Source organism: Xenopus laevis, chromosome 7L, assembly GCF_017654675.1.
Source record: "Xenopus laevis strain J_2021 chromosome 7L, Xenopus_laevis_v10.1, whole genome shotgun sequence".
In the NCBI taxonomy this organism is placed as follows: domain Eukaryota; kingdom Metazoa; phylum Chordata; class Amphibia; order Anura; family Pipidae; genus Xenopus; species Xenopus laevis.
In genome coordinates, this window is record NC_054383.1 from 64,325,387 (window position 1) to 64,397,475 (window position 72,089).

The 72,089-nt window shown below is 39.6% G+C and overlaps 2 protein-coding genes across 2 annotated transcripts; one reads left to right on the forward strand and one right to left on the reverse strand.

Moving 5' to 3' along the window:
- Nucleotides 1–970: 970 nt before the first annotated feature.
- Nucleotides 971–35,254, forward strand: tmem132a.L (transmembrane protein 132A L homeolog). Its single transcript, XM_018242281.2, has 11 exons — nucleotides 971–1,522; nucleotides 4,557–4,777; nucleotides 14,881–15,087; nucleotides 15,202–15,503; nucleotides 18,828–18,971; nucleotides 21,292–21,481; nucleotides 21,918–22,061; nucleotides 22,143–22,324; nucleotides 30,183–30,477; nucleotides 30,857–31,051; nucleotides 31,735–35,254. The coding sequence occupies exons 1-11, from the start codon at nucleotides 1,477–1,479 to the stop codon at nucleotides 32,890–32,892; spliced, it is 3,084 nt and encodes a 1,027-aa protein (XP_018097770.1). The 5' UTR covers nucleotides 971–1,476; the 3' UTR covers nucleotides 32,893–35,254.
- A 1,282-nt stretch (nucleotides 35,255–36,536) lies between these two features.
- pga4.L (pepsinogen 4, group I (pepsinogen A) L homeolog) lies at nucleotides 36,537–46,353 on the reverse strand. Its single transcript, NM_001085568.1, has 9 exons — nucleotides 46,293–46,353; nucleotides 45,928–46,081; nucleotides 44,728–44,845; nucleotides 43,600–43,718; nucleotides 41,911–42,110; nucleotides 38,690–38,806; nucleotides 38,003–38,147; nucleotides 37,793–37,891; nucleotides 36,537–37,468 (listed from the first exon to the last, which is right to left on the reverse strand). Exons 1-9 carry the CDS (start codon nucleotides 46,343–46,345, stop codon nucleotides 37,319–37,321), a joined length of 1,155 nt encoding a protein of 384 aa, NP_001079037.1. The 5' UTR covers nucleotides 46,346–46,353; the 3' UTR covers nucleotides 36,537–37,318.
- Between the last annotated feature and the right edge of the window lie 25,736 nt (nucleotides 46,354–72,089).

Sequence of the window (72,089 nt, forward strand, 5' to 3'; positions counted from 1 at the left end):
ATCTTTTTTAAGCTCCTTGCACTGCACAGAGCCATGCTAAATCATAGTAATCTGAAACCAAGCCTTTTAAACGTATTTTACATTTTGGCTGCTGTGTTATTCACAAGTGCTTTCAACCCTGAATATCTGGAAAATTGCTATAGCACGTGATGCATTCATCTCTTAAAACTAACCCCAGGAGGGTGGTAGGTATGTCTTATTACAAAAGGAGACTGTCTGTGAACATAAATCACTCATCTTACACCATAAAAATACATTTTAGCCACCTTCTTCTGTTTGTAAAATGGATGAATGTGACACAGCATTGTAACAAGCCCCCCCCCCCCGACATGTGGCTGAAAGTGTTTCATGCTGGTAATGTAAAGCTTAGCCAAGGACGGACATACAGTTATGGAAGCAGACTCACAAAAACTGGTACACGACATTTACTTTGTGAGTCTGAATAATTCATAGTGGAATAACTATATAATTTAACCTTATTCAAATATGAACCTGTTCTGATTTCTCTTCTGTCTCTGAATAGTAAATAAGGTATGCGGAATGTCAATAAAGGCTGAATTATTGCACAGCCTAAAAGAAGGGGGGGGTGGGGGGTGGCACAGTCCCAGGTATTATGGGGAGCTGCTGCACAGATATGCACACCTGTAGAATATTGATACATTGATTTATTAATTAACCTGTCAGATGACCCAGTGTGTCTGGAAATATTATGGAGCTTAAGCTGGTGTAACATTACTAATATTAATCTGTTTCTGTCATATTATTTCTTATTTCACTTCCTGTTTTTAGATAATGTAGGTATAAAGACAGTACACATAATTGCCTTTGTGAAATTTGTGTATTTCCCTTGGTGTGGGTTTGTACCTAAATCTCTTAAGATCTTGTTGTCTTTGTCTGAATGGTAGGGACAGTTGCTCTTCACATCCCCCCCGCCCTCTCTTCATTTTTCCTCCTCCTCTCTCTTTCTCCACCCCCACAGATTCTCTCCCCTCCCTCTTTTGTCTCTTTCCATGTCTTTGTATTATCTTGGAAGTCTCAGAGCAGAGCTCCCGAGGTAGCAGAGATAGAGAAATATACAACTACATTGCACAAACACAAAGTAAGGTGAGCCACACCAATGTGTGTGCACTACAAATTAGCACAAACATAATCACATTTAGTCAGAACATTCTTACATAGTTGGGAGCACATAATTGGTAAAATACAACACTTAACTTGTGCTGTGAAGTTAAGTACATTAGTAGCTTAGAACGGCACATATAGAGGTACACATACATCCAACCCCCATCACAGCTTTAAGTTCATGCTCATCTGCAGCAGACTGTTACATGTGCACAGACGGACACACACACATGGACAGTGACAGCCACTGACACACACAAACTGATGACCAAATGATTGCACAGGAACTCTGACACCATCTTGCTCACGCATGTATTCCAAATCAGTCATTCAGGGTCACAGCTCTGCTGAGACATGGAATTTTGTGTTTTCCTTCTGGGGGTCCTGAGCTCAGCACAAGGTAGGAAGCATGTATGTATGTATGTATGTATGTATGTATGTATGTGTTTGGTCTGTGTCCAGCCTGTGTCCTTGTGTAGGCTGCTGTGGTGATGTGTTGGGTGGGGCTGGGCTGTGCAGACAAAATATACCTTTGGCTAGCCTGTTTCATTCAAATCTATCTACTACGCAATATTCACACAAAAGAGACTGGGGGAGGAAAATGCAGATATGCAAGTGAGACATTTTATTAATAGACCAGAAAATGCCATTCATTTTGAATGCTGTACACACTTGCTTTTGTTAATATGCTCCATGGCTTTGTAAACCTCAGCCTTAAACATACCATGTTGCTATGCTGATCTTCATTTCACACATACCCTCTATAAACCATATCTACATTTTGACTCATTCACATTGTGCTTCATGTGGGATTTTGAGATTTTTTTTTTTTTATTGAAATTGTTGCTTACCCCAATGATGCTAAATCAAAGTTGTCCAACCTTTAGCCTTCAAGCTTTTCAATAACAACCCCCCAACATCAAAGAAAGCCTATGGCTTTTAAAGTGGATTCTGGGAGTTGCAGTTTAGTAACAGCTAGAGGGCTGCAAGTTGGAAACCTCTGTATTAATGCAGTTGTGTTTTAATTATATTGAACATAACCGTTAAAGCTGAAATTGGGTTTTACATAATTTCTTCTTCAGCTTTTGAATTTCACTTAAAACAAGTAAAAATGATGCACCAAAATTATTTTGGTTACTTTTGTGCCGCATATTGATATTTGTACTTTTTTTTTTAATATATAGAACTGTATACCCAGCACATTTTTACAATACAGTTCTAGTACAAACAAGTGAACAACCATGTAATAAATAATAATACATATTCACAGTAGTAAGGTTTAGTATTACACTACAGGAATGATTTCTGTTAATTATTTTATGAATGAGATTATGTACTTCCTGCAGTACCTGTAATTGATTTTTATAAACTACTAAAGATTTCCAAATATTGATTTAAATATTTATGTAAATACAGTATTTGCTTTGTGATTGTTGTTAATCGAACTATACATCATGGCATCATGCTTTCATTCAGATAATACATAACGTTCACTTCTAAACTGCCATTGTAAAGTTATTAAATACAACTCCCAGCATGCTCAGTCAGCAACTGTCACAAGCTGTAGTTTAAACACCTTTAAAAAGTCAATGTTTGGACATTACTGTCTTACAATTTAGCTTACTATTCCTTATAAAACGCATGTATCACAATCATTTATACATCCTTATTTTAGCGCTTTACTTCATTTATGTTTTGTAGATGCTGCCATTTTTTTTTAGATGCACATGAACAATTTGCACCATATTTTTATGTTTTTTAAAAACAAAAAAAGTAGGCTAGACAAGCTGCACATTATATTTTGGGCTTCTGTACCAGACCAAGGCAACCATAGCCCTTGCACAGTGAAGGCCTCTAAATATGCCTTCAGTAGTTCTTTACTGCTCTGACAGTTACCAGAGCTTAGGGACCGACTCACAATATACAGTATATATAGTGAATAAAGTACCCCCTCTTGTAAAATATAAGGATATTATAAGCTACCGAGGAGTTTCATGACCATATAAAAACACGAGGCCGAAGGCCGAGTGTTTTTATACAGGTCATGGAACTCCGAGGTAACTTATAATATCCTCATATTTTACAACTGGGGGTACTTTATTTATTATAATACACAAATTTCAGTGAGTCATGTGACGGAAATGACATCAGAACTCACTGTTTATAACTGATGACATCAGAACTCACCGTTTATAAGGATATAATTTACAAGATATTCATGGCTTTTGTGTATTATATAGAATATAAATCTAACAACGCAAGGCTGTCATTAAATGGCAGCTCAGAACAAGTGCAATTTGAGCATATGAGTGTCATTGACACATTAAACAAAATCCAAGATGGTGACATCTGACACTCTCAAGAAAAATCCAAGTTGGTCACCCCACCCCCTGTACACATTACTGTTCTAGAGATTCTAGAAAATGCTATAAAATATAGCATTTCTACCCATTGTTTTTCCCTTTAGTTCTCCCTTTAAATCACATAGACAGAAGCATGCATGTCCTTACTAGGTTTTCTTACCAGATCTCATATCTTCATTTTATTATAGTTTATTATTGTACTTGGCAGCTAGGATGGCCACTTGGTTGAACTCAGCAAGTAAAAATCATATTTGATGCCAATTTTATTATTACAGTAGAAAAATTTTTTAGAAAAAGATTTAAAGCCTGGTATTTATAATGTTGTGCCCTCCAAAGCTTACCATTTCATTTGTCAGAAATGGATCCCAAGACATTTTTCAATTGATATAAAAAGATCAGAAACTCTCAATAACCTGTTCTTTTGTTTTATTATTATCGAATAACAGCGCATTGGTTTATCTCTTCAATTACTGATTGCAGTGTGTTGGCATTCATCATGCATATACTGTTTTATTCTGAATGCATTAGCTCTGTATAGTCTGATGCATGATGGTGTTTTTTCAGTTAAATTGCAGATTGCTCACATGTTCAATATAATAAGGTGCAGATTTATCAAGGGTTGAATAGGAAATTCAAATTTTTAAATAGTTTATTTTTTGGCAAAACTCACAAATTTGAATTGGGAATATTCCAAACTCGATTCAAAATTCGAGATTTAGCAAACCTTTACCCTGGGAATAATTTGAATTTGACTGTTTGCCACCTAAAACCTGCCAAATGTATAAGTCAATGGGAGAGGTCCAGTGACCCATTTGAAGATGTTAATAGTCTTCCTGATGTTAAATTTTTTTTCAGAGAATAAACTCGATTCGAGTTTTCGAGTCAGTAAAATTTTTTGAGTTTTAGACGTTCACATTTTTCTTAAATAACCTCCCAATCGAATTTGAGAACCTGCATATTTAGAGTAAAAAAAATTTGGCCTTAATGTTAGAAAAGCAAAATTAATTTTAGCAATATATTAACAATAACAATTCTTTGGGTGTTTGTTTATATAAATGTATCTCTTTGCAGCCATTGGCAGTTCTCCTAGTATACCAATACTGCCCGTCTCTGTTGAGGTCAAAGATGTACCCCAATATTTCCGATTACAGAGAGCAGCACCTGGGGAGGAATCTGTGCCCACTTCACATGGTAATGTAGCACAATCACACAATGAGACCTTCATAGTCACCCGCCTAGGATCTCGTGAACCACATGTACGGGCATCTTATCAGCACCTACAAGTTCAAGAGGTAACATTATTTCAGTTCATATGTTCTGCGCTTTTTTCACAACTTTAATTAAAAATACTATTTAGATCTTTACTTTTATAAAACAAACAGTATTATGTCCTTGGATGAATGGGTCTGGGTAAGAAATGGTTGGAATGGCTTTATACAGCATGTCCAGTGTTTTTATCCAATTTGGCTTCATACATTATGCCCTACGGAAACAGGGGGCTTGGAAATTATGCTTATGGGCTTTTATGGTTTAAATTCTCCTCTTCTTAAGAAGGTAGTGATAATATTTCTTTATTTACATACATAAGCTGTTCATACCATATTTATTTTATACATATATCTTATGATGCACTGTAAAGAAGCACCCTCTATATTTTCTGGCGAGTCTGTCTATTGGTTTCAGCACCTATTTTGTTGTTATTACAAGGAAACATTTTTTAACTTTTGCTCAAAATTAACTCAATGGAAGATGGTCTTCCTGTAGGTTTGAGCTTTCTGGATCATGGGTTTCCAGATATAAGCACTCCCATACTTGTATAAAACATATAAATAAATAAAACAAACAGAACTGGTCTGAGGAATGTATTGGTGAGATAGATCTGGTGTATGAGGGGCAATATATGGGATTAGTCAGGATTGTCCAAACTTTTTGCAACGAGGGCCAGATTTGGTGAGGTGAAAATGTGTAGGGGCCGACCATTTGGCCTGACATTCTTTGAACCATTAACATTAAATTAAAGGAATCGCATAGCCGTAATATTTGGGCACATTAGTGGAATGATCTGCCACATAATTCTTTAGTTTACGTCAGTACGTCTATTGCTCCTTCAGCCCTAAAGCAGTATGCGAGAGCAGCGCATCGCTATGTGACAGTACGTGTCTATTGCTAACACCTTCAGCACACAAGCAGCAGTATAGACCAAGTGGCAGATCATTTCACTAATGTGCTCAAATATTACTGCTACGGCTACTCGATTCCTGATCGCACTTTGCTGGTGGGCTACATTATTATTAATTTCGTGACGGAGGCTGAGGGCTGGTGTAAATTTGAAAACGGGCCACAATTGGCCCACGGGCCAGAGTTTGGACATGCCTGGATTAGTGCAAAGAGGTCACTGAGATACCTATTGTTTCTCTTTTCTTTCATGTCTCATCTACCATTACAGATTTATTGAGTACTTGGAGAATATGTTCTTATACTGTATGTACTTTGAAGTAAAAACTGCTCTCAGTCCTTCTGTTTTTTGCTTCTGAAGTAGGTGGACTGGCAAGGAAAGAAAAGAAGACCGGTTGAAGTGCCACTTGTAACCTTTTTAGGCTGTCTCAGACACCTCCTTTCACTAGCCCCGTATATTGCTCTGTCAATCCCTCATACATCTGATCGATCTCACCAATAAATTCCTTAGTGACCAGCTTTGAATAATTTATATGATAATCAGTGTCTTTTTTAATAGTTTATTTATTGTCTTATATTACGGAACTGTGTATTAATGAAATTGTGAGAATGGACCACAAAAAAACAATGCAAAATGCATGAAAATTTTAAATTTTAAATTTGCTTTTGCTTATTTGATATTGAGGTATTTTATAATACTACCTTTACTTTACTGCCTTACCTTTATTTCCTATGGGTCCAGGGATATGTCAGTAGGAGGCAGGACACAATAATAAATAACAAACTAGTCCCTCCCTCCGGCAGCTATATCCCCCTCTGCAGGCAGAAACATGCTCAGTTTCGTTGTGTCCTCAGGAGGTTAAGGGATCCTGTCATCGGAAAACATGTTTTTTTCAAAACGCATCAGTTAATAGTGCTACTCCAGCAGAATTCTGCACTGAAATCCATTTCTCAAAAGAGCAAACAGATATTTTTATATTCAATTTTGAAATCTGACATGGGGCTAGACATTTTGTCAATTTACAGCTGCCTCTGGTCATGTGACTTGTGCCTGCACTTTAGGGGAGAAATGCTTTCTGGCAGGCTGCTGTTTTTCCTTCTCAATGTAACTGAATGTGTCTCAGTGGGACATGGGTTTTTACTATTGAGTGTTGTTCTTAGATCTACCAGGCAGCTGTTATCTTGTGTTAGGGAGCTGCTATCTGGTAACCTTCCCATTGTTCTTTTGTTTGGCTGCTGGGGGGGGGGGTGATATCACTCCAACTTGCAGTACAGCAGTAAAGAGTGATTGAAGTTTATCAGAGCACAAGTCACATGACTTGGGGCAGCTGGGAAATTGACAATATGTCTAGCCCCATGTCAGATTTCAAAATTGAATATAAAAAAATCAGTTTGCTCTTTTGAGAAATGGATTTCAGTGCAGAATTCTGCTGGAGCAGCATTATTAACTGATTAATTTTGAAAAAAAAGTTTTTTCCCATGACAGTATCTCTTTAGGACATTCTTACAGCTCCTTTCAGGAGTTATTTATTATTTTCATATTTTCTTTATTTTATTTTCATTATTATTATTCACTGAAGTGAGACGGGACATCTACACTGAGTAGCTTATCTTACAGTCCATCTTCCAACTGATTGTAACCGGGGTTCTTGTGCACCTGGCACGGACCACCCAAGTTACTGAACCCCTCTTCTGTCTTTATTAGGGGAAGGTTCCACTGCCTGGTTGACAGGGGGGGGCAGAGGTCAAGTCATTAAAGGTAATTGACAGACTTTATATACACAGGCCCATCAGTGCAAGGCAGCCACAGTAAGGGGAGTCAAAGTAAGAGGAGATAATCTCTTGGTGCCAGAGTTCCTCAGATTCACTGGGGACGTGTTTTAAAGGGGTTGTTCACCTTCAATGTACAAATCTTATGAAACCACTAAAAATGCTCTCAATGTGTTAGAAAAACCATTTTCCATAACAAAAAGTAAAAATGCCATTGTAAAAGCTAATTTTTATACCTATTAACTCAGTCCTTCTCCTGTCTCTCTGACCAGTTTTCTGAAGTGATGGGAGTGGCCTATTTTGAACCTGACACACCAAGAACTTCCTATATGATGACATCATCATGCCCAGGCTTTGCCCTTACTTGTTTCCTATTGGATGTTGATACTGCCCTCCTCCTAGTAATTTATTGGGTGCTTGTGAACTGTAACCGGTCACATAATTTGAATGATCTTTGGTTGATTACTCAATTGTAATGGCAGAGGTTAATAGACGCAGCATATAAACAAACCTGCTTTGTAACAAACAATCACACAGCCATGCAGACAAATACTGCAGAAAAGGAAGGAGCAACATTGTTCTCCCAATTCTGGCACTGTCCTTCTGCCTAGGCTATAACTGAATGGAGTGCCAAAGGGCTGCAACCTTTTCTGGGAATAAATACTGGCTTTTCTATATTTTTACCTTTTAATATCTTTGGCATTAAGCATAATGTCAGTTATTTACAAAATTGCAACAAAACCAGCACTGACTTGCTGAGAAACGTATGTAACTTACACATCTAGCAGGGACAGTAGGGCTGCCACCTCACCCTTTTAAAACCAAACACATATGAAATCTACAGCCTGCATGGCTAATTATCAACTCATTTAGATGCTGCAGACTGAACTGATTTCTGTGCAGCCATGTATCATGCATCTAAATGAATTGCTAATTAGCCATGCAGGCTGTGAATTTCATATGTGTTTGGTTTTAAAGGGGTAAGGTGGCAGCCCTAAGTGACAGGCAGAGCAGTGTTGAGGGCAGGTAGGTTTTTTGAACATTTTGCGCGCTCTCCTGGGGGGGGGGTGGTAATTTCCCTAGGAAAACGATACCTTTTTTAAGTGTTTAAGTGTTCCACTTCTGGAACAAGATTTAGAGCTCTAAATACCAAAAAATTAAAAAGTTATATTTTTCATGATATAGGGAATTATACCAGAAAAATATTTTAGTTTATGCACAAAAATTCAACTCACTTGGAAAGCCTCAAGCTCATACAAATAGTCCCAGGAAGTCACGTCAGCTGCTGAATAATGATTTTTTATGAGGTAAATACACAAATAATACATGGACCCCCCCCCCCAAAAAAAATAATATATTTCTGGAAAGTACAAGTGTCATCTCCCATAGTATCCATTATAATCCAATAATTCAAATTTTTAAAAATGATTTCTTTTTTCTGTGTAATAATAAAACAGTAGCTTGTACTTGATCCCAACTAAGATATAATTAATCCTTATTGGAAGCAAAACCAGCCTATTTGGGTTTATTTAATGTTTACATGATTTTCTAGTTGATTTAAGGTATGAAGATCCAAATTATGGAAAGATCTATTATCCGTAAAACTCCTGGTCTCAAGCACCTCGACCCCCCCCATCTGCACAGTTGAAGTCTCTGCAGCACACAGCCCACACTCCTCCTCCCTCTCACAAACTTGTAACAGTTTCTCTTCAGTACCTGAATGCTGCTCAAATTCCCCAGCACAGGAAGCAGTGGCAGATTGACAGCAGACACAACCAATAGGAGTTAAGTTAGCTGCCAGTACAATGTGTGATGTCATATAAGGAAGAGGAAGTGAACACTGTAGTGTTTTTGGGGGTCAGTGACCCCCTCCCAGCACAGGGTCTGTGTGGAACTGAAGGATTAGTACAGGGACACTTCTGAGGTGAATATCTCTTGAACTGTACTTTTTCTGTTAACTATTTCCATGGAAAAGTTTGTTCTATTTATGTGAACTGTTAGATATGCCAATTTGTTACAAAGGTGAACAACCCCTTTAAGGATCCAGACAAGCCCTTACTGCTCACTTAGGGGGAGGCCATGGGCAGAACTTCGGTGCCCTTTTTTTCATTCACTTCCCCAAAAGCGCCTATTTTTATACTGTGCGCGCCCAGGCACCATTCCCCTTGCTTGAAGCGCAACCCGGAAGTGCGCGCCAGAGTGCAACCCGGAAGCGTGCGTCACATTCCTCACGGGCGCTCTCTCCCATATGGCGTGTTTCCGGCAGTGAGCAGACTAGTAGTCAGCACGACTTCCACTTTCTTCCTTGGATGGGTGCACGTCCTCCAATGCCCACTTTCCACTGGCAATATTGACAAAGAAATTAGTCCAGCACCCGCAGTTTTAAATAAAACAGCCTTTTCTGGTGCAAGGGCATTATAGCAACGTTTCAGACCGTATGGTCTTTTATCAAGCTTGTCAAAAGCTTGATAAAAGACCATACGGTCTGAAACATTGCTGTAATGAGCTTGCACCAATAAAGGCTGTTTTATTTTAAACTGCGGGTGCTGGACTAATTTCTTTGTCAGTATTGCCAGTGGAAAGTGGGCATTGGAGGACGTGCACCCATGTCAGTGTTTCCGGCAGTGCCCACAGTCCTATTCGCGCCAAAGTCCTTGCGCGCTTAGACCCCACACGCTCCTCCTCACAGCTGGAGTGACAGCACAGCGTAGCCACACGGGGCTCCTACTTCCGATAGCACAGCCTCCTTATCAAGGATGGTGCTGCCTCCAGAACTGGAGCAGAGGTCTTCACCAAGGGACTTAGCTGCTGCCATTATTAGCAGGCACACCAGCCCCCTTGGGTTTATATAGAGAGGCCTGCTAGACCAACCTAAGCACAGTACTGGTCTCAACAGTACCATTTATGATCCGCGCTCCTATCGGCAATCCCTCTTGTACATACCGGGTGCTGCTCCTGGGAAGTAATAGATACAAGAAAATGTGGTAGCGCACTCCTGGGATTTCTTCAATAAAAAATAGTTTATTTCGACATGTTTGCAGTAATTCCGGATTACTGCAAACATGTCGAAATAAACTATTTTTTATTGAAGAAATCCCAGGAGTGCGCTACCACATTTTCTTGTGTGTGTGTGTATCTATCTATCTATCTATATATATATATATATATATATACATATATATATCTATATATAATATTCTAAATTGTGCCTGAGTATTATTTTTATCCTCTCTCCTTATTCTAGAACTGGTTTCTCATGCTCACCATGTCTGAAACATCCAGTGACAACCTCTTTCCCAGGATGGCATCTGTAAGATTTTTAGCTTGTGCCAAATGCCACAAACGTCTGCCATCCGGCCACAAGAAACCTTTATGCTCCAAGTGCGAGCCACCGGAGCCTATTCCGGAAACCCCAGGACCCAGTCCTCGGGTAAGCCAAGCCTCCCACTCGGATCCCCTAGGCCAGGGACCCATCACCACAGAGGCTACAATCCCCTGAGTGGGCGTCCCAATTAGCCTCCGGCATTCCTAAGATGGCCATGTCACTAGACAAGCTTCTTGACCGTCTAGACAACCCTAAGCCCAAATCCATCAAGCGCAGGGCCCCCTCTTCCTCCGATGATGACTGTGAAGATGAGTCTAATGCTCATTCTCTCCTGCTACCTGACTCATGTGACGAGCAGGAACTTTCTGATGGAGAACTGTCCCACAGTTCAGATCAAGAAGAGGAAGACTCGCCTGAACTATCCTCTGAGGCAATCAATTCCCTAATTGCTTCAGTCCTGGAAACCTTACACCTGCAGGAACCTGGATCCAGCTCCAGTTCAACTCCCTGCCTTTTCAAACGCAGATCAAATGGAGTAGATCCTCCCTTCCCTTTCTCTCCCATGCCCAGCTTGATCAGATCATATAGCAGGAGTGGGACAAACCAGAGAGACGTTTCCAGGCAAACCGTCGTTTTTTCGCCTGAACTCACAGAAAAGTGGTCTTCTCCTCCATCAGCGCACACTCCGGTGTCACGTCTCTCTAAGAACACAGCTCTACCAGTTCCAGATGCAGCTTCCTTTAAGGACTCAATGGACAAGAAGCTGGAGGGACTCCTACATTCTCTATTCTCTGCTTGTGGTACTTCCCTTCAACCAGTTCTGGCATCAGCGTGGGTCAGTAGAGCTGTCCAATCTTGGTCAGACTCACTATGCTGAGCAATTTCATCAGGGGTTCCCTGGCATGAACTCTCCCAGTTAGCGTCACAGATGAAAGAGGCCAAAGACTATTTATGAGAAGCATCGCTTGACGCAACCTAGGTTATTAGAAGAACTTCAGCTGTGGCGGTGGCTGCTCGCCGTTCCTTATGGATGAAGCTCTGGGCAGCGGATCGCTTCCCCCACGAAATCCCTAACCTCTATACCAAGGGTAAGCTCCTTTTTTGTCAAGCCAAGCAACCGGGGGTAAAAGCACACTCCTTCCTCAACCAAGGGCGCGTGCTTCCTTCCGTCAGAGAAGATTTTTTTGTGGCCCCCAGAACAAGGGCGTGAGATCATCCCCTCCCCGACATTTATCAGCTGGAAGAGGATGTTTTGGAGCAAAGCCTAGATCCTCGTGGCAGTCCCGAAAAGCCTCCATCAAAACCTGCTGGAAAACCCGCATCTGCATGACTATGCTCCTCCTCTGTCAAGCAAAGCAGCCGTAAGGGGAGACTACACCACTTCAATGATGCATGGCTGCACTTGACTCAGGATCCCTGGGTTCACGAGACTGTAACCCAGGCTATATAACCTGGAGTTTGCATTCCTACCTCCTTGCTGTTTCTTCATGTCCCGTTTCCCTCATGAACATCACAAATCTCAGGCGCTCCATGAGGCAGTCGACCAAGCTTCTACAATCAGACTTCATCGTGCCGGTACCACCCGAAGGAATATTCAGGGGCTCAAATTTATTTGTGGTTCCCAAGAGGGGAACCTTGGACCTCAAGGAGCTTGACAATTCATCCGACCATGGAGGTTCAAGATGGAATCTCTAAAATCCGTCAGTGCGGCAATGTCTTCTGGTCAATTCCTGGTATCCCTCAATATAACGGATCATGTACCAATTTTCCTACTCCATCAGAGGTTTTTGCGTTTTCTTTTCAAAACCAACATTACCCGTTCACAGCTCTTCCGTTCGGACTGACTTCAGCTCCTTGAGACTTTACCAAGATCATGGCTGTTGCCACTGACCTGATCTGTTCTTCAGGGGTGTCCATAACACCGTACTTGGATGACCTCCTAATCAAGGCATCGACCTTTGCACAAGCCCAACATGCACTCCGGTCACCATGGAAAAGCTGCAGGAGTTGGGCTGGTACCTCAACCTGGACAAGTCCTCCCTGATCCCAAGTCAATGCTCTACAATACGCAGACACAAACAGTCTCTCTCCCCCCAGACAAGGTTCATCACTTACGGACCCTAGTGCTGTCCCTTTTGTTGTGACATAATCACACAGACAAATTCTGCATGAAAGTCCTGAGAGTAATGGTTTCGACCATAGAAGCAGTACCCTTTGCACAGCATGACCTCAGGGACCTTCAATGGAATATCCTATCAGTATGGAAATGAAAATCCTTACTTCAGGTGATTCACCTATCACACAAGACTCAAGATTCGGGTGATTCGCTTAGCCTTAATCCACTGGCAACAGGAGCTAGTGGGACAGGCAGTAAAGATTCAGTCCGACAATGCCACAGTGGTAGCATATATAAATCACCAAGGCAGCACAAGAAGCAGGAAGACGTTAAACGAGGTTGGACTCATTCTCCACTGGGCAGAGACCCACCAGTCCCAACTATTAGCCATCTACATTCCGGGACTCCTAAACTGGGAAGCAGATTCTCTAGATCTCTAGATCCAGGCGAGAAGATTTTCCAAGAGATCACTCAAAGATGGGGGATGCCAGAGGTGGACCTCATGGTGTCCTGCCACAACCAAAAGTTACCACTCTTCTTCGTGCACTACAGGGATCCCTTGTTCCTGGCAGCGGACTTTCTGACCTCTCCTTGGAAGTTCCAGCTAGCATACGCCTTCCCACCGCTTCCTCTTCTTCCCAGAACAATCAAGAATCTGCAGAGGGAAAACACCACCCTTATTCTCATAGCTCCAAGATGGCCTCACCGCACTTGGTTCTTGGACCTCGTGAACCTTTCCATAGAGGAACCATAGACGCTACCATCCATACCAGATCTCCTATCACAGGGACCAATTCGTCCCTCATGCCCAGACAACCTCATATTGACAGCGTGGCTACTGAGACTGATATACTAAAAAAGAAGGTATACTCTGACGCTGTGATTCTCACCATGCACGCAGCATGCAAACCCGTCTCCGCCAAGACCTACCATAGAGTATGGTCCATTTACCAACCGTGGTGCCAAGACCAGGGAGCCAATTTTCAGAAGTTTTCTACTCCCAATCTATTGGCCTTTCTTCAAGAGGGTCTCTCCATGGGACTATCCTTGGGATCGCTGGATCAAACAGGCAATTCAAAAGGCCTAAACGGCACAGGGACTTAAACCGCCATTTAGTGTCAGGGCTCACTCCACCAGAGGAATGAGTACATCCTGGGCCTTCCGGAACCAGGCCTCAGCTGAACAATTGTACAAAACTGTCACATGGACATCTAGTCATACATTTGCCAAATTTTACCAATTTGACACCTTTGAGGCATCTGACACCCTCTACGGCAGGAAGGTACTTCAAGGCTCAGTGGTTGGTTCCACCTAGGCCTCTCTTCCCACCTGTATATATTAGGGGACAGCTTTGGTAAGTCCCCACTGTTCCTGTGTCCCTCAAGTTGACAATGGAGAAAAGGAGATTTTGTGTACTCACCGTTAAATCTCTTTCTCTTCAGTCACTTGGGGGACACAGGACTTCCCTCCCTGGATTGAGGCCATTCACTCAAACTCAGACATGGTTGGTAAAGACAACCACCTTTTTTTGTGCATAGTTCTATTATTCTCTGTTTTTTTCCTATTAATAACCTCCTGTTTTCTTGCTTTGGTACAAACATGTTTCTGCCTGCAGAGGGTGGTATAGCAGGCGGAGGGAGGGACTAGTTTGTTTTTTATTATTGTGTCCTGCCTCCTAGTGGTGCCAGCTATACCAACTGTTCCTGTGTCCCTCAAGTGACTGAAGAGAAAGAGATTTAACTGTGAGTCAGGGGCGTAACTATAGAGGAAGCAGACCCTGCGGTTGCAGGGGGGCCCAGGAGTGTAGGGGGCCCAGTGAGACCCTAATTAAATAGCAATTTTAATATATCTTGGTAAAATAGGCCAACTTATAAATATTTTGGGGGCCTAAATTGAATTTGCTATGGGGCCCAGTAACAACTAGTTACGCCACTGCTGTGAGTACATACAATCTCCTTTTTGGGGAAGACACATTCAAAGTATGCTTGTTCTTCTCTTTCTCCTTGTAGAATGTGCCGTGGAATAAACTGGGTGCCAGGGTAAGAGGTGTACAAGTAGAAGTGGTAGGAGATGAAGTATCGCCCTCTGATCCTGTAACACGTGTTTTGTTTCACCGATCTGGTGGGGATAGCCAGGCTCGTGGTTCACAAAACACCTGTGTAAATGTGCAAGGAACATATGATGGACTAAATGTGGAAGGTTCCTGTAGGATACAGGTATGTGCTGTTGAGATAGCATGTCTGTCTAGTGTACTTGTGTACACTAGTAATGTTTTAGAATATATTTTATGTGTATTGCTGTTGTGGATTTAACTCTCTGTTTCTTCACAGCTACCGCTTGATGTTTGTGTGGTTGAACTGCTCTTCTCACCATCCTGGTTCTCACTTTCAAACCTGCCCTTAAATGTTACTCTTAATTACACAGTTTCAGATGACTGCAAAGTCATAGGTGAGGTATCGGAGGTAGCTGGAACAGTAAGCGTGGTTAGTGTTGGTACACCAAGAATACAACAAGTCAGTGTGGGTGACTCTGTTACAATATCTCTACCTGACAAGACCCTTTTACCAGGTGAAGTGTTCACAGCCTCCATAACCCTCAGGCACAACTGGACACAACCCAGCTTCAGCTTAAGGTGAGTTTAGAATCACATATTTTTCAAGGCAGGAATTTGTAATATATATGATGGTTGTTAATAAAGAAACCTTTGGATGTTTTTGCTCAGAGGACAATAATAGGGAATTGCTATGTCAAATTTGTGGACAAAAACAAACCAATTTTTTTTTTCAATTCTTAGTCAATGATATTGTATTGGCCTGTAAAGGAGATTGTGCTGGTCAATATATTAGGCTTCTGTTACTTGAGATAACATGTTTCTATGGTCTGGTGGTGGGCTTAAGGGTGTTCCCACAAAACATCCCAGACAGACTTCTATTATTTTGCCTGCATTGACTAAGCCATATTAATTACAATAGTCATCTCAGTAGACAGTAATTGTAGGCTCATGACTGGAAAGTAAAATGGAACGTTCTGCATTTATGTTTACATGCTAGTAAGAAACTAACTCCAAGTTATAAGGTGGCTGTAGATGCCATGTGTCTGTCCATTTAAGGGATTGGTAATGTTAATTTCGTTGGTTTTAAGCAGTGTATTATAATGGCTGACCATTTCAGTGTTGGAAGGTCCTATTCCCCCACATAAGTCCCTGTCATAGTGAATGTAGAATATAAGTTATCAGTCATAGTTACACAAGCAATGGTCAGTTTCATCAGAAGCCAATAAACTTGCTTGTATGTTTATGAAGCTTGGGAGAAAACATGCTCAGAAACAGACAAAACAAAGAAACTACTTGTAGGCAATGTCCCACTTGGAATCAATCTCAATGTACCAGTGCTGCAAGGCAACAGTGCAAAGGACGAAGCCACAGTGCCACCCATCTTGCAAATATTTAGCTTTTTTATTTAGTTCTCAAGAAATTTGTGGAATTGTAAATATTTCCATAAAAGCCTAGGTTGTAGACTCATGTTAAAAAACAAATTTATTATTGTTTATTTTCAGATTCACTTTCACCAGAGTAGTGTAAAGTAATTGTGTAATGATTGCTATTCTGCACAATTTTATACTGTAAATAAGTGAACAGGTTATTTTCTCATGATTTTTTTTCATTACAACATATCTAAAAAAATGTAATTTGACTTCTCACTGACATTTTCAGTTGTAAATTCTGCATTGTTAAGCCCCCCAACTAAATTTCATAAATGTAAAACAATTTAGTATTTACTGATATGTCACATAAAACAAACATGTTGTTCCTGTGCTAGGGGAGAAAACCAGTGTTATAGACAGGAATATTTATCACAGGAAAAATTTACGTATCTGTTAATGAAGGCAGGTGTTACCACTTACCATCTCAATGTTTCAAAGTAAATTAGCTTCTTTTGTTTTTGCCATGTGCCACATATGCTATTGCCTCTTGGTATTGATTTCTTTACTTTCTTTTCAAATGCTAAGATCCTTAGCCCATTTTACATAAACTCCCTTCCATGAAGAGGTACAACTATGGTCTTTTTCTGTGCAGTCCCTAGAGGCATGCATTGACACATATATTGCTCATTACATTGATTACAACAGATACTAGTCATGTCTCCCTAGTCCTCCCCCATCCATTTGTTTCTTAACTGAAGTATTTTACTATTAGTGGACCCATCACTGGTCAGAAAATTGCATCCAACCAAATAATGTGCATAAAGCAATTGGGCTTGTGGTTTTTGTGGCTATGAAGATGAATGAGGGTACAGGAGTCTAACTTTAAAATAATGTATGTATATTTGAAAGATGCTTGCGATAATGAAATATCTTTCATTATGCAAAATGTTTTTGCGCGGTGATGCCCTTTAATTACAGGGCTCGCTCTGGACATTGTGGCTAAAAAAATTTGTGCGTGTATATGAACAAATCATGTAATTTCTCAAAAATGCCTTTGCATTCATATTTGAGCCATTGCATGATTCGAGATGATTTAGCAGTGACTATTATCAGTATTGTCTGTGGCAAGATCATTTCTGGCATTTAGTAGTTGGGATAAAACTCTTGAGAGACAAATAGCACAGTGTGTCATTGTCCTAAAACTACAGTTCATTTTTTTTCTTAATTATCTTTGCTGAGGCCCTCTCTTATTCATCCTTCAGCCTCTCGTTGAAACCAATGCATTGTTGCTAGGCTAACAACCAAAGGAACCAAATTGCTGCTAAAAATCCATACAAGAGAGTTCCTGTAAAAAAACCTAAACAATTCAGAAACCACAAAAATAAGAAAAACAAGAGCAACTGCAAATTGTACATTATCCAGAATGTTTGGGACCTGGATAACTGGGTTTTCCAGTTAAAGCAGGTTCACATTTAAGTTTAGTTAGTTATAGAATGGCTAATTCTAAGCAACTTTTAATTTTTTTTACAGTTTTTAAATTATTTGCCGTCTTCTGACTTTCAAATAGGGTCGCTGACCTCATCTAAAAACAAAAGCTCTGTAAGACTACAAATGTATTGTTATAGCTACTTTTTATTGTTCATCTTTCTATACTCAACCCTCTCCTATTCATATTCCAGTCTTTTATTCAAATCAGTGCAGGTTGCTAGGGACCCTAGCAAACAGATCGTTGATATGGAGAGCAGCCGAATAAAAAAGCTTAAGAACTCAAAAACCACAAATAATAAAAAATGAAAGCCAATTGCAGATTGAATATTACCTGCTACATCATACTAAAAGTTAATTTAAAGATGAACAACCCCTTTAAGGGATCTTTCTGTAATTTGGATCACCATGACTTGAGATGTTTTGCCTCTATTAGGATCAAGTACAAGGTACTCTTTTATTATAACAGTGAAAAAGGGAATGACTTTTAAAAATGTTAATTATTTGATTATAATGGAGTTTCTATGGGAGATGGCCTTGTTGTAATTCGGAGCTTTCTGGAAAACAGTTTCCCAATATCCTATGTATTGTTTACATCATACAACTATCCCTTCAACAGCAGCTACATTTTAATTCAGTGTGCATCGCCTGGTATGTTTTGTTAGCCACCTGGCTCTGCTCCTACCCCTACCATAATGCAAAATTACAAAATTTACAGAAAACCAATAGAACTTTATTTTGTATGTGTAAAAGAGCACAGTTCCATTGGCTGCTCTAAAAATTGTTCCGTTATGGTAGGCGAGGCATCGGTAGGCTTTAAGATGCATTATTAATTTATTTTCCCCCCACTCGTTTACTTTTTTTAAACCTGTCCATTTTTTTTTTCTGGGGAGAACATGTTTACTCATCATATTCTATATAAGAAGCCAAAAATTGTTTTTTTATGAAGGTGTTAAAGTGGAAAGAGAGCCTAAATAACAATTTAATTAAAGATATTAAGTCATGCGTTGAAAATTATGGCATAACAATATTTGATGCTATTGTGCAGGGTACGGTGCCGGACTGGTTTAGAGCTTCTTTTTGCTCGATCTGCTGTTCCAAACGCCTGGGCTGTAAAAACAGAGATGCAGAAAGGTGCCAAACACCACACTGTGATAGGGCATGTGACACACCGGGGAGCCTCTGAGCGCAGGTAAAGCATGATAACACGTGTTAACATGAACATTTTCTGCATGCTGTATTGCTAATGACAGTTTTACAGATAAAACAAATAAACAAGGTTTCTTTACAGACTGAGCATGCGTTTTATAGAAAATTAGATGACTCAGATGAATGTAAAAATCAATACTACATAATTAAAATGTGGGAGACACACCTAGATTTCTGTTCCCCCGAGACCTTTTTTAAAGGGGAAAATAGCACTGTAATGGGCTAATTTGCTACCGCATAGAAATCAATCAGGTAGGCACAACACAAACAGTGGAATGAACAGAAAACACTATCTACTTGATTGATTCTAGAATGTTCTGATACAGCCCATGGGGTGTGCTAACACTTGTCAGGCTATAGTTACCTGAAAAAAGTACACATTTACAGGCAATTGTTGCTTTACAAGTGTTTGCAGAAAGTGCTTACCTGCCCTTTCCTTAGCTACTGTATGTATATTCTTGTTTTCAGCGTTCCTGCTGAGGTTAAGTATTACTGTAGATGGAAGAATGACTTGAGTCCTAAATGAAACAATTTATGTAAGCAATGAACAAAGTATTTAGACATATCTTCCATAGTGCATGTTATTAATAAAGACATTTAATCAGTATTTATAGACCTTAAATTAGTGTTTCATAAACTGTGGGATTGCCACACCCAGAAGGCTTCAAACAGTATTTTCGGAGGTCCAGCCATAACAAATTGGATAAAATGTGTGGTAAAAGCTAATTTTCTGTTTTGCCTAATTTTATACATTTCCTTTTAGTGTGATACCTGAATACTTAGTAGTAAAGAGACTAGAACCTCTAAAAAAACGGTGATAAGAAGAACAGAGAAAGGAGAAAAGCAATTTAATTCCCTGGCACTCTCTAAAAAAGAACTATTCTTTTATATTACGTGTTTTACTGACGTAATGTTTAAAGGGATACTGTCATGGGAAAAGATATTTTTATCAGTTAATAGTGCTGCTCCAGCAGAATTCTGCACTGAAATCCATTTCTTAAAAGAGCAAACAGATTTTTTTATATTCAATTTTGAAATCTGACATGGGGCTAGACATATTGCAAATTTCCCAGTTGCCCCCAGTCATGTGACTTGTGCCTGCACTTTAGGAGAGAAATGCTTTCTGGCAGGCTGCTGTTTTTCCTTCTCAATGTAACTAAATGTGTCTCAGTGGGACATGGGTTTTTACTATTGAGTGCTGTTCTTATATCTACCAGGCAGCTGTTATCTTGTGTTAGGGAGCTGTTATCTGGTTACCTTCCCATTGTTCTTTTGTTTGGCTGCTGGGGGGAAAAAGAGAGGGGGGTGATATCACTCCAACTTGCAGTACAGCAGTAAAGAGTGATTGAAGTTTATTTAGAGCACAAGTCATATGACCAGGGGCAGCTGGTAAATTGACAATATGTCTAGCCCCATGTCAGATTTCAAAATTGAATATAAAAAAATCTGTTTGCTCTTTTGAGAAATGGATTTCAGTGCAGAATTCTGCTGCCAGTATCCCTTTAATTATGTTATATGGTGCTAGATTATTGTACCGTGTTAGCCAATAAGAAAATATTTTTTTTTTGGTTTTTGGTAACGTGATCTCATGATCTTGTTTAAAGAAAAGATTTGTTTTGTTAATATGCTCATTACAACCAGATGTATTTTCCACTAACATTTATCAACTGACTCAAAAGCTCCTAAAACTGTCATTAATGTTAATGGAATCTATCAGTCACTGGTAATGACAGGCTCCCAAACAGGATTCAAGCACTTCTCTAATGGTCAGCACCAGCTATGAATTATGTACTAGAGCTCATTTACTGTATGACTGCAGCATATTATGCAAAGTGTAGTTTTCACACTCAAATCCTCATGTTTTGTTTTTTCAAAATCAAATATAACTGTGCTGGCTTTCTAAATTGCCTCTGCCACAATTGTGCTTGACGTGCCAATAATTAGCATCCAATTTGCATTGTATAAAGCGTAATGTAACCTGCTAGTGGAACTTGAAACTACTGCCACATGTAGAGTTGTGATTCCAGGCTTTCCTTGCGTTATTGAGTGCTCTTTTGCACTATTAATTAGATCAAGGCTGGGCTTGTGTTTTGTAGTGCTCCCCTTGCATACTTGCAAGTACCAGGTGCTGTATGGGTACAATATCTTTTATAAATGGTACCAGCACTTGTTCAATTTTGTATCCATTTTTGCGGTTTGTTTATGTTATAATGTTATAATAAATAAGCCTGTCTGTGATGTGAACCATAGTTGCTAATTTAAGTTTTTTTCCTATCTATCCCAATGTCTTGTCCTGTGTTCAGGCCTCTACCAGTGGTTGCCCACCTTGATTTTCTTGTTAGTAACATTTCCGTTGGATCTGCTGTCTCTCGACGAATCACTTTCCAGCTGGAGGTCCCTGGAAGCAGTGCAGCAGCAGCAGCAGGTGTGCGTGGGAGTGCTGAGGTTCTGGTTTCCGATCGAGATCTTCGAGCCATCCTCCCACTGGTGAAGGTACACATTAGAGAGCTACACTGGTCAAGTCAACAATTAAATGAATAGTGTTGTTTGGATTAGCTAGTTACAAATTCAGTATATTCTGTCAAAAGTGGCTTTTTCATTTATATTGCGCCTATCTTTTTCCTCCTCTGTTTTATCTGCCTCACCAAGTTGTGTTCTCTCCTTCCTTTAACCTTTCACCACTGCCATTACCTGCTCCTTCTATTCCCCAAATGCCATTATCTGCTGTTTACCGTTTCCTTCATGTTCCATCCTCTGTTCCTTTTGTGTTTTACATCCCTGGTATCATACTAACTGTCTGATCTTACACAAATTGCATTGCATACCATGTACATTTTGTTGATCATGAAGTCTAAAACTCTCTGATTACATTAGTTATGTAAATGGAGACAGGTGCTCACATACTCAGTCAATGTCTTTTTTTATGCAGTGTCATGAGATATTAAACACAGCCCCCCTCACAGGCATATCACAAAAGATTCCTGTACGTGTGCTTGCTATAGAAGCGGGGGGATCAGTTCTGGATGTCACCAAGCAAGCTGGCTGTGAGACACCCAATGCACAGATTGTACAGGTACATATTGCTTTCCAGATTTTTTTATTTAAATTATTACATTGTTGCATTTTTCCCTTCCCTAACTGATTTTTTGGACAGGTGTCAGATGGCTGTGACTTTTTGTTTGTGGGTGGCAAGGAGACTCAAGGAGCCCTAGGTGTGAAAGTAGAGTTTTGGTTGGAACGTCTCCGTGCTTCTTTGTCCCTGTCTCTTTGGGTGCCACTTCTGCCACTGCGAATTGAGGTATCTGATACCAATCTACAACAACTGCAAGGTTCTGGGTGAGTCACACAATGATATATATATATATATATATATATATATATATATACACACACACACACATATATACGTACAGTTTAGGTTTGTATCGATAGTGTTATAGCATTGGCTTGCACTTCTGCCCTGTGATACCAACTTTTCTTTTCAAGGAGCAAAAACCGTGCCTAACCTGCTAATGTGGGGTACAGGACACTGTAATGTGCATTTACCATTACCATGCATCGGGGGAAGTTCATGCTATTGTTTTGCAGCAAACCTGTGGTTGTAGAAGTGATGCCCTGATACCCATGGGACACTCGGCACACACTTTGTGGGTCGCAGGCGGGTTCAAGTTGAGCTTTTCTTCCTGCTCTCCCTGCCCAAGACCTTACACTGCCAGCTTCCTGTTTCCAGTGTCCTTTGTATGCTCTAGACAAATACAAGAGTCCTCTGCACTCAACCCATTATCAATATATTTAAGACAGAGACATTTTGTGCATACTGCTACTGAAAAATGCCTTACCCTTTAAACAAAACAGGGATTGTTTGTCCATATATTGCAATATATTTAAGCTGGCCAACTACCTCAAAGTCATCCCATATCTGGCCAGTCCTATGCTCAATTTTATCTGATTCATTAAGAATTCTATTGCTTCATTATACATTTTACAAAGGGACTAAGTTTTACCTGCAACTTACTAGCTGCTTTCAAAGTAAAACTCCCATACTTGGCTGCTCTTTTATTAGACACCAGTGGGATCACCAAAATAAATATATCGATAATGGGTTGAGTGCAGAGGACTATTGTATTTGTCTATATGTATTTTGTGGTCACAGCCTCATTGCACCCCGCCTAATGGTTTTAAAAAATAGTGGTGAGCACAACTTTCCCTTCTTTGTATGCTCTAGAACTAGTCCCGGTCCGTTTGTGAAGTCATTGGCAGGGCCGGTTCTATAACAGGAGTTTCTCACTGGACTGGTAATTATCACCTTTTGCTTATCAACTAGGAATTGACAAGAAGTGTGTTTCATTTTATTCTGTGCCTGAAATAGCAAGTAACATTTTTGTTACTTTTTGTCTATTGCTTTATGTTCAGCACAGGTCCTAAGTATTGAGTTTTTGTTGAAAAGTGGTTATACTGTCCCTTTAATAGACTCCGTTTAAACAGAACAGCATATGTGTTAGGCTTATTGAACTTTCTCATGAGTTTTTGCAATATATCTTTGATATTATGTTGAGGATATTTAAGATTCGCGGTACTAAACCCATGAACAATATATTTAGGACATATTTAGGACATTATGGTATTTTGTGCATTAAGCCTTTAGGGCAGTGACACACGGTAAGATTCAGGCAGATTTAGTCGCCCGGTGACTAAATCTCCCCAAATCTTAGCGTGTGTCACTAGCCTTAAACAAAACAGGGATTCTTTGCCAATACATTCAAGCTTGCCAACTGTGTCAAATTCAAACCTGGTCTGGCCAGTCCTACACTCCCTTTAATCTGATTTATTAAGAATTCTATTGCTTCGTTATATACATTTTTTTAAAGGTTTTTATTTTGCATTTTAACACACAACACAAAACAATAAAGGCATTTCAAGTATCATGTATTTGGTCTCGCAGGACCGCAGCATCAACATAAAATAGCATGTTTGCATTCAGGCAGGAACAAGGGTATGCAATAGCCTAGCCTCATGTAGTCACGCAGGACTATAGTGTGGCAATGGTAGTGACATTGTACATGGACCAGTAGGTGGCCACAGGGTGCTTCATCCATATTAAACTAATCTATCAGTAAAATTGCTTCAGGGCAGGCTTCTAGCCATGGATCTCAATCTTTTTTTTAAATTTTTGGGGGCAATGCCTCGCTAGGTATGTTAATCTTATCATCTGGAGCCTGCTGTTAACTAGTTTAATCCACTGCTTCCACAGTGGGAGGTTGAGGGCTCATCCATTTAATAGCTATCTTTTTCTTAGCATAGAAAAGAAGGGTTTGGAGCAGGTACCTGGTTTTGAGTAAGGGTACTAGGTCATTCACTAACCCCAACAGGCATATCTCAGGGGTCAGTGCAGCAGGGAGGAGAATTTCATTGGTTAAATAAGATACTACTTTAGCCCAAAACCTGTATACAATGGGACAGGACCATAATAAGTGAAAGAAGTCGGCATGTAGGTACTCGCATTTGGGGCATTTACCATCTGGGTTTCTGCCCATAACTTTGAATCCATGTGGAGTTATATACTTGCAATGGATAAAAATTGTACCATCTTATCTTTTGTAGATATTAAGAAGCTATACAGATCCTCTGTTGCATCCTCCCATGTGTCATCATCAAGGGTGGGATTAAGCACAATCCACAGCTTTGGTTAATGCCTTGGTGGCGAGTGTCCATGCCTTTTGTGGGCACTTTAGTGTAGGGGGCAGTTCAGGGGTATCTTTAGCCAGCTTGTAGGGTGCGTTTCCTATTGCCTCTAAGGAGCCTGCTTCAGTAGTGTGTAGTGGTGTAAGGGGGTTTTAGGGGTCTGGATTAAACCAGTTGTGCACAAAGGCTAACTGGCTAGCACAGTAATACATTTGTAGATGCGGAAGGGCTAGTCCTCCCTTGTTTCTTGGGGCCATGAGTGTAAGTTTATTCACCCTGGGAGGTTTATTTGCCCACACAAGGGGGAATAGGTTGGAGTCAATATTTTTAAAGATCTGTGCAGGGATCCATGTTGGGGCATTCTGCAAAAAGTACAAAAATTTGTGAAGGTATATCATTTTAACTAGATTAACTCTACCCCATACTGTTAGTGGCAAGGTAACCCATTGACTAGAAGCCATTTTAAACTTTTGTATTACTGGATCAATATTGTCTGAAATATAGTTTTGCATATCCTTGGAAATAAGCAGACCAAGGTACCGAAATTTAGATACCCATCTTAGCCCTTGAATTGCCTCTTGCACCATATCTAGCGAAAGCAGGACTGATTTCCCTTTATTGATAACCAGGCCACTATAGCTGCCAAATTTATCTGCCAGTTGAAGCTCCATACTCAGAATCTTGCGGATCAGCCCGAAATAACAAAAGGTTGTCTGCATACAGTGCCATTTTTTCTTCAAATCCTTCCACATTTGAGGCCTACAACCTCCGGATTCTGCCGGATCATGATAGCAAATGGCTCTATCGCCAGGGCAAAGAAAAGAGGAGAGAGGGGGCACCCCTGCCTAGTGCCTCAAGAGAGGGTGAAGGCTTTGGAGAGGGTATAACTGATCCAGGCTATGAAATTGGGGCCTATTCCAAATTTTTCAAGGACCTTCCACAGATATTTCCATTCCCACAGAATCTAAAGCATTAGCCACATCCAGCACAGCCATGAGCCTAGAGCCTTCATTGGAGTGGGTTATTTGCAAATGGGAGTAAAGCCTACGTAGATTTATAGCAGTGCTCTTATTAGTCATAAAGCCCGTTTGATCTGGGTGTATAATCGAGGTTATCATTTTATTGAGTAGTTAGAGAGAATCTTCGCTAAGATTTTAACATCCGTATTTATAAGTGAGATAGGGCGGTAAGAGTAGCACAGGTCCGGGTCTTTCCCCTCTTTTAATAAGAGTATAATCAACGCTGAGTAGAAGGATTGAGGGAGAGTACCTGCATTCTTGGCCTCTAGCAGAGTAGTATGGAGCCGTGGAGCACGTGCATCCCCAAGGTGCCGGTACCAAGCTGTTGGCAGACCATCAAGATCTGGGGTCTTCCCAGTAGGGAGGCTACCAGTGGCCTCTGCCACTTCCCCTAATGAGATTTGGCTATCCAAATAGGCTGATTCTACATTAGTGAGACGGGGGAAGTGGGTTGGCTGCAGAAATTGCTCCAGCTCCAAGTCAGCCCTCAAGGTATATAGGTTTGCAAAGTAGTTCGATAATCCTTCAGCTATTTCAACTGGGTAAGATACATATAAACCTGTTGGAGCTTTAATTCTGGAAATTGATTGTTACCCTGTTGAGTGGCAAGAAAATTGTTTGTCATGGGGAAATCTATGCCGCCAGATGTCCATTAATCCAAGGGCTTCTACCCACTGCCTCAGTGGGCCTGCCTGTTGCAGTGTTATGGGAAGTCTATCTAATTGTGGATCCTTCACTGTATTAAAGTCACCCATAATACACATTGGGCATGGGAGGTACGCTGATCGTTTCGTGAATACCAGGTCTAGTGTATCTTTACAGAATGGGGGAGGCATATATAGGTTAACTATTATCATATCTTAATTGTTTATCCTGCAAAGGAGGCGGTAGTGATCTGTAGTAATATTAATAAGATCGAATTGCAAGGTTTTCCGGACTAACACAGATACCCCTCTAGAGTGAGTAGAATATGAGGAGTGATATGTACGGCCAATCACCTTTTCCAACAGTTTTTGTCCTACTAAGTGGGTCTCCTGTAAGTAGAAGGTCAGGTTTGTGCCTATTGATATAGTCAAAGCCCAGAGCTCTTTTAAACTTTGAGTTTCACAAGACTATCTTAACGTCTCCCATAGCAACTGTACAGTAGAGTAAACAGTATTACATTTAATTGAGATCTGACATGCAGTTTCCTTGCTCTGTGCTTTGATTATGCGGTGCCTATTAACATGCCTATAAAACATTACAAAAAAAATACCAAACTTTATCCATTCCCATCCCTCCCTGCTCATCTAGAATTAGATGGCCTGCACCCTGAACAATGTTATAACCAGAGGAGTTTCAAGAGTTATGCGGTAAGATACGCACAGTCACTGTGAGAACCATTGCGTCAACACCACATTAAGCAGGACGCCATTTTAGATCAGACAGTCAATTAGACCATTAACAAAAGCGCGGGGGATAACAGAGTTACCGCCGACGCTGACGCCCATAATAATATTTGGAGCAGTCTCCTGTATAGCGTATGGCAAGTGTGTACGCTCCAAGACCTTGCCTAGTGTCTGTTGGTCATGCATAAGCTTTGAGGTGGCGAGGGCCCATCAGTGTCAAATAATGTGCTCCAATTGCGCAATAGACTTGACTGTCAAAGCGGGAGTACTGGGTATTGCTCTCATATATATTCATGGCAGTCTGGTATCATCTGATAACATATCCCTTATGAGCATGGTATAGGACTGGTGCCTCTGCATTTGGTGGGCGAGGAAAGTACAGTTAAGATATGGGCAATGTGGCAGCTGAGAGGGCACAGTACTGACCATATCCAAATTATAATGCTATTCCCCGCGTGGACTGTTATGGGCATTTGCCTGTCGCCCTTGCATATCCATCCATTGATCTGCATCTTGTGGTGTCTGAAAGAAATGAGTTGCATCTCCCTCTACAACTCTCTGCCGGGTAATTTTGCTGGGTAAAGCATAGCGTAGGTTATTCCAGCCTCACAGAGCCTTTTTTTATACCCTGATAAGAGGCCTTTTGTATTGCTGGGAAATAATCCGGATACAACGAAACAGAGCAGCCATTCCAAGTAAGGGGGCCTTTCGCGCCATTGTCAGTGCTGAGTCTGGAACCTGGTGGTAGAGGCCTGGTGGGTATGCGGTGAGGGCGCTCAATTACCAGGAATGCCGAGAACGTATCTGCTCCTAGGGTCTCTTTCAGCCAGCGCTCTGCAAAGGCCTCTGGGGAGTTACCTTCCGATCTCTCTGGGAGGCCCACTATTGACATTGTTTAGATGATATCAGTTTTCCAGATGCTTCACTCTGTTGTTGCTGTTGCAGCGAGGACAGTTCCTCCGGTAATGGGCGCAATGTGTCTTCCACCTCCGACACCCTGTGCTCCGCTTCAGTTGTATGCTCCCGCAGGTTCTGGAGGTCCTGTCGCAGCAGAGAAAGGTCCACCTTTATCGTTTAAGCTGGGCAGTTGTGGAGGTATGCATTCCCTTGATGGCCGAAAGAATCTCAGCATTAGTTGGTTCAGGGGCTGGTGTTACAGGCGCTTCCTGCTCTGATTCTAGCGATGGAAGGTCTGCCTCTGAGGCCTGGTCGGAACTTTGGGAAGCTTGTAGGTATCGATCCAGATGGGTTTCGGGTCTGGTCTTGTTCCCATATTTCCCCATTTGTTATCCAGGTAGCTCACGGGTGCAGTTAGTGCTAAAGTTTCTTGATGTAGCCTGCAATATTTATCAGGATATTAAGCAGCGGTGCTGAGCATTAGAAAACACGTCTGCTCAAGCCGCCATCTTGGACACCCCCCCCATTTATACATTTTACACAGGGATTAATTTTTACCTGCAACTTGCTTGCCTTTAAGGTTAAAACTCCCAAATGGTTGCCCTTTTATTGCCCACCACTAGGATCATCTGAATGTAGCTGGATAGGGTGGGAACTACAACCTGGAGCTGACCACTGCTCCTGTATAAACTAAAGCAAAAAAAGGGAACGTTGTGCTCACCACTAAATAAAAAAAAAATTTGTATGCATGGTTGATATTGGTGAGCCAGAATGATTTACATAAAGGAAAGTATACACACAAATATATACAGGTATAGGATTCATTATCCAGAAACAGTCACTTGTACCGAATCCACTATTTTAGATTTGGCCGAACCCCTGAATCCTTCGCAAAAGATTCGGCCGAATACCGTACCGAATCCGAACCCTAATTTGCATACGCAAATTAGGGGTGGGAACGGGAAAACATTTTTTACTTCTTTGTTTTGTGACAAAAAGTCACGCAATTTCCCTCTCCACCCCTAATTTGTATATGGAAATTAGGATTCGGATTCGGTTCGGCTGGGCAGAAGGATTCAGCCGAATCCTGCTGAAAAAGGCTGAATCCCGAACCGAATCCTGGATTCAGTGCATCCCTATTGGTGGCAATACAATCCTATTTAGTTTAATTAATGTCTTAAGTGATTCCTTATTTAGAAAACCCCAGGTCCAAAAAACAACAGATCCCATTGATATACTGTATATACAAAGAAGACACTACTACAAAATAGTGCCTCATTTACATGACTAGAGCTTATTGTCCTGATATTTTCTTCATGCCAATTTCTCCAATGCCTAGTGGTTTCTGGTGCTATTTACAGCCCCAGTTTATCTGTTCACATCACCACTATGGCATTATTTTTCCTGACTCTGCTTTTGAGTTATCCAGACTGTAAAGCTACAGTTTCTGTTGGAGATTTAGCAGGTTATAGTGTGAGGGCCATTCAAAGACAGCAACATTATTTAATGGTCTGATATAGAGGTTAAAGATAGATTGCATTTGCTCTTTTATAGATATACGTTATAATGGTGATTCTTGAACTATGAAGCTGGCCTCTAGAGGGCCCAAAGCAATGGCTAGGGTGGCCCAGCCTGAAGAACTGTTAGCATAAGATGTAGGGGCTGATTCACTAACTTCAAGTGAAGGATTCGAAGTACTGTCTCTTTAAAAAAAACTTCGGCCCCCTAGTTCGCCACCTAAAACTTACCGAACTCAATGTTAGCCTATGGGGAAGGTCCCCATAGGCTTTCCAAAGTTTTTTTGATCGAAGGATATTCCTTCGATCGTTGGATTCAAATCCTTCGAATCGTTCGATTCGAAGGATTTTATCGTTCGATCGAAGGAATAATACTTCGATCGTACTATCTGTGCTAAATCCTTCGACTTCGATATTCGAAGTCGAAGGATTTTAATTCCCAGTCGAATATCGAGGGTTAATTAACCCTCGATATTCGACCCTTAGTGAATCGGCCCTGTAGTGATAGATGCTCCTGGAAGTCAAAAATTATGGTCAATTATGATGAGTTTTGGGGTTAAAGCATATTTGCGTTTCTATATTTTTCAATTAAATGTTGGACATTAAAATAGGGAATTAAACTTAAAAAGTCCAAAAACGACTGCTTTATAGTGTGTTTCATGTGACCTCTAAAGCAAGATTTTCATTACAGGGCAGTAAGTACTTCTCTGGAGGATGATGGTGGGGAACGAAAAACTGCCAGTGATCGCAGGAGCCAAAGCTGCCGCCCTCTATATCAGAGAGCACGTGTTCGTTTCCTTGCATATTTTGTGGCTCACTCTTTGGATGGTAGTCGGCAGCTAACTTACCTATTAGGCACTGACTGGTTGTTGGATGTCTCTCCTCTAATTCGAAGTCAGGCTGTGATTAGAGATCCCCACATTGCACGACTAGAAGAGGAGGGAAGTGTTTTGATTGGACAGGAGCCAGGAGTCACATCAGTAGAGGTAATACAAAGAGGTAGAATGTGTGTGTGTGTGGCTGTTTTTTGAGGGACTGCCTTACTCTGCCTTACTATATTATTCTGTCTCTCTGGCCATATGCATTAATGATGTCAGCACTATCATTTGTCCCCAGTGAACTTAGACGAATCAAATTAAAAGTCAACTTGAAGTTGTCCCTTTTAAAATAAACCCATCGTCGGATCATCTTGTCTTGGTAGGCTAAATATGCAAACATATGTGTGAATAAAATGGCAATTTAAAGCTTTTGTCAAAAAGTGATTGAGCTATCCAAGTAGACAAAAAGCCTATTTCGTAAGACTGAAAGGAGCCCTGCATATGCTTTTTTATTTATGTAAATTTGAATTTGTCTTCCTCTGGTAAGGTACGATCTCCTGTCTCACATTCAGTCCTTGGCGAGCAGACTGTATTAGTATCATCAGAAACTGTTTCAGTCTTGGAGCTACGATCAAACTTAATGTGGGGGGTGAATTTATCCATCACTCCATCTGAAATCAAACATCAAGGGGTATTTACGGTTCTGTGCCAATCAAAGAATTTAGAGATGATTCCAAAGCAGGTAAAACAATAAATTTTTTAATTTACTTAGCATATTTTTTTTAGAATGATTAAGTATTAATACATTTCAATTCTGATCTAGGGTTCCTAATCAAGAAAAGTTACATACAGTCATTTGCATTTGTAAGACTTTAATACATTATAAATATGAAAATATTTGTCTGCAAGGTCTTCAGAGAGTCGGCACCTAAATGTACTCATATTTGCATGTATGAAGTTATCTGTCCCTACAAGTTCCTGGTCACTAAGTGAACAGAACACTTTCTGCTTTACTTGACAACCATTCATTCAGCCCATATTTTGCACAAGAAAATCTGTGAAAAGTTTGCAGCACAAACCAAATGATTAGGAGAGTTTTGAAATCCTACAAAATTTAGTGGTTTACCAACATGAAGCTAATAATGGAAGGAAAAATTAACTTTACTAAACTTTTTGAGAAAGCAAAAAATATAAAGGCAGAGGTTACCACGGGATCTTAACCATAGTAGGCCATATATGAAGTTGCTGCCAAAGATGATTTATGGAGATAGGGTAAAAAAATCAGAACTTTGTCAAGAAACAATGTATAGAGACAAGTGGAAGACAAGTGGAATGATGTATTATTCTATAAAGAAGCCAATTTCTGATTGCATGTGCAATGTAGTTCTAAATGTGTCACTAACCTGTTTGTCATTTATATTATAGGAGTCTGCACTGTCTCTTTGGTTTCTGTTCAGTGACATGTCTACTGCTCCAATTACTATTTATGATCCCTTAGATCTATCAGTCATGGTTGTGTCCTCTGACCCTTCAGTTTTGTCTGTTCGTCGATCTCTGATGAGTGGAAACTTGTGGTCCTTGCCAGTGCTTGTTTTTGAGAATGCAGGGCAATCACCCTTGCTTAGATTTTCTGTTTTACTCCCAGAGCGATGTCAAGTGGGAGAATCTTCTGTTGTGCTAAGTGCTGGCTATGTCCGTGTTACATTTCCTAGTAACAGGACTGAAGGTGGAGAGCACCAATCAAGTGACATAATTCAGAGTGACAGTGACCTTATAACAAGGGATGGCGAGATAATTTCTGGTGCCAACAATGTGATTCCTGAGAATAATGATATAATTATCCGGAGTGATGACATTAAACCTGAAGATGATGACTCAATCTCTGGTGCAGATGACATTGTTACAACACGTTGGGGTATCCCAGGTTTGGAGGAAGGACTGTATGGTCTCCTTGCCATCTTCTCTCTCCTTACATTACTTTTTTTCCTTAGTTGTGTAGCTTTTATTATGAGGCACAGGAACAAGTCACCTCCAGAAGGCCCTGGAAATCCAGAAGCCCCTAACTGGGTATGGTTGGAGGGTCCAGAAGTTGATTGTCAAAGAAACCAAGGGGGAGGAAATGTAAGAGAAGAAGAAGATGAAAATGAGCAGTGGGAAGAAAGAGAAAGAGATCCACAAAGTTTAACAAGCACATTCCATCCAGTAAGAAGCTCACAGGATTCAGAGACAAGCATTTGTCCTCAGTCTGATGCATGTTCCTTTTCAAAACCAACAAGCCTTTCCAGGGCATTACTGGAAGCTAAGAGATCTGAGGTTATGTCTTACAAAACAGCAACAACACATGTAGGAGAAAAAAAGGAGGACAGGGTGCCAGATGACCCTTTTGTTCGCTCAATTCTTGTAGCAAGTGAGGAAGATATCATGTGGGTATGCAAAGACATGGGTATGAGGGAACCCCAGGAAATATTGAGTTATATGGAAAGGATCAGGGGGGAAACTCCACCTCAAAGTGATAGGAGAAGAGAAGGGCCTCGGGGGAGGGGTATGGAGGTAACAGGAGCATCTGTAAGAAGATTAACTTAATGTTGTTAAGAAGAACTATCAGCTATGGCAGAAATAGATTTTGTTTATTTTGCATCATTTTTTTATGTAATACTGTAGATAAGGGAAGCAACTATTTTCCAAACTGAGTGATTTGAATGGGTGGTTATTGATTTTAAAGCACAAATGTGTTCAGTATTATCTAAAGATATCAGAAATGGTGGTAGTGTCACTGAAAGATCTCTGTGTGGAAATGTTTGCATTTTCCCTTTCATCCCTTTTATCCAGTGTTCTATTTGGGGAAAAATAAGAATAGAAAGTATTATTATTTGAGAGATTCATAGTCTCCAGTTGTATACAGTTTGTGACTTTTATATAAAGAAATTGCAGTTTTTGATGTTATGAAATCATTCATAACCCTTTGAATACTGAAGTAGGGCATGGCCTGTTCTGAGCCTGAGTCTGCTAACAATGCTGTGATATTCAACTACAGTTTGGTTTAAAATCATCACCCACTAATGCAGATTTGATTAAAAAGTAATTTTAATGAAGGTATTGCCCAGTAGATTTATGGGACATTTAACATACAGGTAGTGTCATATAAGCATTCATATTACATTATTTAAAATGAGATTGTCCTCTTCATGAAATTTGCAGATATAAGGGCTAATTTTACTATTCCACACATTATTTGCATTTGCATTCTGTGCTGTGTCAAAAGTATAGAATACATTTTTCACAAAATAAGCAAGGTTTGGGGGGATTTTCTTGGCGTAACAACCATAGGAGGTTATATTTCTGACAATGCTTTATTTACTTTGATGTTACAAAAGCTGTGAAACTGATACTGCATCATCTAGGCGTGTGCCTTTATATGACTAGAAACTTGGATCTTGGTGAGCTAGAATAAATATGAGGCATATGCTTTATACATTACAGGTAACTAATTTACCCAGGTTAAACAGACTATAATAAGTCAGGCCCTATGACTGATAACAGTTTGGCAGGTCCCAATATTAAATAACAAAAGCAAGGTTAAATCAGGGTTTTTTGTGTGAAATAAATACTCAAAAATGCACACTGCTGTCTGAAAGGCAAACATGGAGCAGAACAGAAGAGACAATTTTCTTAAATAATTAAACCTGAATACAGTGGAATTTATACTAAGTAGAAGAGATGGTTTAAATGCAACTGTGATTAAACAACCCTAGGCACTATTCAGTTGTCAACTTGATAAACTACAGCAGTTTTACAATTCTACTGCAAGTTGTTTACTTTTTTATGCTTTGTGTAACCCAGATATCTTATTCTCAAGGCAACAGCAAACCTTAACACTGAAACCATGAACACTAGCTGGCCATAGACTTACAGATTGACAAACGGTCATCCGTGGCAATCTTCCGACCTGCAACTAACCATTCAAATGAATATAAAGTAGTAAAGAGAACAAATCACACGATGCTAGGGCCATTAAGTGACAGGCAGCAATCGTATGAAAGTTATGTCTGACAAATAGTAGTTACAGTCTCCCATTAATATTGTCTCCGATCAACTAAGTGACTGATCGCCATGGTATGAAATGTCTGGACACTCCACACATGGTCCAAAAATCGTACGAACCCTCACTTCGTATGAATATAATCATTAAAATTTGGGGGAGGGGAAATGCTACATTTTGACAACACAATGGCATGTTTTATATTTATTGAAAGGCTCAAATGGTTAATCTGAGTTTATTGCAGAGAAAAAAACTTGTGATTGTCGTTTTTGCAGAAAACTTGCTTAAATTTTGGAAGTAAAATTCCCTTTGAATTCTATGGGAATAGAATTCAGGTTTTAAGTATAGAGATTTTCTTTTACATTTGATCTTAATGTCTCCGCAGAAATGCTCATGATTGTTTTGCCACAATTTTCTTAAATTTTGGCATAAAAATTTAACTTTAATAAAGCAGCCCCTTATGACACCATTCACAATATAGCTACAAATTGAATGTTACAAGAATTTGGCGGTATGTCATGCGCAAGATTATCAAGTTGCATTGAATCTTTTTCAAACAAGTCTTAAAATTTGAGTTTTAAGCAGAACTGCCTTTGCAGAGTGCATCTGTTTGGAGCAATAACAGGAGAAATTGGGAAGTGGTATTGATTCTTTCTCCTGCTGATCATGATAATGTTGCATTTGCTAGTTAATCCTACAAACCTCATGATGTACCATATTTATAGCTGTAAAAATGTATAACCTGCACTAGGGATATTACTTTATAAATATTTGTGTGAAGTAATTTATGGTGTGTTTTACCATTTAGATGAGGTCAGTTAACTATGTTTGTGACCACACAAAGCACAAATCAGTGTTTACAGGATAAAGTTCTTATAAATTGTAATAAAATTCCAAGAAATTGTTGTTCTGTCTTTTTTTTGTTATAATCTGGATCTTCCTGGCATGGCAATCATGTCTTTTGGTACAAACACAGCAGTAGTAAATCTGAGTACATCTTTTCTTATGCTCAGAAAAAAAGGAACTTTATTGTATAATTGATAAATCAACCTCCAGAATGCTTATTGGAAAACATCTAAAATATATACATGAAAAAAGGCCTAAGGCTAAGGTCTTACTCATAATTTTTAGGGAAACTATACCTTCAGAATGAATACTTAACCAGCAGATGATAAGTGACCTATTAAAACTCTTATCAAATTGGAATGTATACATATCAGCAGGGCTTATTTATATATAGGCACCTGAAGGCCTGTGCTTAGGGCAGCAGCTTTAAAATGGCAGCCTTCTGGTGTCTATATAACAAATTATTAATATTATTATTATTTTTGTCTCAGCCACCACTGGAGACTTGTGAAGAAATTCAGGGGCTAAGCTGTAGGGCTGAGGGGCTAGGTGTGCATTTTTGTGCATCGGCAATGGAAATGACATCATATAGCAACTGGGGCGGCGCTGAGGTCTGGTGCCTTTGGTGACACCAGACCTAAATACAGTGCTGCATATCAGTGCTCTTGAGCCAACATGTTGTGATGTTGTGTGCATGCCCTCAGAGAACAAAACCCCTATCCTTCATAGACCCCCTCCCTACCCCCCCCAGCCTAGCTGCTACCCCTGGTAAATGGCCCTAACATTTTAATTACCCCTCGGTGGAGATTCAGGGCACCTGAGTTCACGGGTGCCATCTTCTGGCACTTCGGTAATCTTCAGGTCTTCTTCCTTCACTTTGGCAATTTCCGTGACTTTGCAGTTGATGTGCCGATCTCATTCCGAAGATTATAGATTTGCCAGAAGATGGCGCCTGTGAACTCCGATGCCCCGAATCGGAACCGAGGGGTAAGTAAAGAGTTAGGGGCATTTACCTAGGGTGACACCTAGGCTGGTGGGAGGTGGGTCTATCTAGGGTTGGGGAGTAGGGCTTTTTTCATTAAGGGTTTAGTTCTCATTTGAAGTGAAATTAGACAGTGTAATTGTTTTTTTTGTTTAATAATTGGTCTAGGTAGATCTTCATCCTAATAAAATAAATTGACTAAATTCACTGTGCAGAGACATGAATGGAAATGGTCAAGGGCTTCAGAAGAAAGGAAATTCTAGATTTTATTGTTGACTAACTTTTACAATATGCAGTTCGTATGCTGGCTGAAAGATGGGTTTAACATTGCCAACCTCATGCAAGACATGACAAAGTTCATAATGCTGAAAGACCTTTATTTATATGACATGAAATATAATTTAATCTTATTCAAATGCAGATTCACAATAGTCTAGGGTTTAAAGGACAAATGTATTTGCACTTTCCACAGATATTACTGGGAATCAGCCCTTTACTGTTGACTCTAAATATTAAATGGCTGGTTAACTTGGGAAGAGTGACAAGAGTATCTGAGTTTGTCAGAATGATTACAGCAATTACTACTCTCTCAGACATATTCGGGTGGCCAAATAATTAAACTGCATCTAAAGTGTAATGTAGGTCTCTCTGCACCTCACAAGATAGTAAAGGGGTTCTAAACCCACATTTTTATAGCAGTTTCTAAAATATTTACATTAGTAGACTGCTAATTGCAGGCTATTTGCTCAAATATGAATTGGCAGTCCTATGGTTAAAGTACTGGAAGTGCATAGACATAGTCATCAACATTTTGGGCCAAAATGAGCTGTTGAGCTAAGCCTGCTATTATCAGTCTAAAGCTGCTAATATATCAGAAACCACTAAAAATAGAAAATTAATGTAAATTGCAAAAGTGCTCAGAAATTTTGAACCAATAAATGTTTGTGTTAAGATACTTTGTACACATATTATAGCGTAGGTCATTGATGCAAAAACTTTGGCAGACCAACAGTGTTGGTTTATTGAAACTTTCAGTTGGAGGACTGTTGCAGCTAGTTGCTTGTTCTAGGTTTAGGATTAGCATGATTAAGAAGGACCAAATGAATACTAACAGGAAGGCTAGATTAAAATAATCATAGATTTTAAGCAACTGGAGCTATTGCCACATAATTATTGGCTCTGTCAAACACCGTAAAGTACTGGCGGATAAATACATCTCCCAGGATCCACAAATCCCCTGAATTGGTGGGGAGGTTCATTGCCTGGAATCCGCTTGAACAGCCTTGTTGATTCTGTAGGAACACAATAAATACTATTAACTGGGGCAAAGCATTTTCACACTTAATGGTATTTTTATGTGGGGAATATGTATAAGTATGTATGTATATGTATAAGGACAAGAAAGAATCAATATTAAATTATTGTGATTTTTAGCCTACATTTTCATCTGTACTAAATAACCTCCATAGTTTATTAGAAGTTATCAGTGGCTTACATATTTATTCAATTCTGACAAAATTTAATACCATTAAGTTAGTAATAATATACTTTGAGAGACAGGTGTAAAGAGAATTATATTTTGGAAAATAAAGGATGAATCCTTAACAATCACTCACCTGGCGCACATATGCAGAGGGTGACAATGGATATTGGACACCATTGATAGTAAAGACAATAGTTGGCATGTTGCTGATGTTATTGCAGTTGATCACATACTGAGAAACAGAATATGATATAGGTTAGTTGCTTAGAAAGGTCAGGAACTACAAGCTACAAGGCCACATCTGTGTTTCAAGCCTGAATAGATACTATCTTTATTGCCATACCTGTCCATTAGAGTCCTGACTTGCTCCAATGTAGTTCTGGATGTTAGCAATTGGAGTAGAGGGGCCAGTCATCAGAGAGGTTCCAGTATCTACAATGGCCTGGCAGGATTGACTGCAAGCAATAACCTGCCCATTTATTGATACGCTAAACAGAGATAGAGAAAAAACAATTAAAGGCACACTTTAACTTTTTGTTTTGTTACAATTGTGGTTCATGCAGGGCAATAGCTTATACCGTGATTGAATAGACTTATGTCTCCATACAGGCAATAAGTAACAAGGTGTCACTACTTTAGAGAGTGTCATTTAGGGAAGCTGTTTAAACAATTGATACAATTGCTCCTTAGGCAAGACCAAAGGGTAGAAGTCAGTTATACCTTCACATAAGGCCTAGGGGAAATAAATTCATTCAGTTCTTAATATTTCTATTATGCAAAGCCATAATGAAAGTAAAAAAAGATAAAATAAACTGACCCTTAAGCAATTTATAAATTAAAATAATTCATTGTTTCCTTTTTTAATAAGATGGATCTTTCGATATTTTAAAGCTAAACCACACTAGATATATTTGTAGATGGACGTAAAATGGTAAGTTAAATTGTAAAAGCATATACATTAAGGCCTGCCAAAACACACTAGACAAATTTTCATTCCTAGTTTTTATGTTATGATTGAAAATGTACTCACCTGTCAAGAGTAATTTGCCAGTAGGTTTCAGCAGTTAAGGGGACCCAGTTTAGGCTGCCACTGTAGTAAGAATTGTCAACTCCTCCAAAGAGAACATAGCTGCCGGTTTGACCATCACTGAAAAAGACAAAATATTCTTTGTAAACAAGTAAGAGCAATAATATCTGCATTACTATTTCACAGAAATATATAACTATAACTGCAGCTTAGTTAGCTTTAATGGTTTTACGTTACAGCTCATTCTGTTCTTTACTCACCATTATAAATGATGTCTATGCTCTTTACTCACTCACCATTATAAATGGTGTCTATAATTCCTAACACGTGGCTCATCTGCATGTTTTTCTAAAATACAATGTCTTCTTTCATGTGCCTCATCCCAGTGTTATCTGTGGATCTCCTTCCCTTGTACAGATCTGTCCCTTCCTCATTGGAGGGAGTTATACAATGTTAAGCACTGAGAGGTGGGAGTACAGAGATAAACATGTCTCCAGTTTAACAATGCTTCATACCACCCTTCATCCAAGTGTGAAGGAAGAACCCTGTAGTAATAAATGTGAGGGAAACACAACCACTGCTTTAAGCCACACACAGTTCAAATCTTGTCAGTGAGGAAATAGGAGTAACCAGAGGAATCTATGCACTTACAGGGAAACATACAAACTCCTTCCAGGGCCCTGGCTCAATTAGCAGTCCTGAGATGTTTAAAGGAGAACCAAATCCTTGCTAATAAAAACCCGTACTCCCCTACCCTCCAGCCTAGGTGGTACCTTTGGTAAATGCCCATAACTCTTTACTTACCCCTTGGTGCAGATTCAGAGCATTAGAGTTTATGGGCGCCATCTTCTTCTCTTCCGTAATCTTCGGGTCTTCTTTTGGCACTTCAGCAATTTCCGTGACTTTCAGTGCATGCGCAGTTGTTGCGAAACAGAAGATTGCTCCAACTGCGCATGCAGTTAGGGGCATTTACCAAAGGTAAAGGGAGGGTCTATGTAGGGTATGGGGGTAGGAGTTTTTATTAGCAAGGGTTTGGTTCTCCTTTAACCAGCTTGCAGCAAACCAAATATTTTTCTTTATTTCAATGCGGCAAGGTATAGGCCTCATAGGCCAACAACAAATTGTGGTGCAAACAAAGAATTTTCTGTGAAAACACATAATATTGTACTTATGCTGGACCAACTATCAATATCCATTCATTGATTTTTCTAATTGGTTTTAAAAGAGCACACAGCGAAACATTAGGGGTATAATTATCATGCTGTTTAAAAAGTGGAGTAAAGCATTACCGGTGATGTTGCTCATAGAAAACAAAAGCAAAGATCTGATTGGTTGCTATGAGCAACATGACCAGTAATGCTTCTCTCCACTTTTTACACAGCATGATAAATAGGCCCCTAAAAACAAAGAGAGAGAATGATAAAGTAATTTGGTCTCTTAATTGTGCCACAGACTGCTTCCAAAAAAAAAAAAAAAAATTAAACATCAATCCTCCTAACTCCTAAGTAGTCTGCTACAAGTCAATGTAGCATGGCCCTAAAGACATGGTTTACTTAATTTAACATAATATTCCCATGCTAGATTGCTGAATATTAATTATGTTGGATTTAATATATTTTAAGATAGGCAGCTGAACTAATTGCCAGTCAGCCATGCAACGTGTATAACAAACATGTCAAGATGACCTTGCAAAATAGTCCCATTAACATTAGTTATTAATAGATGTGTGTTGTTGCAGAAGCAGCTAACAGCCTTTTAATGTATGGATGTACTAGCATTAAATGTTGTTTGGGAGTAATTTAGGGCCATTGTATCTGGCATATTTTCTTTTAGGTTGTTCAGGTTGATAGGATGACACATGGCACCTTACATTTCAAATAGGGCCACCCATTCTCAGTTGGATTAAGATAATGTTTTTCACTGGGCTATTGTGGGACATTCATATTTATGGTGTTTTAACTGGACCTTTCATCCAGACATGAAAAGCTGTATAATAAAAGAAGTAAACATACTGTAAATTTAATTATTTTTATAGATACACATTCATACCTTATAAATGTATACATTTCATCTGTCAATCCATATTACTTTTCGTGTCTCTGCTTCAGGCATAGCAAGCAATCACTTTCTCTTTCTATTCTACATTTCCTAAATATTACTACACTCCTCATATTTTCCATCTCCCCTCAATGTCTATGATTGTGTAACCAGTGCATGGGAGTATGCATCAGTTCACAGCTTCCACAATGGTGCCTGCCTGCCTGTACTGTGACTGTGTATTTTAAATGGAAGAAACAAGAGGGAACACTGCATGCTGCATCTGCCATCTGACAAGATAAAATCTGATGGCGTCTGAAAGACTTTTTCTTCTCACTGAAATACACTGAGGGGCAGATTTATTAAGGGTTGAATTGAAAATTTTAATTTGAATTGTTTTTATGGTCAATACTCTCAAATTCAAATAGTGAATCATCCAAACTCGATTCAAGTTTAAAATCGAATTCAAATTTCGAGATTTATCATACTCTTGCCCTTTAAGAACTCAAATTAGACTATTTGCCACCTAAAACCTGCTGAATTCATGTATAAGTCAATGGGAGACATCCAGGGACCAATTTGGACATGTTAGTAGCCTTCCTGACATTCGAGTTCTTTTCTGAGAAAAAACTTGAATTGAATTTAGTTGAATTTGATTTGAATTTGATTAGAGTTTTAGATATTTGATTTTTTTTTTTATAAATAACCCCCCAGTTGAATTTCAAGTAGATTCCAATTTAATAGAGTTTTAAAAAAACTCACATGAATTTGAAATTCGACCTTTAATAAATGTGCCTCCCCATATTGGATGAAGTTACATAAACAAAACACACCATCTGATTTAAAGCCAGATTCAATTTGATAATAAACGCTTATCTCCTAATTCAATTCCACTTTTTTCCCTCAATCTAGCACTATGTCAGTGTTTACTTGCGCTAACAATATTTTTGCTCACTAAAATTCAGTTTGTTATAGTTTTGCAATTCCGACATTATTATTATTATTATTATTATTATTATTATCATAAGTTAAATGGGGACATTCTTTTACATTATACAAACAATCAGTTTGTTATAGTTTTGCAATTCTGATTTTAATTATTATTATTATCATAAGTTAAATGGGGGCATTAGTTTACATTATACAATTAGTATAAAATACTTGTCCTATATTATTATACAACTCACGAGCTGAGATACACAGAAAAGAGGTTCTGTGGTATGAGTCCTTGGCTCCACATGTTGTCAAACACTGGTGTGGCTTGAGATGATGCAATGCTGGGAAAAGCTAGACCAAGGATTCCATCGAATGGTGAGTAGTAGAGGAATGAACCAGGCTCTGACTCACTAAGACCGAACATTTGGTTAGAAATCTGGATATTTCCCACCTTTGTTTGACATATAAACAAACCAAAGGAAAAACTAATGAGCAAAACAAAAACAGACTTCAAATACCTTAAAATAGTTGCCTAACTGCAGCATCTTACTAAACAATAATAAAAAATATACAATAGGGGCAGATTTTTCAATAGTCACAAGTGTAATTAGGTTTTTGTTTAGTACATCACTAAACACTACAACCCTGGAATGTATATTTTATAGATTGGGGCTTGTTATTGCATGCTTATCCTAATATGATTGAGTTTAAGGACCCCCCCATGCCATCATTTAGAAGAACCTGTAATACTGTATATGGGATATTCTAGTCAAAGCCATGAAAAAAGATACACAAATGACATTGGCAGCTATAAAGATTGGTATGATGATGTGCAGCATGGAAATGTAATAAAAGGATCAACCTTCAGCCTTCCTCAATCAGGTAAAATATACAAGATAAAAGATTAGCATATATGTGCCACAAATGATGTGGTTTACTATATTAAGGGGGTTACTAAAATCTGACTTTATCTCATATATTATGAAAAAACCACGACCAAACTCCCATGCCCAATTTTAGCTTTTTTGTTAATAAAAATCTATTTAATTGAATTGTAAAAAAACTCTATAAAATTGAGCGAAAACCCGAATTGCTCTATTTCTTCTGTCTTTTTTCACAAATTGCTTTGATTTTTTCGAGTTTGCGTCCCCCTAAGGGACTCAACAATTGGTCCACATATTGTGGACATAGCCCAGTGCACTAAACCTTGTCCCTATATGAGTTGATATGGAGTAGATAGCTAACTGGCGGGGTTTCATAACGAGACCAGATTTGGGGCTCCTTAAACTAAGTCTGACCGCAGCATAGATGATCGGAAGCCTCTATAATATTATATCTCCATCGCTCCGCTCAGAGACACGTAATGCGCATTGTCAGGCCATATATCTATGAATGTAATGGCACTGGGACAGCACACTGAGTTCTGGTGCCCTCGCCGCACACCCACCTCATGGTTCAATCCGATTAGCCCTGCTACCGACTGACCGAGAGGGGAGGAGGCTAGACGAGTGGTGTTTGACTGGCACGGTAAGTTCTTCTTTCACTATTCTACTTTTAACGATCTGCACCTCCTACTTGTACTTCGTTCCCACTCCTTATTTTCTGCACAGTGTCAAATTAACTTGTTGCTAATGACCCACGTGTGTTAGTAACGGTGGTTGCCTAACAATTCTGTGGGCATTTATTTCATGGTGTGGTGGGTCCCTGGTGGTTTGTTATACACTCCTGACGAAGAACCCTGTGGACGTTCAAAACGTTTTATACATATTTCTTATGGACACCCGGGTATTAGCACGGTTAATGGAGTGCACCATCAAATCTGGTATATATATATATATATATATATATATATATATATATATATATATATATATATATATATATATATATATATATATATATATATATATACTGTACACATTTGTAGGGTTTATTCTTACTTGCAAAGTATCATATCCCAGGAACCCACTCATGCTGCCGGTTCCATATTGAATAGACACTGGAGTGTTTGTTGCTTGGAAAGTGGATGACTGCTGTGGGTTAAACCTGTTGTGATTTGCTGCAAAATTGATGAAAGAATATAAATTCCCTGCCTTTCAGAGAAAACGAAGAATTAATGTAAATTTTTTTTCACCAAAGCTATAAGGTGGCCAAACACTGGTCAATCCTTTACATTATCCAACCAATTAGCTTGTGGACAGAACAGATGGATACCTACGAGTAGGTATGACCACATTTCTGTTTTGTTCAGCAATGCAATTATATATTAGAAATATACATACAAAAGATTCTGGAACAACTACCATGCTGTATGTTTATGTTGAAACAACAGCAAATCTTTAATAAAGAAGTAAATTAAACATAACACATTATTCATAACACAGTTACTATAGGTGTATTTTCTTTGACTTGGAATGTAATAAATCAATCTGGTCTACAGGTTCTGTAGATTTATGGAGGATAAGTTAGTGGTCCTCAGCTGAGTCAGGACTTCCTGTTCATAGTTTTGGCATTCAAAGCCTGTCCCCATGCAAGGAAATACTGCACTGCTACCATATTGATTATAAACCTCTCTCTATTTAAAGAGCAAGGATCCCAGGGTGACCATAATTTGCAAGGCACTCAACAGAATAGTAACCATCCCAATACATTTTTCTGCGATTAATGATAAAAACCGGTGGGTGCCTAACAAATTGCACCCCTCAGCGAATAGAAACCTAATTTTTACACTATATACCATCATTAAAGATGGCTCAAACATTGGTACATGTCCACATATATGTTATATGTATTGGGGTTTAAAAAACTGGTTATAATTTGCACTCTAATTCTTATAGAAGTATAGTTGGTGCTTTTTGTGCCATCCTTTTAGCCATAGTGGTAATTTTTGTTTTTCTTGTAGAATTATATAAGACACATGAAGTCACTAGGAACACTGCTGCTCTTAAGTAGATAAAATAAGTGTTCCTAGCCATTGACTATTCTTTATAACCCACACTTTTACGTACGTAAAATTAAGTCTTTCTGTCAGGACAAATGCTACTTGAATCTCATTATCTATTACTCACAGCAGGCTTGGCTGGAGCAGTACACAGATGGAACCCACAGATTAGCAGATCCTGTGTCAAAGATAACAGTGAATTCCTGGGGAGGGGTCCCAATGGAAATGGTCCCATAATATTCAATCTATAATGCAGAGATGGAAGAGTATAAGTCTTGTTTAGACATGGGCATACAATGATACATCAGATGCAATTCAGATACTTCATAAAAAGATTGCAATTATTGCAATTTTAGAAGACATATGGCTAATATAGATCCCTTAAATTGTGATGCCTTTATCTATCTTTATTCCTACCACAAGCCATGCATTACTAGTGTAGGTAATGTGATTTAAACATGAGGAAAGAAAGGCAAAAGGCAATTGAAGGCATAAACTTCCAGTGGATGTGTCAATGACTGTCTCTAGCTAAATTTAAGAAATTATTACAATACATTAAAATGGCATATTACTATCATACTTCTATAGTTTGCTGGATATTCAGGAAAACATGTTTTCTTGCCGTGAAAAAAATCCACATCCAGGAAACTGAAATTTAGCTCCCTCAAGCATATCATCCTATAAGGGAAGACAAAATTCCTGGAAAAAAATAAAAGCATAAAATCCCTCATGAATGTTAGAAACAAGAGTGCCAAAAGGCACAAGAGGCACTGGTGAGGGTCAGAATACGCAAGCAAAAGATGAGGAGAACCAAGAAATACACTGTCTGGCCAAAGGTATATGGACACACCATCTAGTTATTGGAATTGACCATATAAGCCACACCTATCATTGCCAACACAGGTACCGCTACATCATACAATGGCATTCTTGACCACTAAGTGCTTCTTACTTTGCAATAACAGTTTATTTCAGCAAGATAATAAAAATTAGCACAAAGTAAACTCCGTCCAGAACTGGAGAATTTTTAGAAATGGCAGTGGAAGAACTTGACTGGCCTGCACAGAACCCTGAACTCAACCCAGCTGTTGGATAAATTGGAATGCTAACTCAAGACAGGGCTGATCCCCAAACATCAGTGCCAAACCACTTAGGTTTAAATTGAGGCAAATGCAACCAACAATGTTCCAACATCTAGTGGAAAGCCTTCCCAGAAGAACAAAAGGTAAATACTTTTTAGCAGCAAAACAAATGCCAAAATACTTTTGGTCATTTATTGTAAATTTAATACATAGGCAGGTTCTGGCACACATAGCATTATACTCACATCCATATAGTTCTGCAGCGTCTCTGCTGAAGACTGAGCCAAGGTAGGGAAATATTTGGAAGCAGGGTTGTATGGATTTTTCTTCAGATAATCACCCAAAAGTCCAAGTCTCTGCAGCCTGTTTCGGAAGGACTCTCCCTTCCTGAGGGGAACCCTTAAAGTAAGAATAAGAGAGAGCAACGATGACTGGGCAAAACAAACACCAGTTTATTCAGAGAAATTAGTTCACTTTTCAGAAATATGATATATATCAGAGGTTATAAGAATAACAGCTGATGGTACACTATGAAACATACTTAGTTACAGTGGAAACTATTCAAAAGGAAGAGAGTCCAAAACAAAGACATGTTCTATCATCTACGTACTTTACCACACATTCAGATAGGACGACCAGGCCCAAAAGCAGTAGTAGCTTCATGGTTCTTTCAGCACTCCACTTAATTCACAGAGAATAATGATGGATGCACTGCAAACAATTAGAACTCTCCTTAAATACATTTCTAGAAAACTACCTTCTGTCCTTCAGCAGAACAGCATCAGATGGGCCTTCATCCATCACCTTGGGAAATGAGATAACAACTGCCATATCTTAACAATATAACTGTTTATCAGAAGGCTGGTCCTGGCCAAACCATGTTTACACAAAAGAAAGAAGTGAACATCATGGAAAATTGGTTATACTAATATTTAAAAAATAAGATTATAAATGAAGAAAAGAAGATCCATTCATTCGCATACGGATGTTACTTATACAGTATTACCTTACAAGATGGCTCAGTAGCTGGCACTTCTTCATCATAGCACTGGGGTACAGACTCCTTACTAACTTCTGATGAAACTAACTCTAGCAATTTTTATAGGAAAAGTAAATTGAAATCTCCCCTAGCTCACAGACAGTCTCTGTGAAAAACAGTTTAATGTTGTTACTATTGGTTTATAATATAATTAGCATGATATTAACTCAAAAGATATTCCCACAAAGAGACATCATTTTGCACCATGTGCTGAATCTGGCACAGAGTGCAAGCACAGTTTTCTGGGTTAGAAAAATATTTACATTTTGCAGGGGACCAGAAAACAATGATGTTAAATCAGGGAAATCTATAATGCATTATATATTGGTGGGACCACAAAAAATGTGGTAAACAGCAAAATCAGGGGATGTACCCTGGTTTCCTTCCAAACTTCATAAACATATAGAAAGGTTGATATGTGATATAGAAAATAGATTGTAATGACCCCTAGCTCATGAACATTCGCTGTAAAACACTGTTTAATTCTGTTTATAACAGGATTAAAATACTAATAGCACCTGGTTGGCTACCCCCTCCCTCGTGTGTGTTCTCGCGAGTGAAAATGCGCCATGAAAAGGGAGGGAGGAACGAAGTGGAAAGGAAGGGAAGATAGGGGGAGTGACCGAGGAAGGGGAGAGTGCTAGAGGGCAGGAGAGAGGAGGGAGGCGAGAGCAGCAGGGGAACAAACTGTTATGATTTTGGGTAGCCGAGGATGAGTAGAGTATAACAGTGCTTTATTAGCAGAGTCATGCAGGCATTACAAAACAGTAAGCTTTAACTTTCAAGCTGTACAGAAAGTCCTGTGTATGCACAGTACAAGTCCTGTGCACAGTGACAACCGCAGGCCATTTGTATAAACACCACACAAACCATTTGGACTAGGGGTAGGCAGAAGACTTTTGAACAGGCCCCCACACGCCCTAGGCAGGTGCCTCTTCTGTCTACCCCTAGTTTCGGGCCTGCTTGCTATTCTCTATCATCTGTGATGTTTCAACACAACCTGATAAAATAATTTAAAAGAAAAAAAGACTTGTGTGCAATGTTCACACAAAGAGACATCAGGAGACTCATTTACAAATATCATGGACGCAAGTGCTAGAGTACTAGAGTGCAAAATTGCTCCCCTCAGGGTCGGACTGGGGGGACCGGGGCCCACCGGGACTGCTGGTCCAGGGCCCCCGCCCCCCTACTGCGCGCATGCGCGAGCGCACTTCTCGGCGCGCAAGCGCCGATACGCATGCGCAAGCGCCGATGCGCATGCGCAAGCGGTGATGCGATGCGCATCGCCGAAAACTTTTTAAAATTTTTTTATACTATTAGAGGGGGTCTGGCCCGGCGGGGGCCCACGAGGGTCGGGGCCCACCGGGTTTTTTCCCGGTGTCCCGCCGGGCCAGTCCGACACTGGCTCCCCTTATGGCCCATCCTAAGCGTATTTGCTCTTTGAAGTTGAATTGTCAGTACCTCACCATTTCTTTAAACATACACAATTGGATTCATTGCACCGAAGTTTGAATTCATTTTAGTTTGCATAGTTTCTTGTGAGGAAATTGCAATTTGTGTTAAGTTTTAAAAAATTATTTTGTTTAATAGGTGATGAACTGCTGCAAGATTTGATAATAACAAGCACTGTGTTTATTGTAGTGTATTGCAGTTTGATTATATAGGGCCTTTTTACGTTTCAGGGGGCTTATATAAGAATTCTCGAGCTTTTCGTACAGGTTCAAAAACCATGTGAAAGTTACAACTGGACTTTTTTTTCCCTGAGCAGGTTTTTCAAAAGAATAAAAAGTTTGGCACCTAAAATCTGAGCTTTAAATTTTTTGGTTGGGAAAACAAAACCCCCAAATGGCAGAAAGCTGAGGTATTCATATAAAGAATTATGAATTTCCATAGGGAGTTGTCCCCAGGAGCTTGTACTTTAGTATACTGTTTAGTACAGTATATTTTTTAGTAAAAATATGCAAGTCTTCTTTCCTTTTTTTGTGGATTTATTAAAGTGGGCCTGTCACCCATACACAAAAATCTGTATAATAAAAGTTCTTTTCAAATTAAACATAAAATACAATTTCTATTTTTTATTAAAGCACTCATAGTTGTAAGCTCATTTAAAATCTCAGCTGTCAATCAAATATTGCCTGCCCCTCCTCTATGCCTTAGGCAGACAATTACTTTCACTTTCTATTCAGCACTTACTAGATGGTACTGCTCTCCATACATTCACCCGTTCTCTTCACCATTTAATTGCTTAGCCAGAGCATGGGAATGAACATCAGGTCCTCCATTCTGGTGCACAAACAAGATTCTGAGATGATGCAAGGCTTGCCTTATAACAGTGTCCACAAAATGGTTCCTGCCTGCTTGCTATAATTATGAATTCCCAGACTGAAGGAAACAAGATTCAAATGATTTATATAGTGTAATTAAAGTTAATTTTTCTTGACTAATGTGATAAAATAGGATTTTGAAAATTTTTTTAGGGTGACGGGTCCCCTTTAAGGGTTGATTTTGAGCTCATTAATCACTTAATGATTGAGAGATCATGAGTTAATTAAAGTCTTTGCTAGGTATATCCAGCAGATTCCGACATGAAATAGTAGTTCGGAACGCCCAGTTAACAAGCAGCATTTGAGTTGTTTGAAGATGACATAAAAATGTATTGTTTGGGTACCTTAATAAAAACCTTAGGGGTAGATCAATTAAAGTTTGAGGCAGCTCACTTATCTCAATCTCAGCTAAAACGTTTCTCCCATAGATCAAGATTTTTCTGATTTTATCTGATTTATCCCAATTATATTACCATTGTTTTCTTCCAATTATATTACGAATGTTTTCTCCCCTAAATAATCAGTTGAATAACACAAGAATTCTTAAGTTGATTAGTAAATCCATACAACAGAAGCTTATGTGAATGTTGCATATTTGTAATAAAGTTACCTGGGTTGCGGCGGCGTGGACGGCCGCCACGCCGCCGCGCTCCTTCTCCGTCGGCTTCCGGGTGCTAGTGCGCGCGCGGCGCGCATGCGCATTATTTAAAGGCGCAGGCGCGCTGGCGTAATTACGTCAGCGCGCAATGGCGCGAAATTCAAACAGTATTTAAACCCAGTCATTGTTACTGCTGGTTGCCCGTGATAGAATTTATCCTGTGGTTTTGTCTGAAGCCTTGTGCTGTTTGTCCGTGTATATTCTGCTTGTTATCCGGTTTTGACCCCAGCCTGTTTCTGACTACGCTCCCATCTGAATCCTGACCTGTGCCTGTTACCCGACTACTCTATTGCCTGTACCCCTTCTGCTTGTTACCCGGTTTTGACCCTTGCCTTCCTGACGATCCTTGCTATCTGCCTGCCTCGACCCAGCCTGTCTGACGATCCTCTCTGCCTCATCCTTGCCTGTAACCGTGATTCTCGGCCCAAAAGACTCTAGATACTTGCCGTGCCCCATTGCCTGCCAGAACTCTAGCCTTGCCCACTCATAAGTCCAGGTGGCACCCGAGTAGGCGGAGGGCCTTCCCGAAGCCCAAAAGTGGTCACACATACTGGTGAAGAGAGCTCTGACCACGGTGCTTGGCTCTAGTTCTGGTATTGGGTGCCGGCCGTGACATTATCACGGGCCATGGAGGACGACGATCACATTGAAGCTGCTGCTGCTGCTGCTCCTCTCCCAACATCCACTGATCTGTTGCTTACTACTTTGCTGCAACGAATGGAGGACCAGGAGCAAAAGCAAAATTATCTGCTCCAGGGGTTCCATAATCTAACCCGCCAGCTGGGATCCTCGCAGCAATCAGCTAGTTCTGTTCCTACACTCTCTGTGGCTTCCCCGCCAGATAGGGGTTCTACATCCAGACCCCAGGAACCCAAGATCGCATTTCCTGCCAAGTTCGGTGGGGACAGAACCCAGTTTTTTGTTTTTCAAGAAGCCTGCAAGCTGTACCTCAGCTTTTTCCCCCACTCTTTTCCCTCTGATGAGGAAAAGGTCAGATTCGTTATGACCCTATTAGTGGGTGACCCCCAAATCTGGGCACTTAGACTGCAAGCCACCGATCCTGCCCGTTCTTCTTTAGACCATTTCTTCCGTTCTATGGCTATTCTATACGATGACCCGGATCGCGCCTCTTCGGCTGACTCCGCGATTCGTAAATTACGCCAAGGTAAACGGGAGGTGGAAATTTATTGTACTGAGTTTCGTAGGTGGGCGGTGGAAACTGGGTGGAATGATACGGCTCTACGGAGTCAGTTTCGCATTGGTCTGGCCAAATCTGTCAAAGACAGCCTTGTTAACTATCCCCTATCTTCCAGTCTGGATGACCTTATGTCTTTGGCCATCCAGATAGATAGGAGACAAAGGGAGAATAGGGATGAACAGGATACTTCTGTTGGGTATAAACATGTTCATAGTGCTAAGTTGTCAAACCCCTCTGTGTCTCAACCTCAGGAGGAGCCTATGCAGCTAGGCATCTCACACCTTACTCCTGAGGAAAAGGCACGCAGGCGGTCCCTTGGGCTATGTATTTACTGTGGGGAGAAGGGTCACTTTCTCAATCAATGCACCAAGAGGCCGGGAAACGCCCAAGCCTAAATGGAGAAGGGGAGCTCCATTTGGGTGCAGGCGTTTCCTCTCCCCAATCTACCTCCAAGGTTCTATTACCAGTTAAACTGACCTGGCCTACGGGCACTATCGAGGTGTCAGCTTTCATTGATTCGGGGGCGGAGGGTAATTTCTTGGATGCGGCTTTTGCTGCAAAATTCAAAATTCCACTGGTTGCCCTTAATCCGCCCATGAGAATTCTTGCTGTAGACAAAAGACCCTTGGGGTCTGGGGTGGTTTCCCAAAAGACCATCAACCTGTCCTTGTGTATAAGTAATCTGCATTCTGAAGAAATTGCTCTGTACCTCATTGAGGGAGCTTCCTGTCCTCTCATTCTGGGTTTACCCTGGCTCCAGAGGCATAACCCTCTGATAGATTGGGTTTCTAGGGAGGTTATTCAGTGGGGTTCTGGTTGTAGTGGGGTGTGTACTCCTTCTGTAGTGGGTAATACCATCCTTGAGGGGTTACCATCTGCCTACACTGCTTATTCTGATGTATTTTCCAAAAAGGCAGCTGAGACACTACCCCCAAATCGGCAGTATGACTGCCCTATTGATCTGCTTCCTGGATCATCTCCCCCTCGAGGCAGAACCTTTCCCCTTTCATTGCCTGAGGCCCAGGCAATGAGAGAGTATATTCAAGAGAACCTTGCTAGAGGGTTTATTAGGCCTTCCAGTTCCCCTGCGGGGGCGGGGTTTTTCTTTGTAGGCAAGAAAGACGGTGGTTTATGCCCCTGTATTGATTATAGGGGCTTGAACAAGATCACTGTGAAAAACCGCTATCCCTTACCCCTTATCTCTGAATTGTTTGACCAGGTCAAGGATGCTAAAATTTTCTCCAAATTAGACCTGAGGGGAGCTTACAATCTCATACGGATCAGGGAGGGGGATGAGTGGAAAACTGCTTTCAATACCAGGGATGGCCACTATGAGTACCTCGTAATGCCCTTTGGTCTATGTAACGCCCCAGCAGTGTTTCAGGAATTTGTCAATGACATCTTCCGGGACCTGTTGGGGGTATATGTTGTGGTTTACCTTGACGACATACTCATTTTTTCTGCAAACCTTTGCGAACATCGCATTCATGTCTGTGAGGTATTACGTAGGTTAAGGGTGAATTGTCTGTATGCTAAGTTAGAGAAATGCACATTCGAGGTAACCTCTGTCCAATTTCTGGGGTTCAACATTTCTTTTAAGGGTCTTGAGATGGATCCGGGCAAGGTGAGAGCTGTCCTGGATTGGACTCAACCCCTTTCACTGCGTGCAACCCAGAGATTCTTGGGGTTCGCAAATTATTACAGGCAATTCATCAAAAACTTTTCTGTCATAGTCGCGCCCATCACTAATTTAACCAAAAAAGGTGCTGATCCCAGCATGTGGCCCCCTGAAGCTATTCAAGCTTTTGAAACCCTCAAGAGGGAATTCAGTTCCGCCCCAATTCTACGCCATCCTGATACTGCTTTACCTTTCGTTGTGGAGGTAGATGCTTCTGAGGTAGGAGCAGGGGCGGTTCTTTCCCAAAGGCACCCGACTACCAACAAGTTGCATCCCTGTGCGTTCTTCTCTAGAAAGTTCCTGCCGCTGAGGTAAACTATGATATAGGGAATCGTGAGGGCCTTTGAGGAATGGCGGCACCTACTGGAAGGGGCTAAACACCAGATTACGGTCTATACTGACCATAAGAATTTGCTCTACATTGAGTCAGCTAAGAGACTAAACCCTAGACAGGCTAGGTGGGCTCTGTTCTTCACCAGGTTTAATTTTTTCTTGACCTTTAGACCTGGTACAAAGAACATCAAGGCAGATGCTCTCTCTAGGAGCTTCGACTCAATCTGTTCTGACTCAGATGTTAATCCTTCTATTATCCCAGGTAAATGTATTGTAGCCACATTGGAATCTGACCTCTCTTCCTTATTGTCCTCTGTTCAAACTGATGCTCCCTCCAACACTCCTGAGGGGAGGCTTTTTGTTCCTGAAAATCTCAGAGAACAGGTGTTAAGAGAGGTTCATGATTCCAAAATGGCAGGACACCCCGGTGTAAGTAAAACTACATCTTTGTTGTCCAGAAGTGTGTGGTGGCCAACTTTCAAGCAAGATGTAAAATCGTTTGTAGACTCTTGCCCTGTTTGCCAACGCTCAAAATCTTCAAAAAATTTGTCCCAGGGATTACTCATTCCCCTGCCTATTCCTGAGAGACCGTGGACCCATCTTTCGATGGATTTCATAGTGGACTTACCATCGTCCCAGGGGAAAACAGTAATTTGGGTGGTCGTGGACAGATTTAGCAAAATGGGTTATTTTGTCGCACTTCCACATCTTCCTTCCGCTAAAACCTTATCTGAGCTTTTTATTCAGCACATATTCAAGTTACATGGTTTTCCTGTTAATATCGTTTCTGACAGAGGGGTTCAGTTTGTCTCCAAGTTTTGGCGAGCATTTTGTTCTTTAGTGGGGATTAATCTTTCTTTTTCTACTGCTTATCACCCACAAACCAACGGGCAAACTGAAAGGGTAAATCAGACTCTAGAACAATTCCTAAGGTGTTATGCGTCTGAGAATCAGTCTTCTTGGGCAGAATTGTTACCCTGGGCAGAATTTGCCTACAATAATGCTTCTCACTCCTCCACTGGGGAGTCTCCGTTTTTTGTTGTTAATGGGTTGCACCCCAAGGCATTTTCTTTTTCAGGGTCTGGTTCCTCTGTTCCATCTGCCAACTCCTCTGTTGAACAGTTTTCTAAAGTCTGGTTACAAGTTCACAACTCTCTTAAGACGGCTACATCCTCTCAGAAGAGGGCTGCCGATAGGAAACGCAGGGAGGCACCCCAATATAAGGTGGGAGACTTGGTGTGGCTCTCCACCAAGAACATTAAATTGAAAGTTCCTTCCCTAAAATTGGGTCCCCGTTTCATTGGTCCATATCCCATCACTTCTGTTATCAACCCTTCTTCTGTTCGTCTTAAGTTACCTGTTAATTTCAAAATTTCTGATTCCTTTCATGTTTCGCTACTAAAACCTGCTTCTAACACCCGCCTTGGTTCTGTTCCCTCTCCAGTGCAAGTTGACGGTCAGCCTGAATTTGAGATCCAGGAGTTTCCCGTTTGGTACGTAACAAACTCCAGTACCTCACTAGATGGAAGGGATCCGGTCCTGAGGAGAACTCCTGGGTCTCAGTTGATGACATCAAGGCTGACCGACTCAGGAAGCAATTTCACATTAAGTTTCCTGGGAAGCCTGGGGGTCCAGTGGCCCCCCCTAGAGAGGGGGGTAATGTAATAAAGTTACCTGGGTTGCGCCGCCAAGCCGCCGCGCTCCTTCTCCGTCGGCTTCCGGGTCCTAGTGCGCGCGCGGCGCGCATGCGCATTATTTAAAGGCGCAGGCGCGCTGGCGTAATTACGTCAGCGCGCAATGGCGCGAATTTCAAACAGTATTTAAACCCAGTCATTGTTACTGCTGGTTGCCCGTGATAGGATTTATCCTGTGGTTTTGTCTGAAGCCTTGTGCTGTTTGTCCGTGTATATTCTGCTTGTTATCCGGTTTTGACCCCAGCCTGTTTCCTGACTACGCTCCCATCTGAATCCTGACCTGTGCCTGTTACCCGACTACTCTATTGCCTGTACCCCTTCTGCTTGTTACCCGGTTTTGACCCTTGCCTGCCTGACGATCCTTGCTATCTGCCTGCCTCGACCCAGCCTGTCTGACGATCCTCTCTGCCTCATCCTTGCCTGTAACCGTGATTCTCGGCCCAAAAGACTCTAGATACTTGCCGTGCCCCATTGCCTTGCTAGCCTTGCCCACTCATAAGTCCAGGTGGCACCCGAGTAGGCGGAGGGCCTTCCCGAAGCCCAAAAGTGGTCACACATACTGGTGAAGAGAGCTCTGACCACGGTGCTTGGCTCTAGTTCTGGTATTGGGTGCCGGCCGTGACAATATTGTTTACATGCAACATTCACACAGGCTTCTGTCGAGCTTGAGAAAATTAGTCTTTGAGCTGGAGGAAATAAAAACAAATGTGGCAGGGTAAAAGCTTTGTTTAGCACTGGTCCAAGTCTGTTCAGGGTTGGGAAGTTGTTTCCTTTTCCATGTTAACTTATACCTTGGGAGTTCTTTATTGGCCAGTGGTATCAGGTTTCCCTAGCCTTTAAAAAGGGCAGTTACCTTGACTCTCTGTTTCTTTGGATGCTACTTAGGACCCTACATTTGTTTGAACATATGATATGTAAGGAGACTTTGGTCATATGTTTGTCATGTAGGCTGCAAGTTCTCACAAATATTAATTGATGGCAGTTTGTCCCTTTGTTTACTTTCCCAAAAGGCATATGCAGTAAACCATTGTTTAATGATGATTATTTGACTGTTCCATCAATTGTTGTGCTAAAATTGGTTGTTTCATACAATGATATCTGCCAATGTATGGCCACCTTTAGTTCCCTAATTTGAATCATGTACTGTAGATACAAAGAATAAACATGATTCGAACAGGATTTTTATTCATTTAGGAATGAAGTGGTAACTAAAGATGGCCATACACCGGCCGATAAACGCTGCCGACAGACCAAGCCTGCATTACTAGGGCCCATGATCGTATCAGCCCGATATCGACGACCTTGAAGGTGGGCATATCGGGGGGATGTCCACTCGTTTGGCGAAAATCGCCAAACGAGCAGATCTCTATGTGTATGGCCATCTTTTTCTCTTGTTTTGTTTATTATTATGTTGAAGACAATTATAATGATCGACTATTTTAACCATGCTTCTTTTTGATATGTTGGTATTTAGCTTGCTTAATATCTTTTTCCCACCACTGTTGTCTGTATATTTTATTTATATAGCGATGTTTACGCAGCACTGTACGACAGAGTTCCCTGACAGAGCTTGTAACGGGGGCAACTATCTCCTGTGCCATACCCATATTAACCCTCAATGTACCATCAATCTTTAGTGTGGGGGAAAGTCCAGTTAAGACACACGAAGCAGAAAGTTGAAGTCAAACATGTCCTCTTTATTTGTCAAGGCCTTTAGTTGAGCAGCAGCACATTTACAGGACTCTATCTTCCAGCTTTAGACATATGATTCTTCTTGTAACTTCACACTGCCAGGGGGGGACTCACGCACCCCTCTTGGGCCCTGGCCAGCTCTATCCGAATCAGCCTCTCCTCGTAAAGGAGAACTAAAGCTTAACTAAAGAAGTAGGCTACAAATGTTGTGCGTTATGTTTTGGGCTTCTGTACCATTACATTTCTCAGAGAAAAAAAGTGTATAAAACAAATCTATACCGAATTTAACATTCTTTAGGACATAGGAATGAAAAGTTTAGTAGTGAAAACTATGTCACTGAATTGCAGGAGATTCCCATAGACATTGTGAGAAATTTCCAACTGCTAGATAATGACTTTTTACTTTGGTTGATTAATAGAATCTAGAGTGTGGATTTTTTTGGTTCATTGATCATTGTAATGATTTTATAAAAAAATTTGATTCTGGGAAAAGTCACAAAAAGTTTAAAAATATTGGGAAACATTCCCAGTCTCATGAAAATATTTTAGAATGTGAAAAATGACCTTAAATAAACCTGGTTCTTGGTAATCGTAACATCTAATATAGCCTGGGTGAAATTTTAGAGCTCTGGCAGTTTCCCTTTAAGTAAATCAATTCATATCCATTATACTGTTATTTCAGAATGCTTTGAAAATAAGACTTCAAGATGAACTTTTTGAAAATGACCAACAACCAGATATAAATTCTGTTGATAGGGGCATAGGAGATTAATGAGAAGGGGAAATAAGTGCTATTTGGCAAAGATAGGAGGCTGCCATAACACTGGGAGATATTCCTATGTCCTAAAGATTGGTTCAAATAAAATCTAAACAAGGACTAAATGACCCACCTAACTATTCAGCAAGAAGATAACAAATTGAAAATTCATTGGTTTGTTTTACAAACAGTACAATTCTTAGCTAACAGTCTTATATATGAAATTTATTTTCACTCTGGTGCTGTGTATTAATACAATTGAATAATACAAGAAAGTACAATATAATATATATAATTAGTGTTTTAAACCCTTTTCCATTACATTATTTCTCATGCTGGGGCTAATTCATAGAAATATGAACTTTCTTTAATTTACTGTGCTAATTTCTCAATTTTTATTTGCATGCGTGTATGTGTTCCTGAGATCATCACGAGTATTCACTGATGTATGATGAATTAATTGATAGATGGATTTCAATAGCTAAGCTCCATGAGCCCACCACCAACTGAAAGGCTCCCTGGAATTCTATGCCATCACAATTTGCTTATCATATTGTTACTCGCATATAAAAAGATAGGGCTTGTGCTGAATATACTTTTTGCTTTTGTTTTAATCACAAATGTTCAAATGAATAGGGCATGTGATGAACAAAGTCTTTGCCTTTGTTTTAATCACAAAAATCTAGGGTTTGGTATTTCTTGAGCTAAACAGGGTAAACAAGGAGATTAAAGATACTCAATGTTTGAACGCTGTGAGCCAGATAATTAGTGGTACACAGAGGAACCCCCCACGTTACATTGAAAGGACCAAACACAAAATCACTTCAGTATCCCTGTTTGCCCTGTTTAGCACTATCATGCTGATGTGCCTGACTGGAAGTTTTACTGCTACTTATGCTATACACAGCTATGAATCTGTTCAGTAGATACACCACACCCGCTCATTCAAACATAGATATGGACATTATGCTTTTGTGGTTTTTTTTCTTGTATCACAATATACCAGTTGCACCAGTTACAGTGACAAAGGCTCAGCTTACTGAGGCGCAAGTGAGCCCTGTACTATAAACCGCCCATTGAAAATATAACAAGAGACATGTGCCATGACACACATAATTATGCAGTTGAAAATGCTGTATTTACAAATGGTCACTGGTTTGCCCATATGGTGCAGTATAGATCGCAAATACTGTAGCAGTAGCTTAAAATTTAGCAATGGTTTTCAGAAGGTGTGATTCTGTTGGAATACTGGGGAAAATAGGCATAGTGTACGTAAAAACATGGCTAACCACCAATTTTTTTCTTAACATTTACTTCTCTTAATAAAAAAGACCAAATAAGTCCAAGTCAGCGTTACAATAAGCTTTAGTTGGATATGCTACTGTCACATAGTAACATAGTAAGTTAGGTTAAAAAAAGATACACGTCCATTAAGTTAGGTTAAAAAAAGATACACGTCCATTAAGTTAAACCTTTTATGTCTGTATAAACCTGCCACTGCTAGTAAATCCAGAGTAAGACCAAAAAACCCTATAAAACTTCTCTAATTTGCCTCAGAGAGGAAAACCCTTTTTTTCTGACTCCAAGATAGCTATTGGATCAGTCCCTGGATCATCTTGTACTAAGCTATTTTTAATAACTTGAAGTTCTTGAAGTTATCGAATCTATCTGCCAGTACATCAACTAGTTCAGGGTGATAATTCAACAACATGACAGGTCTTATTGTAAAAAACCCTTTCCTAATAAATGAAACCTCTTTTCTTCTAATTGGAATGGATGCTCTGATGTCTGCTGAAAGGACCTACTGGTAAATAAAACATTAGAGAGATTATTATATGATCCCCTTATATATTTATATATAGTTATCATACCCCCATGTTAAGTGCCTCTTCTCCACAGTAAACAACCCTAACTTGACCAGTCTTTCCTTATAACTGATACTTTCAATATCCGTTACCAGCTTAGTTGCACTTCTTTGCTCTCTCAGTCAGAATACCCACATTAGTCCTAGTGTGCCCTACACATATATTTGAAAATGAATGCAATGTGGTAAAAATCACAATTTTGCAGATTTTTTGTATTTTGTACAACATTAGTAGTAAGCCCTGAAGTATTTCTTAGCTCTGTTATGAGAAGCTTGCATTTTATCTATAGTTTCTTTTCAAATTAGGTGTACTTGAACAATGTTTTTGATAAGTGTCTTGATAACTTTGATAACCTTGTTCCATTGTAAATGTAACTCTTACTTTAGGGACTAATCTTTTGTTTTTTTTTTCTTGTGTGTATATTTCACCTAAGCAAGCAAGGTCATTTCACAGATATTGTCTCTGTAGGTGATCTTTCTAATGTGTGCATGTTTATTGTTCTTATTATTCAGGCTTCTACAGATTAACAGTTTTGCTTTTTTTTTTCTAATGATCTTGTGTTGTTTCCCCAGCTAGCAATGTATTCATATTCTTTAAAGGGATATTATTAGGTTTGCTTTTTTTTAGGAAATTAATTATTTATAGGAAATTATTAATAACATAGGCATCATGCATCATTTTTATAAGTCAGGCCTGTAAAATACTGGTTAGTTGGCAACCCTAGATACTATCATCCAACAAATAATATTTACATCTGAAAACGGTCACAAATTTAGTTATTAGCACAAGTGTGTAAAATTATATATATTATTTGGAAAAAATAGAGCTTATTTATGAAGTACTTTGTTGAATATGTACATCTACATCTTATCTACATCATCTCCCCCATGCTAATATCCCTCATGCGTAATTTTTTTATGTGATGAATTCTCCAGCGAATATTCCCCACTACAGCTGACAGAAATCTTCTAACCTGTCCATCTGACTAATCACCGATCACCATGGTATGAAAAATTTCGGGACAATGTCGTAGAAACAAATTTTCACTTTAAAGCAGGAAGTTGGGTTCTGTTCTGTTATGTTAGACATCCGCTCACTCCAGCCTTTATAGACTACATTTTTGGCTAACTCTATTAGAAACATTTTTTATCTTGTACAGGCTATCTATTTGCCCAGTTTTATTTTTTATACTGAACTGTTCCTTTAATGGTGTTATACTCTATCAGTCTAGACCAGTGGTCCCCAACCAGTAGCTCGTGAGCAACATGTTGCTCTCCAACCTCTTGGATGTTGCTCCCAGTGGCCTCAAAGCAGGAGCTTATTTTTTAATTCCAGGCTTGGAGGCAAGTTCTGGTTGTATAAAAACCAGGTGTACTGCCAAACCGAGCATCAATGTAGGTTGACAATCCACAAAGGGGCTACTAAATGGCCAATCACAGCACTTATTTGGCACCCCAAGAACATTTTTCATGTTTGTGTTGCTCCCCAACTGCTTTTTTTTCTGAATGTTGCTCACGGGTTCAAAAGGTTGGGGATCCCTGGTCTAGACTGAATGTTCACTAAGCCTATTTTGCAGCAACAAGTCTCCACTAGTTAACTTTGGTTCTTATTTTTGGCCCTAGGACAATTTCCTAATTCTTTCTAATATTATGCTTTTTTTTTTTTTTAGTGTTTTGACTGACATGTTATACATAAAATCCCTCCAGCCTTTATACATTACATTTTTGGCTAACTAACTGTAGTAGAAACATTTTTTATTTTGCACAGCCTATCTATGTACCCAGTTTTTATTTTTACACTGAACAATTCCTTTAATACATATGGAACTACTAATTTTGCTTTCATAGGGGATAACTCCCCACTAAATATTAAAGGGGTGGTTCACCTTCAGGGTAACTTTTAGTTTGTAATAGAATGGCTAATTCTAAGCAACTTTTATTGGTCTTCATTATTTATTTATTTTTATAATTTTTGAATTGTTTGCCTTTTTCTTCTGACTCTTTCCAATTTTCAAATGGGGGTCACTGACCCCATCTAAGAAACAAATGCTCTATAAGGCTACACATTTATAATTATTGCTACTTTTTATTACTCCTCTCCTATTTAGGCCCTCTCCTATTCATTTTCCAGTCTCTTATTCAAATGAATGCATGGTTGCTAAGGTCATTTGGACCCTAGCAACCCAATTGCTGACACTGCAAAATGGAGAGCTGCTGAATAAAAAAAAGAGCTGCTGCTAAAAAACCAGAAATAATAAAAAATGAAAACTAATTGCAAATAGTCTCAGAATATCCCTCTCTACATCATACTAAAAGTTACCTCAAAGGTGGACAACCCCTTTAACATCTTGACTATAATGGATATCACTTTATTGTCACAATTATTATGCTGAATGAGAATTGCATTGCTATAACTGGTTATTCAAAATTTTACAAATAAAAATATTTTTTAAAAAAAGCCTCTATCATTCTCCGCTGTCTACGTCACTTCCCCTACCTCCCTCCCTCCCCTGCCCTTTCCCTTAGTTAATCTCCCCTCCCTTCACTTCTTATGGCGATGTCACAAGCGATTGCGTGCACACAGGTGGAGGGTAGCTGATCGGCTTTGCCCGGCCCTGATTGCCTCTTATGTATTTCTTTGTAAAATGTCAGTATTCTGTAATGGAATATATGGTTTTAGAAAAGTAAATAAAAGTCACTATTTTACATTACAGATTTCTTAAAACTGGAATTGACTGCAATGATTAGAAATGGACAGCTTAATCTGGTCTTTAATGTATATAGAATGGCAAATGATTCCTACTGAATGCTGTTATTTTAGTGAATGTGAGACCAGGGGGATGTAAATAAATGTCATAATGTTAAGCTTGGTGCAATACAAGATTACATCATGGTGTTACATTCTGTCAAGTAATTTCAAGTCTCCTGCTTGTTTTGTGTTATGAAGTGGAAAATTGATTAACCCCCCTTTCACTCCCTGTTTTGTAGCCTTCATTGTTTATCTACATTTAAATATATGCACTTTATTTTAAAAATGACATTTAATGGAATTAAACGAAATAGTGGGATGTAGTATATTGCAACCACAAAAATAATTAAAAGCACATATTATAAAAAAAGAAATCTGTGGCCATCCAGCCTACTGTTTTAAAAATAGCAAAAATATCACGATTTTATTAATCTAGTATTTATACAAATTATAAAACAACAATATCAAATAAATATAGATTTAAAAAAAGAATGACTTTCAGTTCATATTACAAGAATATTAATGTTAGAATGAGTTAGAATCAAATAAATCAAATTGAGATAATTTCTATTATGTTATGAAATGTCCTAGTCTAAACAACTTTTTCATTGTTTTTTTAATATAGTTTTATTCAAATATTTGCTGCCTCCAGTTGATTTTGAAACTACAATTTTATTGTTACTTTTATTTATCTTTTTATTCAGTCCCTCACCCAGTCTTACATTCATGCCTCTGTTTGTCATGTAGTAATGGACAGCACTCCGTTCCAAGTTCCAACCTGGGTTCATGGTAAAGGAATTACATATGCATAAGAAAGACCAGGATTTTCAGTGAATTAAAAAGTGTGTTATTGCATGTACAACCAACGTGATGTTTCGGTCCCAATTGGGACTGAAATGTCACGTTGGTTGTACATGCAATAACACACTTTTTTAATTTGACTGTGAAGCGATGGATTATGAGCTGGGTTCTGTTTATAAGTGGTCCTCTTCAACACAAATCAGGGAACGATACAGACGGGATTCGTATCGAAACTAACCTGAAACTAACATAATGAGCGAAAACACAACTTCATTTCCTCCAGCTTTTTTAGGCATGGAAGTAGGCGCACAGGGACCAAAACAAGGAGAGGTCTCAGAAGGCAAAGATTGGGGACGTAGCAAAGTACAACCCCAGAGTCGAAAACAACCACCACGCCGAGTGACTCACAACAAATAATCTTCAATCTTTCATCCGTGCAACTTTCTACCTTACAATTACAAGTGTTATCTAAAGGACTTAATTTTTGCCCCGCTGCAAAATTGGATGATTTTCAGTTACAGGTTGATCTATATCGTTTTTTCAGACTTAAAGCGGTTGTTCACCTTCCAAACACTTTTTTTAATTCAGTTGTTATTAGATTGTTCCCCAGAAATAAAGACTTTTTTCAATTACCTTCCATTATTTATTTTTTACGTTTTTCCCAAAATCTAAGTTTAACGGTGAATGTTCGTGTCTCTGGTGTTTGAGTCAGGCAGCTCAGTAATTCAGGTGCAGACTCTAAACTGTTACAATTTTGCAATATTGAGTTGCTACATTTCTCAGCAGCATCTCTGGAATATTAGCAACAATTGTATCATTTCTAACAGCTGCCTGTAATGAAACCCAGAGATTCTGCTCAGCAGGGACAAAGATAAGAAATCAACTAAATGTATCCATTTAGAACAGTTTACAGGATCGGCGACCCCCCTTCCCAGAGCTGCTTCAGAAGGAGAGAAATGACACTTTAGGGTAAGGCCAGACGAGGAGATTCGGGGAGATTTTGTCGCCTGGCGACTTATCGCCACGTCTTTTGCGCGACTATCTCCCCGAACTGCCTCAGCGTCTTTTCCCCATAGGCTACAGCGCAAAATCGCCTGTGCTAATGCACACGCGGCGATGCGTTTTCAATAGTCGCCCAAAATTGCCTCGCAACTTTGGGCGACTATTGAAAACGCATCGCCGCGTGTGCATTATCGCAGGCGATTTTGCGCTGTAGCCTATGGGGAAAAGACGCTGAGGCAGTTCGGGGAGATAGTCGCGCAAAAGACCTGGCGATAAGTCGCCAGGTGACAAAATCTCCCCGAATCTCCTCGTCTGGCCTTACCCTTACACTTCAATATTAGAAAAACCGTCACACATAGAAAATAGAAAGTCATTGGAAAAAGTCGTTATTTCTGGTGATCTATCTGAAACCAACGAGTTGTTTGAAGGTGAACAACCCCTTAAGGTCATTTTTCCAGTGGCCATAAGGTTTTCCCTACCTCTATTCACAAAGAGGGATTTGATGTTAACAATATTGGTCTCAAAACCAAAGGACAGTATGTTCCACCTACTACTTATCAGGCTGTTGAGACCTACATACATAAGGTTAAATCAGAGATTGAAAGCTTTATCACTAATGAATCGCATAAGGAGCAGCATGATCTTACCAAACTAGAATGTGATGCCTTGGGTAATTTACATGCCATGTCCAATATCACGATCAAGCCCTCTGATAAGGGTGGCGCGATCGTGATCATGGACATGGCAAAATACATAGGAGAGATCGAGCGACAATTGGCTGACAAACATGTGTATATATGCTTGCAGAAAGATCCGACTGAGGAATTCAAGGGTGAATTTCGTTTGATGTTAAAACAAGCCTATGAACAGGGTGTTATTACAGAATCCACTAGGACATATATGTGGGTGGAATATCTAATCATCCCGCTTATATATGTCCTACCTAAGATTCACAAAGATCCCATCAAACCACCAGGCAGGCCAGTCGTAGCAGGTATTGGGTCATTAACCGGTAAAGCTGCTGAAATGTTAGATAAAAGTCTTAGCCCTTTGATTCAAACATCAAAATCCTATGTAAGGGATACATCTGATTTTATACTCAAACTTAAAACACTGGGTGAGGTTGATGGACAGGTCTGGCTTACCACACTAGATGTCTCAAGCCTGTACAAGTCCATACTCCACACCCAGGGTTTACATGCTATGGAAATTTTGTTGCAACAAAGTAACCTATTTAGCCATAAAGAGATTTATTTTTTCTTGGAGATATTAAGCTTTATTCTACTTAGAAACTACTTACGATTTCGGGAACAATTTTCATACTTGCCTTTTGAGAAAGCTGTGGCGAAACGCGCGTTAGGACAAGACACGACTCTTGATTTTCTTTTAATAATTACTTCACCTCGGTGAATAGAAATTGCACTTTTTTAAAAAACAGGTATCTTTCCTGCAACTTTACCTTGAATCTGTTTTCTCTCCAAGAACTGAATGGTCTGCGGTTTTTTAGGGTTAAATAGCCTCTCTCCCAAGATAGAAAAGGTTAACAAACGAGCCCTTCAGTTTCTGCCTTCTCCCACTTTGTGGTGCTCCTACGGACCTAGAAAAAATTGTAGTTAGAAATCTTGGGAGCAACTCCACCAACTATCTATTTTCTTAATTCCTCACTTATTCTAAAGGAGCGGCTGGGTAAATCTGCAATTGAGAAGCACTAATTTATTTTTACTCAATTCATTCAATTTTTTTTTAATCATTAGCACTGGTCACTTTCTATATTCATTACCTTAAAGGGATACTGTTATGGGAAAAAAAACATTTTTTCAAAATGAATCACTTAATAGTACTGAAATCCGTTTCTCAAAAGAGCAAACAGATTTTTTTATATTCAATTTTGAAATCTGACATGGAGCTGGACATATTGTCAATTTCCCAGCTGCCACAAGTCATGTGACTTGTGCCCTGATAAACTTCAATCACTCTTTACTGCTGTACTGCAAGTTGGAGTGATATCACCCACCTCCCTTTTCCCCCCCAGCAGCCAAACAAAAGAACAATGGGAAGGTAACCAGATAACAGCTCCCTAACTCAAGATAACAGCTGCCTGGTAGATCTAAGAACAGCACTCAATAGTAAAAACCCATGTCCCACTTAGACTCCTTCAGTTACATTGAGAAGGAAAAACAGCAGCCTGCCAGAAAGCATTTCTCTCCTAAAGTGCAGGCACAAGTCACATGACCTGGGGCAGCTGGGAAATTGACAAAATGTCTAGCCCCATGTCAGATTTCAAAATTGAATATAAAAAAATCTGTTTGCTCTTTTGAGAAATGGATTTCAGTGCAGACAGGATCCATTTAATTACTATGATAAATATGAACTAAGAGGTTTTTTACCAACCACTGCAGCACAGGCACTTTATAATTTAAATTAATCAATTATAATTCATTAGGTAATTGATATAATACTAAGAATCTGTATAAATAAATTGTTATTAGCTATTTAATAGAATTATTAATTGATAAAACATACACAGAGCCGGTGTAGTGACAATCAATATTTTATTGGTTGTATTTATTTAAGCACAAGCACTTTATATTTATTGGCACAAGGTGTGAATCTTATACATATGTATTAACTGATTGGTGAATGAACTAAGTGGAAAAAGTTGGTCACTAAGTTAACTGATACACGGTCCATAGAAGTGAGGGTTAAATTTAACCGTTGAAGGCAATTCACAGTCACAAACAAGGTTCTTTGTCTCTTCTCTTTATAAACAATCAATTTTATCCTTGTGTATACTGTAGTTTTATGAGACACTTTAATAAAGAAAGTTAGTGAAACCCTATTACTATGCCAACTAATTCATGAGTTGGTTTGAGGAGGGACACGTCTATACCGATGGACTGTTTGCCAGCCATTGTTTGGCTTGGTGGTGGTACATCGATGACGTGTTCCTCCTATGGCAGGGCGACTTGGCTTCCTTGCACGCCTTCTGGGATGCAATTAATGAAGCCCATGACGATATAAAATTCACTATGAATGCTAGTCTCAAAGAAATTGCTTTTCTAGATGTCACAGTGATACGGGCACAAGATAGGTTTGCAACTAAAATATTTACCAAGCTAACCGGTCATAACCAGTTACTATCATACAGAAGCTTTCATCCAGCAGCGGTGAAGAAATCCATTCCTTCTAACCAATTCACTAGGGTACATGGGATCACAAATGAGCCAGCCCAATTAGAACGGGATCTAGATAAAATGAGAGGCAAATTATCAGATAGAGGTTACCCACAAGAAATCTTGGATGCTAGCCTAACCAAAGCCAGAGAAAATTTGAGAACAGCCAATAGAAACAAAACCGAAGACAGGCAGTGTTTAGTTTTTGTTGGGCAATACCATTCACAAAGTGATAATTTTCTACATATTTTATGCAAGCACTGGCATCTGTTGAGGGATGTTTATTCCACAATTTCAGAATTTGAACAAAAGCCTATGATGTCATTCAGAAAGGGTTCTAATATAGGCACAAAAGTTACACAGGCAGACATAACACCTTCACCCAGACAATATACCTTTATGGGCCCCCAAAGGAAGGTATTTTTCGATGTAGGGGATGTGCACAATGCCAGTTTGTTCTAACTGGAGCTACCTTTACGAATCCAACAACGAACAGGGAATATAAAATTCGGGGTCATTATAGCTGTGATACTAGTTTTGCAGTGTACATGTTAGTCTGCCCTTGTAATCTTGTATATGTGGGTGAAACCACTCAAAAAGTAAGGGATAGATTTTCACAACACAGATCCACGGTCAATACTCGCAACAGTGCTCTACCAGTCTCTAAACATTGAAAAGGGACACTCAGCGGAGGATTTAAAATTTAGAATTATTCAACAGGTACCTCAGCCTCGAAGGGGAGTTGACAGGATACTCCTATTGAAAAAGACAGAAGTTCAATCTATACATAGGTTAAAAACCCTAAGCCCATTGGGCTTGAACAAGGATTTGTTTTATCCCTCTGGGATGTTTATAACATTTGTCTATTCATGCATTCTGTATAAACTATTTCTATTCCTTCAATGATGTTCATAACCATGCCAATATTATCAATGTATGTATCAATGTTTTTTGGTCATTCGTCTATTTTTGTGTATTGAAACAATAATGTCTTACATACTGAGCCCATTTCCAAAATGGTGGCCACTGTTGAAAAACATCCATGGTGAAGGAAATTACGCCGGCGTGACGGTGTGGCGCATTTGCTGACACCGCCGCATGCGCACGAGTGCTGCATATTTACGCTGCGCTGCTGTGCACGAAGGTGACGTCATCCCGACCACATGGGACGCCACAGAGCTTAAGCGAGCCTCTGGGAACTGTAGTCCTAGTACTGCATGGAGACCAGCTTGAGAAAGTGAGCAGCAAGCACCCGAAACGTTGCACAGATCTTGATATGGATGAGTATACTTAAGCTTACCTTGGCTGTTTTTATGCTTAAGAAATAAACAATATGTTTTAAACTTTTATACCATGGTGTGCTATCACGTTGGACAATGTATGTGTGTGTGTATATATATATATATATATATATATATATATATATATATATATATATATATATATATATATATATATATATATATATATATATATACACACATATACATATATATATAATGTAGAGAGGATCAGCACTCACAATGTTGTAGATGAAGAATATAGTTTTTATTCAAGTGATTTTACATCTTCATCCGACGTTTCGGTCCCACCTGGGGACCTTGAAAATGCAACTTTGATCGTGCACCACCTGCAAAATAATGATCTGAGTGCTGGTATATATACACATACATGTACAGACCTATGACTGCACATATATAAAACTATTTATACTGATACTTTCCTACTTTCCCTAGTAAGTACTGGGCCAGGGCTGGACTGCCAACACGGAATCCCAAGGGCGGAATCCCAAGGCCAATATGTAATTGTGTTTTACTCTGACTTTTCTCAGTTTATATAAAGTTCTATCTGTTTTACTGCATTGGTGTGTATTTTTTTTGTTCTACTGGGGCCACCTGTAGGTGTATCTCTGGATCCCACTCGGTGCAGGCACTGCCATTAAGAGAAATCCCCATTACCCTTTCATTTAGCAAATGGGATTCATGGCCTTGGATGGTAAGATATTAATTATGTATATCCTTGTAATACAACTGGTGGTCAAAATAGGCTTACACATGCAGACAACAATATACCCATTGTTATACATTCGAAGAATACATTAATAGAACTGATGGGACAAAACAATAATGGATTTATTAATGAACTGGTATTTGTGATGATTTGATGAAGATTTTTATTAGACCAAGGTTTAATATGTGACTATTGATGGCTGTTGGCTACTGAGTAGTTCAAAACAGTCTAGAACATGTGAAATTAAACAAAGCTCAGGATCTGATTGTATTCACTGCAGAATAATAAAAGAACCCAATAAAGAACCCAGATATCTTACTGCCAAACCATTGAATTGTATTGCGTTGTGCGTAAAAAAAAAAAAACCCGGGTAAAAAAATTTTAGCTGTGCGTCAAATTTTTTTTTTGGAGAAGGTACTGTATATCTGAGGTCCAGCAATTCAATATAGCTTTTCTACTGACTGCTGAAACTATACACACTAATTTTTAGTCTGCCTTTAAAATTTTTACCCGAATATTGCCCATGTCATAGTAGGTGATGTATTGATTTGTAAACTTGTTTTACAGTAACTTTGTCCCAAAACCTTCGTATAAGTGAACAGGTCCACAAACAGTGGTAAATATCTGCTTCAGGAGCTAAAACATTTTGGGCAACAATCTGAGTCAGACCAGCCCACTTCTTTCCTCAGTTCTGGGGAAAAATAGCCCCTATGCAATATTTTTAAGAACATTGGCTGGAACGTTGAAGCGATAATGATGTAACATGTAAAGACAATAATTTGCAGTTCTGAATTTGATGTACCCACCTTCCTATTCAGGGTCGGACTGGAGCATTGGGGACCCACAGGGTCTGCGACACCAAGGGCCATGCTAGCAGTCCCCGGGGGGCCCCATCTGCCTTCCAAACTTCTGCGCCCCCATGCTGCGCATTGCGGCACATCATATTTTTCTGAGGTGGTGTGCCCGATTAAGGAAGTGGGTCTGGGCAGGCGGGGGCCATGAGGGCCTGCACCCTCTAGGTTTTTTCCCAGTCTGACCATGTTCCCAGTCCTCTCTCAAATTCCTTACCTGATAGCAGTGTTCTCAGTACTTTATAAGAGGGAGATGGAGGGTTTTACTGTTTTGGAACGAAGTAGACAATCTATTGGGTTATTAATATCTTGCGTAGAAATTCGGACTACCTTCTGAGTATAAGGTCTAGCTTTTGGATATGAAAACATATCCCAAGACACTCCAGTATGTTTGTCTTTAAGTTCAGATAAGGAATAAGGAGTGTCATAGTAATAAGGAGTGTCATAGGAGTAACATAATAAGTTAGGTAAGTACGCATTGAGTGCCATAATTATTTAAAAAATGGTGATGGCCCATGGATTTAATTTTTTATAATTTGTTGTTTTTTTTAGTTATTTAGCTTTTTATTGAGCAGCTCTCCAGTCTGCAAGTTCAGCATTCTGTTGCTAGGTTCCAAATTACCCTAGCAACCATACAGTGATTTAAATAAGAGACTGGAATATGAATAGGAGAAGGCATGAATAAAGAAGACCAATCGTCTTTTAGAATTTACCATTCTATAACGTACTAAATGTTAATGTAAAGGTAAACCACCCCTTTAAGCCTACCATAAAGGTTAAATGGGTGTATTATACATTATCACAATATAAAGTTGTAAAATATAAATGAATGACTATGATTGTTATCATCCTGTAACTTTTGATCCCACACTTTAGTTCAAGAATTTTGTCTCTGTGGACTCATGGAGCTTTTGATGTATATTTTTTAAAATAATACATGCATACTGGCTTTTTATGTCTGCAAGACTGTAATAAATGACCTACTTAGGCCAAAGTCTCAGGCAAACCAAGGTGAAAACTGGTTTCAGGGCTGTACTTACAGTAACTTTTGACAAAAGCAGTCCCCATTATCAGTGGCGGAACTACCAGGGGAGCAGCGGATGCAATTGTACCAGGGTCCGCACCCCCTGTTGGCCTGCCAGTAGTTCGTGCAATATTAAAAATTGACGGCTATTTGTGCTCACTTAAAAAAAAATGCTTCCGGAGGGGGGTGGGCCCGGCTGCAGGAGGGGTGGGTCCGGCTGCAGACCCAGGGTGGGCGGGCCCCCCGACTGCACGGTCTGCACCCGGGCCCGCCTCTCCATTGTTACGTTACTGCTCATTATTTAATCTATAACATCATTTTATTTTTAAGGGATTATTCTACTGAAATACTGGATATGATTTTTGGTGTCCCAAGTAGCTGTGAAGTTTGAATGTTCTAGCAATAAGCATAAAATTAAATCATTTCTATGTTACTTTTTCTGATTATTGTAGAAGAATCAGTTGTCAGTTATGGTTGAAGTATATTTGTGACAGTATCCACCGAGGGCAGGTATAAAACAACAAAAAGCTGAGCCTGGGGTCTCAGTTGTATAAACAAATGCAGTACAGATATAGCATCTGTTATCCAGAATGCTTGGCATCTGGGGTTTTCCAGATAAGGGATCTTTCCGTTTTCTGAAGAAAAATAATTTAAACAGCAGATAACCCCAATATCAACAAGTAGGGTGGAATCATATTCAGGAGTGAGGGTGATGCACTTTGGAAGGGGGCTCTGCAGTGGTGTATTCAGCAATTTTGTTCTACAAAAAAAGATCAAACTGCTTCAAGGTTTTATATACTCTGTGTAGTGTTTGTACTTATTCACCTATTTATCGGTAAAGTCAGCATAGTTATTTTGTTACTGAAGAAGATGATCCAGAATGGCAAAACACTGGAGAAAAACAATTGAAGTTAAATATAAGGATTCACCTCTATTGTGTATGGTGGGGGAAGCAGACTCTCTAGAGTAGAATATATATCCACTTGTGACACTCCCAGAATCTGGGTTCAATTTATCCAATATTTTATCACCTTCTCTCCCCATCTTCAGTTTCTCCAATGGGAGTACCTCTTCTCCCTATCCTATTAAAAATAATTACAGGGATGGTTCACCTTTAAATTAGCTTTTAGTATGTTATATAGAATGTTCAGTTCTAAGCTACTTTTCCGTGGATCTTCATTATTTATTTATTTTTTATGGATTTTTAATTATTCGCCTTCTTCTTCTGACTATTTACAGCTTTCAAATGGGGGTCACTGACTCCATCTAAAAAACAAATACTGTAAGGCTACACATTTATTATTATTGCAACTTTTTATCACTCATCTTTCTATTGAGACCCTCTACTACTTATAATGCAGTCTATCATTATCAAATCAATGCATGATTGCTATCAACCAATGCATGATTGCTATCAACCAGATTGCTGAAATTGTAAACTAAAGAGCTGCTGAATAAAAAGATAAATAACTCAAAAACCACAAAAAAGAACCTCAGAATATCAGTCTTTAAATCATACTTAAAGTTAACCCAAAGGTGAACAACCCTTTTAAGGTGCAA

Coding starts and splice junctions, on each gene's coding strand:
- tmem132a.L (XM_018242281.2), top strand. CDS start 1,477: ATGGAATTTTGTGTTTTCCTTCTGGGGGTCCTGAGCTCAGCACAAG. Junction 4,778..14,880: donor AGCACCTACAAGTTCAAGAG/GTAACATTATTT, acceptor TTCTCCTTGTAG/AATGTGCCGTGGAATAAACT. Junction 22,325..30,182: donor CAACAACTGCAAGGTTCTGG/GTGAGTCACACA, acceptor TTTTCATTACAG/GGCAGTAAGTACTTCTCTGG.
- pga4.L (NM_001085568.1), bottom strand. CDS start 46,345: ATGAAGCTACTACTGCTTTTGGGCCTGGTCGTCCTATCTGAATGTGTG. Junction 44,846..45,927: donor CGCTGCAGAACTATATGGAT/GTGAGTATAATG, acceptor TCTGCATTATAG/ATTGAATATTATGGGACCAT. Junction 38,148..38,689: donor TGGCAAATTACTCTTGACAG/GTGAGTACATTT, acceptor ATCTCTGTTTAG/CGTATCAATAAATGGGCAGG.